Here is a 68,247-nt window from a genome sequence, read left to right as displayed (position 1 = left end):
CAGGAGCCTGGAGCGTCTTCCAGGTCTCCCATGTGAGTGCAGGGGCCCAAAGACTTGAGCCATCCTCTGCTGCTTTCCCAGGCCACAGCAAGGGGCTGGATCAGAAGTGGAGCAACTGGGACTTGAACCAGGACCCCTGGGGGATGCTGGCATTGTAGGCTTCGGCTTTATCACACCACAGCGACTGGTCCTTGAACTTCCTGATTGGTAGCGAATCCTCCTTGAAGGGTCAGGGCCTGCTTGCTTAGTGTTGAGGACACATCTACTCACCTGTTAGTCTGAGCATCCGCAATGCTCCAGTTGGTCATCCTTTCAAACTGCCAGCTTGGGACAGAAGTAGCTGGTAGTGCTGCAGGGTCTCTTGGGCTGGGTCTACCACAGGTGTGTCTGGGTACAGGAGCCAGGTTTCAGCAGGGACACTCAGATGTGTGTGGTGGGGGGAGGGCTCAGGGACCCCAAGTGCAGGTTGCTGTTCCTGTAACCAGGATTTGTGTCCAGGCCCCGGCAGGTGCAGAGGCCACCACGGTAGAGGCGGTCATTAGGGAGGCCTCAGCAGTGGATGCAGAATAAGCAGGGAGAGGCTCCAAGGGGCAGGAGATCCTGACGCACTCTTGATCTCATGCCTCCGCTGAGCGAGCTAACTTGGCTTTGTGCCTCTGAGTCTGTCAGCCTGTTGTCCCATCCCAAGACTGGGGACAGCTCAAAGCTGTCAGCTTGCCTGCAGCCGAGGAGACCATGGAGGCAGTGGGAGGGGCTGGGGAGAGATATACTGGGAAGGACACATAGGAGGGTCCCTCTTTCCATGGCCTGGGGAGGAGTGTGATGGCTTTCTCTCCTCTCGCCCCTGGGCTGGGGGAGTGTAGGATGGGACCCCTGTGGAGGAAGGGGGGCTCAGAGGTGTGGGCTCAGAGCAGCTGGCTCCTCCTAAGAGGTCCTGAAGGAGCCTCAGGAGCAGCACTGAGGGGGCCCCTCCCTTGGCATTTCCTCCTGGGGAGTGGTGGGAGTGGGCGGAGAGAGGCTGGGTAGGAGGGAAAGTGGGCAGGGCGGCAGGGCCCTTGGTTTGCGCATGGCAGGAGGGAGTGGTCACTGGCCAGGGTGACCTCCTGGGGGCTAAGTTTAACAGCAACAAAGGCCCAGCTGTTGCTTCTTTGTCTGCCCGAGCACATTGTTGGAGGGGAGAGGGGGTGGCCACCTGTGTCAAGGTCAGTGTGGCTCTGCCACAGCTCTGTTTCCTGGGGGAGGGGCAGCTGGCACCCAGGACTGCACACAGTGGGGAGTTCCCAGCCACTCCTTCCCATCTAACCCTCCGCTGTAGGCTCCCTGACCTTATTTTGGGGGCCCCAAGGAACATGTAAGTTTCCCTCCTGAGCCACAAGAAGCCAAACCCTGCACTGTGTTGTCCCACTCGCCTGATGCGCTCAGTAAGCACTTACTGAGTACCTGCTGCTTGCCAGGCCTTGTGTAGGATATAGAGTGAGATTACACATGTGGGCTAACTGCTGGGAAAGAGGGACATATAGGAGACTGGGGGCATAGAGGACGAGTTCCTAGCCTAGTCAGGGTAGTTAGGGAGGGCTTCCTGGAGGAGTCCCTGCTCCTCTGGGGCTTGCAGGAGGTAAGGGAGTGGATCAGGCAGCTGTGGACCCATGAGGAATGCTGGGCTGGTCCAGGCAGTGTCCAGGAAGGGCAGTGGGCTGGGCTGGGAGGCCTGTATGGTTCTCCGGGCCTGGCATGGGGTAGGGTGGGCAGTGGCAGGAGAGGTATCAGGGCCAGGGATGGGGCAAGCCCAGGTCGGAGGGGTTAAGTGTGCCCAGAGGGGTGCCATTGGTTACATTTAGAGTTCTTTATTTATTTGAGAGAGGGAGAGAGACAGGAAGGTGGAGAGGCAGACAGGGAATTTCCCATCTGTGTAGACCAGGCTGGACCAGGAGCCTAGAATCTCCCACAGTGGGAGTAGGGGTTCAAGATCCACTGCTTTCCCGGGTGCATCAGCAGGAAGCTGGATCGAAAGTGGAGGGGCCAAACTCCAGACTGCTCCCTTCACAGTGAGTACACCGAAGGGGGAAGTTTGGAGGGCTGTGTGGGCCTGGGCCCCACCCGCTGCCATCATGGTGTGGTGGATGGGATTGGGGAGGGGGTGAACTTGGGACCTGGGGATTTAAACCTCCAGCAGCCTATTGGCTGCTGGTAGGTACCAGGTCGAGATCGTCTCCATGCTCGGAGCTCCATTTCTAGCCACTGTGTCCACGCAGTAACCTGTCCCTGGATGGCCAGTGCGTGATTTGGCACCAGGCTCTGCCTGCTGGCCACCCAGCGGCCAGCTCTGGGGTTTTGGGCTTTGAACTGCTGCTTAGGTATCTCCATGTCAAGCCCACTGTACTTCTGGTATGTCAATCAATCCTAAAGACTCCCAAAGACAGAGTAACTTTTCCTTTGAAGGTAAGGGAGGGTAATGAGACCTAGTAGGTTGGAGGAGAGGGACCAGATGATCTTTATGGATAAGACTAATATACCAAACTCCTTTAAATCCTGTGTAGTACTTGTAATCACTGAACAATGCTGACCACTATACACCTGTCCATGCAAAAGCTAAGGCTCGGGGCTCGTCTAGCAGGATCATATCCTATTAGCTGACATGATGATATATCAAGAAGAGGCTCATATTAGGCAGGGCCATGACGTTAAAGTAGCACACGAGAGAACCATATCCGGGGGGTAGATTCTGTGGGGGATGTGTGGGCCAAACCCCATGGAAATACTAGCCCCACTGGTTAGCTCGAGTTGAAGGGGTGATGGACTAAACGAGGTGTGACCAACGAGCCTGCCATCACTCACAGGTAAAGGAACCCACAACATCTGGACTGGTCAAGGCACAGCACCGGAATGTGCATCCTGAATGTGTTCTGTCCTCTGTCTTTTCATGGTCAGGGTTCTGAGTCCGGCAGTTTGATTGGGGAGATCCCCAAAGAAACTTTGTATGAGGTATTCCCAGACCAGATTTTTGTATGTACAGGCCTGGCACAGTCCATTGCCCCAATCATCTGGTGGTTGCAATTGCTGGGTCGGTTCTGTTTTCAGCCCCGGCTTCCAATGGAACCAATGGGTGTTGCATTCCAGTCTGGTTCTGCCCAGCACACACTCGACCCTCACATAAACCAGTGGGAGCTGTAGTCTAGTTGGAGCAACCCACAATAACCCCCACTAGGCCCGCCCCCTACCCTGGTTTGCCAGTATATACAGCCGACTAGTCCAGTCTGTCCCACCTCCCATTCAGCTCTCATACATGTCAATGGGCATTGAAGCCTAGTTCCATTTAACCAGCTCCACTATCCAGCCCACACAGATGTTGTTGGGTGCTTTTCTGTCTAGCCACCCCAGCCCCTGTCCTGGTTTTCGTGCCCTCCAGTGGGGGTATTAACCCAAGAGGGAGGAGCCCACTATTTCCCTTCTAGGCCACTCCCACTCCAGGATTATACACTCTTCAGATGGTTCTGTGATTTAACTTGACAGAATTAGTCCCCAGTGCCAGCTTCTGCCAGCTGATGTATCCTGAGTGGTGGGGGCCTGCCAAGAGGAGGCGAGGAGGGGCCTGAGGTTGCTGTCACCAAGGCCTTGTCCCCCACAGTGGAAGCAGGGCCTGCACCAGGAGGTGCGGCTGGCAGGGGAGCCAGGCTGGGCCTTGTCACTTGCTAATTTGGGCCTTGAGAGGTGCCGGCCCTGTCCCTGGCCTTACAAGGCTTAGCGCCTCCAACAAGACACTTCCTTCCCTTGCCCCATGGCCTTCCAGACCCTACGAGGGACAAGGGTGAGGGAGAAGCCAGTGGCACTGAGGGTCAGACCCCTCCCAGTCCTCTTCTCCCCTGGCACTCACCCAACTGGCATCCACGGCCTGGCAAAGCCCTGGATCTCCTTTGTTCCTTCTTGTCCTGGCTATTTTGTCCTCCACTTTCCACTGGGTTTGGGGATCCCAGAGAGGTACAGGAGGTTCTCTAGACAAGGTGTTTTAACTCCTTGACTAAATGCTGACTCACCTCTGCACTTTGAAAAGGTAGCTAAGGGCATGCCATCAGCCTGCCCCAGGGGGCTCCAGGGACGTGGGGCAGAGCCAGGAGAACTGGGCTCACCCTTATCCTCATTTGTAAGTAGGGAGGCTGAGGTTTGACAAGGACCTGGGGGATGTGGCCATGGTCCCATGTTGTTAAAACCAACGTCAGGAGGGCTGCAGTGGGGTTGGGCTAATGCCTGGGGGCACGAAGGCCCACCTATCCAGAGTGGACGAGGGCTTGAAGGAGAGCTGGATGAGGTCTTAGAGCAAGGTTGGTGTGTTGGTGTGCTGTACGAGTGGCCCCTGAAACAGCATCGAGAGCGTGGTGATTAGGGCCAGAAGAGGGGCTGCTACATCCCAGCGTAGCTGGAGAACCATTACCTGTGTGACTGCATCCACCTGGAGGGGGCGCTGTTCCCTCAATACTGCAATAGTTGTAGGCCCTGAAGGCTCATCTGCGATTAAAGGCAGATACAAGGTTAGGATTAAAACTATAGGGCAGGCAGTTCTGGGATTGGGACTGGTACCAGCAGGGCCGGGGGTGGGGGGTGGAATGGGGTGGAACTGGACTGACTGCTCACCCTGCTCACTCTCTCCTCTCGGGTTCCTCACTGGCATACTTCGCACCTGGTGGGTGTGCCGCTCTGACATCCCAAGGGCCTGGCATGGACGGTGGTGTGGGAGGTGGCCCCAGCTGGACTGGATTCTGCCCAGGAAGAGAGAGAAATCTATCATCGCTGATGCACTCCCCAAATGGTTGCAACTGCCAGGGCTGGGCCAGACTGAGCCAGGAGCTTCTTCTAGGTCTACCACGTGGGTGTAGGACCCCAAGGACTTGGGCCAGAAAGCTAGATGGAAAGTGGATCAGCAGGGATTCAAATGGGCACCTATATGGGATGCCTGTGGTACAGGTGGCAGCTTAGCCTGGTGCAGTCAAATAAGAACCTTGAGATGGCATTGAATCAGCCCGGGTGACCCAGGGTGCACTCATACCGCAAGCCCCTTACTCACACCTGAGGAGACTCTGTCACGGAGTGTCTTGTACCCACTTTCACGGGCATCTTTGGGGGCAGCTGTTCAGCTGACCAGAGTTCAGGGCGGTGGACCCTGTTACAGCTCCGTGTCTGGGGAGGTTCTCTCTAGCCAGGTGGTCTCATAGCTCAAGGACGGTGGCCTTTGCTTGGCCAGGCAGGATGCGCTGAGAAGGGGCGGCTTTTCCTGTGCAGCCAGGATGAGGAAGGGCCAGGGACAGTGAGGGGGTCACAGAGCTCCCATTTCTGCTGGTGACTCCTTGGCTGGGTGCAGGTAGGCAGTCTCCAGCCAGCCACCGCAGAGTCCTCGGCCCTCCTACTTCACATGCAAAGCAAGACTGGGGCAGGGACAGGGGTAGGGGACAACAGGCATGACAGGGCAGGCTTGTTTTGAAGGTATCTTTTACATGGATGGTAGAGAAAGGTCTTGATGTGCCAAGGGCAAGGTTATTCCTCTCCTCTGTTCCTGAGCTGGGGTTGCAGGTCTGGGGGAACAGGTGGGTGCTACATAGCCTGGGGTATGACAGGATGGCAGGGATGGAGCTTGGACAGTGGTACCTGCACCCCACAGTGTCTGGGCATGTGTGAGCTGCCCCCAGATCTCTTGAGTACATGTGGGCACACACTCCCTAAGGTACCTGGTCTGTGGAAACTATAGCCATACACCTGTAGGGGGCAGTAATCCAAGTTCTTGAGCCTGACCTGCTGCCTCCAGGGTGCACATTAGCAAGAAGCTGGATTGGATACTGAGGAGCCACAACTTGACCCAGGCACTTGCATATGGGTTGGGGGCATCCGCTTTATTTTCCGTTTGTGAGAAGTAGGCTGATTCCGACAGATAGCTCTGTCTCTTCATGTGTGATGTCCTGTCAGAAAGTCACAATAAGCCAAGACCAAAGTGTCCGGCAGACTTGACCCTGCACTGCTCCTCCGTCCTGCCCCATGGAGGGTGTTGCCCTTGCTTCCCATCCCAGCCCTCCATGCAGGCACCTCTGTCCCTAGCCCCATAGCATTCCAGCACCCATCCTTTCTCCCTGACGGTCCTCCAGTGTCCAGTGGGGTGGTTTCCCGGCAGCAGAATGTCTGTGTCCACCCAGGGCAGGCCTGTTACCCGTGAGGACACTGGGGGTCATGTCTCCTGAGCTCCCGCTCCAAGCAAGAGGGGGAGTATGGGGTAAGTGTTGTTGGAGCTTTCCTACCCCCTCCTGTTTGTGAGGTCTCTCTCTGGCCTCTGAGAGAGGTCAGTGTCCTGCCTGCCCTGCCCTAGCCTGGGATGCTGGCCCAGGAGCTGGCCGACTATAATAGCCACAGGATTAACATAGCAGGCATTGTCTTTCTCTGACTATAGGATGGGTATTATGTGTTCATCAACAGCCTAAAAATACCCACTGAACAGGTGCAGGTCCCACAGCTCCAGCCTTTTAGACAGAGTGGGCTTCTGGCTAGTGAGACAGACCAGGCAGGAGAGAGGTGGGTGAGTCCAGCCTGGGGGCTGCTTGGGTCTTGGGAACCCAGGCAAATCAGCTGGAGTGTAGATAGAGCTCACACTTTCGTGAGCACTAAGGTGGGCCTGCTGCAACTCACTGCTCTGATGCCACTGACAGCTATGCAGCTCAGGCCCATGGACACTCCAGAGCCATGGAACATTCCTGAAGCTTCAGCCCTCTCCAGCTCTGGGCCTGGGCTTGGGAATGGGGGGGTTCCCACATTTCTTTGTCATAGATGGAGGGATCTCCACCCTCTCCTTCCTCCCTAGGTAGGGTCTAGCTTTGCTTGGCCTGGGTTTGTGTGTGCCACCCCCACGTGTCTACAAGCTCGTGTAACTGCTGTGTGCATCTGGGACCGAGGGGTACAGGGAGGGTGGGGGAAGGGAAGTGGGAGGGGGCAGTGCATGCTTCTATTTTTATCAGCCAGTTGCTGTGGGCCACAGTTTTCATAGCTTCCCCTCACTCTGCCTTCCCCTTGTGCAGTCGCTGGGGAGACTCAGGCCAGCTGTACGGGACTGGACGAGGTGAGTGTCTGCAGTCCAGGGCTGGTGGGCAGAGCCAGCTGGGGTGGGGGGAACCCAGCTAGGGGAGGGGGCTTCTGCTTGGAGAGAGTCTGAGGTTTTGTCGAGAGGAGAAGAGGGGAGAAGGGTTAGTTGGAAAAACATCCTTAAAGTACCCCACAACCCTCAGCTTCTATTCCATGCCTAAGGGCAGGGGTGGGGGTGAAAGCCTAGTGAGGCTTTCAGGGGCTGTGAATCTGGAGCAGAATTTTCCATCAGCTTCCTTAGGGACCCTGAGGCAGAGCCTCATGGGAGAGGGTTTCAAAGGGGAAGGGGATGGCCTTGAAGAGCAGAAAGAAGGAGCACATGGGGCTGTGTTGGGAGTTTAGGGAAGAGCCTGTTGTGACTGTGGGTGCCCAGAGATGGAGCCAGGACCTTCTGCCAGATCAGGGAACCACCTTGCTCATTGCTCTTGTCTCAGAGGAGCCCGCTCAGTGCCTTTGGCCTATCCACCTGGGTAGCAGGGCACAAAGGGCACGGGAGCCCACACAGATGCGCCAGGCACGGCATCATCTAAAGTGAGCTCCACAGCCGAGGATGGTGGGGACTTTGTCTGTATTGGGCAGCCCCTGCCCCAGGGATGGCAGTCACAATCCTGCCTTGGCACTGGGGTCCTAATGTCCTGCTCAGGGCTTGAGACAGGCTGCAGTGTTTGTAGGGCGTCCCCAATCACAGGCTTGTGGCCAAGAAGGACAGGGATGCCCTTGAGTTGGGGTCCAAGGTTGGAGGGTGGGGAGCAGGGGATGAATGGGGGTTACCTGCTATTTGTGTGCCCTGATTATCAGGTGTGCATGGAGAGCAACTCCTTCCTTCACACACGCATGTAATCAAATATACACACAATAGGCATACTCACAGCCCCTGTCTGCCTTCCCAAACCCCACAGGCCTCAGGGGAGCGACAGCCCAGCCCTGAACCCAGCTCTGAGCCCTGGGCAGAGGCCCTGGCCCCCCTCCTTCTCCCTGTGGAGTTTCTGATTATCTCCTTGTCTGCTGCTTATGGGGGATGGAATCCTGCCTCTCCCAGCCTGGCTTTGCTGCCCCCCTTTACCCCTCCCTCCCCCCTACCCCCTGTTCTTATCATCTCTCTGCTTATCTTCCCCAGGACCTGTCAAGGGTCCTATGTGGTGGGTGTCAGAGCCCAGGCCAGAGGGGGGCCCTCTTGCCTGTCGTGGACCCCTTGGCCTGGCATTTGTCAGTGGGGCGGGCTGGGGACGGGAGCTTGGTAGGAGGCCTGGCTTCGGCAGGTAGGGCTGCAAGCTGGCCAGGGGCCCAAGGGGGAGGAGCCACCTCCAGGGAGATAGTCATGGATCTGGTGAGTGGAGACCCGCTGTCCCCCAGGACTGGCAGGATGGAAGGGTGGAAGGGCAGAGGTGGGGGAGGGAGGGAGGAGCTCACGTCTGGGGAGGAGCCCTCAGGAGGAGCAGCTGCCTGTAAAAGCTAATTCCAGCCAAGCATGCCAGGAATCCATGGATTCTCTCTCCACACCTCTCCCTCTATACCCCAGGGGGACAGCTGGGATTCCGCTGTATTCCCCCTCCCCTGCTGGCAGAGGCATAGGGAGGCCCAGAAGGTTTTCCGACCAGGTGACAGATTCAGGACAGGTGGCCAGAGCCCTGCTCCAAGGGAGCAAAGACAAAAGCGTCAGCAGGACAGTGCTGCTCCTGAAGGGAATGTCAGTCCCTCCTTGCTCCAGTCCAAGTTCTTGAATCAAGTCCAGGTGCTTGACCCCTGAGCTGGTCCACACCTGCCCCTCTCCATGCACACTAGCCTCGCCTATCCTTCACTCCATAACCCAGCCCAGGGTCCCCATCCCCCTATGCACACCTGTTCCCCATCCCAGCTGCCCCTCCCTCCCTTACCCACCTTGTCCAGGCACAGGCAAGAGGCAGTTAGGTCTGACTTTGGACTATCCTTCTCCACAGCCTCAAGGTGCCCCAGTGTCGGCCTGGGTCCCTGGGACTGCCCGTTGAGGGGGGCTCCAGATTGTGTTCTGTGGTCTCCTGGGGATGAGGCTCGCACATTAGCTTCCTTCCTGCAGCCAATGCCTTCTGCCCCTGATGAATTCGCTTGGCTCCCCTTGAAGTTGTGGATGGAGCAGAGGGCCTAAGGGCTGCACACTAAGTGGGATGCCTGCCCGGGGAGGTAGGGGTATACTAGAGCTCACCCTGCACCCCCAGCATCACCGCCAGCACTCAGAGCCTTGTCGGGGCTTCCAGGCACAAAGTCCTGGTGTGGAGTGGCACCCTCTGGAGTTGTGCAGGATGGTGGCTTCTTGGATCCATTTCCATTCCTGTCCTTACCCCTTCTGGGGCTCTTCCACACCCCCCAACCCTGGCTGCACCCTTTAACAACCATGCTCTATCTTTTGGATGGAATATGGACTTAGTGTGTCATTTGAACTCCCCATGGGTGCTTCCACCCTCCTCAAGCACGTTTTCTGAGGGATTGGCAAACTTTTTTCTCTGGAAGGGGCCGGGTAGAAGCCCATCTCAGGTTTTGCAGGTCACCGCAGTTTCTCATGTCCTTCTCTGCTGGTCTCACCACCCTCTAAGCAGGAACGGGCTGGGGCTGGGGTCGGCTTGGGACCCCTGTCACGCCCAGGTCTGCTGGGGTCTTTTGGGTGCATTCTTCTCTCCCCTCCCCATGTCTGACTTGCAAGCCCAGGGTGGTGGAGTTGGGGGTGAGCCAGGCATCTTGCCTTTCCCTCAAGCATGACTCCTCTGCTCTGTGCAGGTGCTGCTCTGCTGCCACCATGCCGGAAGTGTAAGTAGCCCTGCCTGACCCAGGACTCCCCAAGACCCAGTCCCCTCATTGCCGACCCCAAGGACACAGATGCTGCATCAGCCCCTAGGTTCCTGCCTGTTCTCCCGGCCTCCAAGCTCTGTGTGTTCCCTGGGCTCCACCTCTCGAGGCTGTCTTGTACTGCACCCTAGGGCCAGGTCTCCCTGCTCCTCAAACCAGCCCCGCCCTCCTCCTTCCTCCCTCCAACCAGCCTCTCCCAAACAGAACGCTCACTAAACCAAAGGGTCACCGGGTTTTTAATGTGTTCTGGGACTCATTATCTCCCCCTCCCCTGTGCTGGTCGGCGTGGCTCTCCTGCTGTGTGATCATCGGGTGCACTCTTGGCTGTCTCCCATCTCCTTGTGATGGGCACCTGAAGTGAGGTGAGTGCTATTTGTAGTGGCAACGCCTCTCACATGGGTGGAAGGTGGCCAGTGGGCTCTGAGGTGAGGGGACAGAGTGAGTCAAGGCCTGGGGAGGGGCACAGCTGAGCAAACTCTCCGGAGGAGAGAGACCTCACGTGAAGATTTGAACTAGACAAGGGAGCTGCTGTCCCAGCGTGCAGGAGCTTGGCAAGGTGGCCCCAGGGCTGGGACAGCAGCAGGGCTGGGTGGGATGACTCGCTCAGAGCCCGCCTACTTCTGTTCTCCAGTAGAGTGTCTGAGGGTGCTGGCCCCTGCTGGCACACAGAACACATTTGGTGCTTTTGGTGGGAGCAGGCCATGCTCTGATTTCCATAGGTGGTGCTGACAAGTTAAAAAACATTAATGTACACAGAGAGTTGCTAAGGAGGTTGGGGGCGGAGGGAGGTGTCAGCACACAAGATACATGAGAGGGTGGGGAGGCAGCCATGTGACCCAGCCAGGCTCTTGCCAGCACACACCTGCAGCAGAGCCAGAATGGGAGGTCAGCCCCCATGTCGAGGTAACCAACCACTGCGCTCTCTAAGCTGGAGAGGGTGAGTCACCAAGCTGGGCTTTAGAGGGGCCTGATGCCAGCTGGGGATTCTGGGTAAAGATGGTGCCATCTGTTGTCACTCACCCTGCATAGCCTCGAGTCCCATGTCTCCAGCCTCTGCTTCACCATGCATCTCTCTCCCCAATTCTTGCCCTCAGAGAAAATCCAAGATCACTGCCTCACGCAAGCTCTTGCTGAAGGTAAGGCTGAGGGCTGGCTTGGGGTTGGGCGAGGGGTTGTAAGGAAGCAATTCAGAGCATGGGTGAGGAGGCAGTGGATGGAGCCCCAGCGGCTCAGCAGGTGTGTCCTATGCAGAGCCTGATGCTGGCCAAGGCCAAGGAATGCTGGGAGCAGGAACACGAGGCACGTGAGGCTGAGAAGGCACGCTACCTGGCTGAACGCATCCCTGCGCTACAGACCCGTGGCTTGTCACTCAGCGCCCTGCAGGTGAGCAATGCCAGCCCGGGCTGGGGTGCCTGGGTTGGGAGGCCCTGGGGGACCAGGTGGTAGAGGCCTGAACCAATGTGGGCTCCATGCTCTGTAACTCACAGGTGTTCTTTCCTTCCTTGTAACTGAGTCTCCATAACCACCTGTGAGGTGGTGATGTCACATTCCATTTTACAGGTACAGGAATTGAGGTGGAGCCGTGCCTATCAGCAGCTGGTGCCACAGCATGGAGTAGGGGCTGAGGGGGGAGGTGGGAGAATAGGGCTGGGGGCAGGACTCAGAAGCCCGTATATTTGCTGTTTGGATCAGCATATGATTTTTTGGGATTCTGCTCAACACTTCCATTGAAGGAAAACAGTGGGGAACAGGGCTTCTCTCTGAGCCCTCACTGCCCAGTGGGCCCCAGAGTGACCAAGGCTGGCGGCTCCTCTGTACAACTGCGTCTTGCAAGGGGGCCAGGGCAGGGGGTGGGGGACACGAGCACGGGGCGTGGGGGTGGAGAAGGAGGTCTGGAGGCCCACGTTCTCTTCCTCTCTTCTCTACTCCTGCCTGCTGGTCCCTCACCGACCCTAGGACCTGTGCCGGGAGCTACATGCCAAGGTGGAGGTGGTGGATGAGGAGCGCTATGACATCGAGGCCAAATGCCTCCATAACACCAGGGAGGTGAGTCGGGGCTGAAGGGGAGGGCAGGGACACAGCAGCTCACCTTCTGCAAGGCCTCTGAGTGACCCCTTAGCAGGAGCTTCAGTTGCTGCCCAGGCTGGAGATGGGCCTGGAGGAGGTCTAGTGGTCACAGGAGGAGCACAGATTCTCTCCTTTCCTGCTTCATGGGTTCTGGGTCTGCTTGTCTACTCACACCATACACCTGTCCATGACCTCTGACCTTGGCCACTTGCAGTCCCACCTGCACCTCTGAACCGCCTGCTGACTCTGGGACTGAAGGGCCTCAGGACTCAGTTCAGGTCACGCAGTAGTCTTGGGCTGTGTGCCACCTTCTGGTTCCCGTCCCTGGCTCAGTACTTCCTGAGCATGACAGCTGGGAGCACCAGCTCCACCGCTCCAGTTGGGGCCGCCTGCCTCTGGGCATCTTTCTCAGCAGAAAGGAGGGGGAGAAGGAGTGTTTAAGCCACTTCCGTCCTTCCCACTCCTGCATCCCAGGAGTGATGGCCTGTGGGGTCACCAGGTTCCAAAGAAATTCCTCCACTTCCAGATAGTATGTCCTGGAACATCATTTGAAGTGGGAGGTCCAGGGTTTGGGTGTCTGTTCAGCCTGCTGGATCAAGGCTATAGGAGGCTTTGATGCCTCTCTTGGGAGGGGTAATTTGAAGCAGTCCTGGACCACAAAGGGGTCTGGACCAAGGTGGAGATGGGAATGGCAGGGCCCCTGCTTCAGGGCTCCCTCCAATGACTGCAGCCATTTTAGTCATTCCTTTGCATCGGTGTAGAGGTTTTGCAAAGTGAGGGGCTGGTGGAGCTGGTCTTGGACTGGAGTGCCGGAAGCCCTGTGGCTGTCATTCTCCCTCCCCTGAGCTCTAGCCCCCTCTTGCCCACAGATTAAGGACCTGAAGCTCAAGGTGCTGGACCTCCGTGGGAAATTCAAGCGCCCGCCACTGCGTCGGGTTCGGGTCTCGGCCGATGCCATGCTGCGGGCCCTGCTGGGCTCCAAGCACAAGGTGTCCATGGATCTGCGGGCCAACCTAAAGTCCGTGAAGAAGGAGGACACAGAGAAGGTGAGGGCTCCTTTCTCAGGGCCTCCAGCCCCTGGTTGGGGCTGCCGTGATTCCCTCCTGGGTTCTGGGGGACAGGGGTATACAGGCTGCCTCCCTAACTCAGTGAGGGTCTAACATGTATGTGACCTGCCTACAGGAGCGGCCCGTGGAGGTAGGCGACTGGAGGAAGAATGTGGAGGCCATGTCTGGGATGGAGGGCCGCAAGAAAATGTTCGATGCTGCCAAGTCCCCGACCTCACAGTAGAGGTGCCTGACACCCCCTCCCTGTTCCCTGGGTACCCACAGAGGCCCAGAACCGTGGGGACCACAGGCCAGGACTTGGCAGGGGGCCCAGGGAGCAGAGCCTCCCAAGACAAGTCAGCTCCTGGCAGGGCTCACATCACATCTGCTTTGGGGTCCTTTGTGTTCCCCTCATCTGCAAAACTGGGGATCAGATCCATGGACCTCCAGGATTGGTGCTGAGAGCAGTGGCATGACCTGGAGATACTGGGTGTCCAACCCCAGCCAAGGCCAGGTGACATGGAGACCTTGGTGGGGCTGGCCTCTAGGTGGCATTGCTGCACACAGGGCTTTGAGAATCACCCAGAAATAGATCTTCACTGGCTGATTCACTTCCCCATATAACTGCAATGGCCAGGGCTGGGCCAGGCTGAAGCCAGGAGCCAGGAACTTCATCTGGGTCTCTCACATAGGTGCAGGGGCCCAAATACTTGGGCCATCCTCTGCTGCTTTCTCAGGTGCATTAACAGGGAGCTGGTTAGAAAGTGGAGCAGCTGGGACATACATTTGTATCCATGGCAGATGCTAGCATCACAGATGACAACACCAGCTCCGAAACCTGAGCTCTTTTAAATACCATCTGACAGTGTCCTCTCTGTGTGTACCTGAGAGCTGTCCAGCCATCACAGTCCCTGATCCCAGGGAGGTGCCATTCAGAGCCCAGCGTGTCCACCTTGGGACAGTTAGCTGGAGAGATTGGCTGAGGCTGTGCAGTGGCCATGCCAGGTCCTCATGGAGGTGCTAAGCAGATGTGCAGTGGGACAGGGGCAGCAGGTGGCAGTGGACAGAGGTGTCTGGAGCAAGAGGGAGGTGAACATGCAGGGGGAGGGCAGGGGAAACAGGGATATAGAGGTTAGAATTCATCAGTCATGGGGGAGAATGGGAAGGCAGGGTCAGGGACTGACAGAGGAGCAGGGTGTGTGGTGGGGCAGCTCAGCAGGGAGGGAACACAGGGAAGGAGGCCCAGGCTGTGGAGACCTGCAGCTCTCAGGTCCCTGGGCACTGACCACCTCTACTTCTTCTTGGTCCCACCAGGCTACCTGTGCTCTGGGTTCCTGCTTCATGCTCCTTCTTTCCCCCAACCCTGCAATCCCCACTCCAGCCCTGCCTTGCAGCCTGCTGGCCTTCCTCTGCAGCTGGAACTAATCAGTCAACACAAGAAAGACAACACAGACAGCTGCAGCCAGCACCACAGTCTTCCGGACACCCCGTGGTGCAGCTGGGGTAGAGGCCACTGGGGGCCTCCTTCCTGCCAGCCCTGAGCTGCCCCCTTGTCCTGCTGCTGTGACAGCCAGAGGGTACCCAGCCATTGCAGCTCACACATTAAAAGCTGGGTATTTGGGTTGTTTCTCGACCTCTGATGGTGAATGGGAAAGCAGGCAGGGAGTCTGCGAAGGTGGGGTTGGGCTTCTGTCCCCAATCAGCGGTTTGGGGCCATAGTAGACAGATAAGGAACACTGGTGGCACCACCCAGCCCTTTCACCATCCAGGATGGCCCTGGCAGCACAGCCATAACCTCTGGGAACATGGCCAGCTGCCTTGGAGAGCCTCACCACTGGGTCCCTTGCCCTGTCTGCTCTCACACTCCCTGTCCTCTGCCTCCTGGGTCGCCTCTCCCTGGTGCCCACCCATGTACCCCTGACTGTGCTGGGCCACACTTGTACCCAGCCATCTGGTCCTGCAGACCCAGGGCAAGAAGCTCAGCTGGCAGCCCTTCCTCTCCTTGGCTGGCAGGATACCTTGTTGCAGTTCCACGTCTGGCCTCCAGGTGGCTCCTTCCCTGGTTTCGGGCCCGGCCACTCCCTTTCTACAAGGGCCCCTGCCTGGTCCTCCATCCACCACCGTCCTATCTGGAAAGCCAAGGAGGTGGTGGTCCGCCCTGTGGATCAGATCCTTTGCCCATACCACTAACACCAGAAAGTGTTCAAGCCTGCTGGGGTTTTATATATATATAAATAAATATATATATCCTAAGGAGCAGGGACCCAGTCCTGGGCCAGGAGTGTCTGGCTTTTCAGGGCAATGATTCCTGAGCTAAGCCCCTGATTCCAGACCCTGGGCTTGTGGCTTCCTGATGCCTAGTGCTGGTCCCAGGAGAGGCTGAGCAGTTCCCTTCACTCTCCCCTGCTGAGTCCTGTTCATCCCACCCCCACCCTGGTCCCCTGCATTATCTGTGTTAAAACCCAGAAGCCAGTACAAAGTGCAGCACCGGCTCCCCACCCCCTACACCTCCCATCCCCCCCACCCCCGGCCTCCCTGGGGTGCCGATGTGTGTAAACAGTATAACCCCACCTCGCAGTGTCCCTGCAGCATGGACACACCCAGTCACCCACAGGAGCGGACAAACCTGACAGGCTTCGTGCCCAGGCAGCCTCCGCTGCCGCTCCCACCCTTCCCTCCTTGCAAGGCTCCTCCTGGCTGGCCTGGCTCCAAAGCATGGCTCCCGGCTTTGCCTCTGCCCAGCCCTTTGATAGAGCCTGGCCCCAAGCTCCAGCAGTAAATTTCAGTTTTCCCAGTTGGGTCAGCTGTGAACTTGGGGCACCCACGCACTGGGGTCTCCACCCTGCCCTACAAGAGCTGGCTGCAGCCCCAGGCCTGACTCAAAACAAACACCTGGGTATGGCAGGCCCGTGGGAGGAAGGGGTGGGGCCCTTGGGGGAACGCAGGGGGCTCCAGGAGGTCACCGGCCCTTTGCTTCCTGGTAGCCCCAGGCCAAAGTCACCCCCCCAAGATCCATGGATCGGGGAGGGGGCTGGTACCTGAAGGGTTTTCTGTCCTCACAGACTGGCCCAAGACGTGGACTGGTGGGCACTTCACTGAACATGTGCCACATGCTGGGCACCATTCTAAGTGCCTTACGCCTCCACAGCCACCCTGGGAGAAGGGCATATTGCCACTCCCATCTTCCAGAGGGAGAGACTGAGTCCCAGACTCAGTCCCAAAGACTCCTATGGTCACATAGCAAGCAGGAAGCTAGGCTTTAGCCCAGGAAGTCTTTTTAACTCTATCTGCTTACTCACTGTCTCAGCAATAACAGTGCAATAGAATAGTCGTACCTACGTCAAGTGCCCTATCAGAACCTTGTCATTCCATTGTCACCCCAAACCTGAGCTGTAAACACAGCCATCTCAGACACTGGCTGCCACGTGGAGGTATGGAGTAGAAGCAGCTCTCTCTCCACTAGGGGGGTGGATGGCTGCACACAGGACACCGGGAAAGCAATCAAAGGAGACACAAGTGGCATCACATGGGCACAGGTGAGGGCTTCCTCCGTCCGAGGGAGGGGCCCCAGCAGAGCTGGGGGTGGGGGACTGTCTGCAGCATCCTCCTCACATCCAGCTGCAGACAAGCCTGCTGCTCCTCTCTCCTTGACAGGAGACTCTGAGCAGGAATGCCACCTGTTGCCACCCTACTTGTCCCACAGCCCTCGGGGAGCCCCCTGGCCTTGTGGCCAGGAGGCAGAGCCCAGCTGTGTGTCAGGAGCCTGCTAGGCAGCAGGGGCAACCAGGGCCAGGCCCAGCACGCTCAGGGCTGCTGGGGCTAAAGGGCCCGACTGAGGGAGGGGCCCAGTTAAACATTAGCCGCGATGGCCCCCCGCGAAGTGAGTCACACTCCCCACAGAGCTCTGGGCTGGGCAACCAGGGGGGCAGTTTCGTTCCAGGTGGGTGGCCAAGCTGCCACAGCCTGGGCTGGGCCACTAGGACTGGTGCAGATGGCAGCTTCCTCCCCTGATCTCCGTGCAAGTCTTGGTGGTCAGCCTGCAGGCCCATCCCTGGAGGAGAAGGTTGAGGGCTCCAACTCCCTCCCACCACGCCCCTGTATGGCCTGTGGGTCCCCTGAGCTAAGGCTGAGCAGATGGAGCGGGAGCTGTAGTACATGCAGAGGGCCTGAAAGTGACTGGCTCAAGGTCACAAAGCTCACTGGGCCTAGGACAGAGGTCCCTGGACTCCCAGGCTGTGGACAAAGGTAGATGTGGACCAGCTTGGGTCTCCCGACTGTAGGCCCAGGCTGGGGAACATGAGCAAGTTGCCCTTGCCTGGCCCCAACCCAGCACCCTGCCTGCACCTGTGCCAGCCACCTGCCTTGCTTTGCCCCAGCTTCAGGAGAGAACTGTGGTCCCTGTGTGTGCCACTGCTGAGGCTCTGACCCAAGAGTCCCTGGGGGAGGAGAATGGGGGTGGCTCGTGGCTGGCGGCTGCAGGAGTGAGCTGGTGTGCAGGGCACATGGTCCCAGGAAGGTGACTTGCTGGCCCTGAGCAGTGCAAACACCTGGGTGTCCCCTGTGCTAGTTGCACATGATGCTCTATTCTGTGGGCTACTCTCTGTCCGCTGCGCGGAGCCCAGGGCCCAGATCGGCGGGAGGTGTTCCTGGAGCTAGCTGTGCTCTATGACCAAGGCTCACCTTTGTTCTCAAAGTGGGCATGCCTTCATTCTATTAAAGCCTTTTACAGGGTGGGAGGAGAGTAGCCTGTGACCGATGGCTTTCTTTAAAATTGTATTTACTTCCATTTTAATCTGAAAGGTAAAGAGACAGATCTTTCACCTGCTTTACTCATCAAATGGTTGCAACAGCCAAGACTGGAGACAGCCCAAAGCCGAGAGCCTGCAGCTCTAGCTGGGTATCCCATGCAGGTGACAGACACACTATTTATGCCATTACCTGCTGCCTCCCAATGGGGCAGAACAGTGGAAAGGTGAGACTCAGAAGTGGAGCGGGGAGCCGAGTCTGAGCACTGTGACAGAGACAGAAAGCTTTCCAAGTAGCATCTGAACCACTGTGCCAAATACCTGCCTGTTGCCTTTCCACGTTCTAAATTCACAAAAACAAAATGGTGGTGACATGGTTTCAGAGTTGTCTTTCAACCAACAGTAATCTGTGACATCTCAGGAAGCCACTCCCACCCGGGTTCCTACAGGTGCATTCCCATCACCACCGTCACCTTCACCTCTCTTTTCTTCCCCTAAGAGTCAGGGTGGTTACTCAGTAGGCAGATAGGAATAGGGACAGAACTGAAACGTCAGCTATGGCTTCCATACCAGCTGGCCAGGCTGGGGATTCCCCACCTCCACCCCCCACTTCCCCTCTGGCAAAGCAGAACCTGGCCCATGGACCTTAAGTCTGGGAATCCCGGAGACCTTAGAAAACCCTGCATTGGAACAGGGCTTTCCTGCGTCTGACAGCCCTGCCTTGCTGGACTCCCCCTGGAGGAAGTGAACAGCTCATGCTGAGTTCCTCATATAGGTGCATTGCAATTTTTTTAAGTTCTTTTTTATTGGAAAGTTAGATTTACAGAGAAAAGGAGATACAGATTGGAAGAGAATCACCTGGGGCATGAATCGGTGCCCATATGGGATCCTGGCACATGCAAGGCAAGGATTTAGCCACCTGAGTCATCATTTTTTTAAAGGTTTATTTATTTATTTGAAAGGCACTTAGAGAGCAAGAAAGATCCTCCATTGCCTGGTTCACTCCCAAAACACTCATAATACGTAGGACTATAGGCTGGTACTCCATCCCCTTGTGGGTGCAGTGCTCAAGGATTTGAGCCATCTCCCTCTGCTTGAACCAGTAATCTGATATGGGATCCTGGTGATATGACTCACTGAACCACAAAACTGGCTTCATTTACAGAATGACTAAGTAGGGGCTGGCACTGTGGTATAGCACACTAAGCCTCTGCCTGTGGTGCTAGCATCCATCTCACAGCTACTCCACTTGGGATCCAGCTCCCTTCTTATGGCCTGGTAAAGCAGCAGAGGATGGTCCAAGTCCTTAGGACCCTGTACCCACATGGGAGACCCACATGAAGCTCTTGGCTCGAGGCTTTGGGTCAGCTCTACTCTGGCTGTGGTCACCATTTGGGGAGTGAATCAGTGGATAGATGGAGACCTTCTCTTTCTCTCTCTGTAAACCTGCCATTGAAATAAAAATAATTTCAAAAAAGGAAAGTTGGTAGGGTACTTGTGACATTCCAGGCCCGCAATAGATCTTCTACTGGCTGATTCATTCCCCAAATAACTGCAATGGCCAGGGCTGGGCCAGGCTGAAGCCAGGAGCCAGGAACTTCATCTGGGTCTCCCACATAGGTGCAGGAGCTCAAATACTCGGGCCATCCTCTGCTGCTTTCTCTGGTACATTAGCAGGAGCTATTGCTTCTTGGCCTTTTGGCTAAGATCAAGTGTAGCAGGAGCTAGGCTGGAAGTTGAACAGCTGGGACTCGAACTGGCACCCATATGAGGGTGCTGGCATCCCAGGTGGTGGCTTAACTCACTATGCCACAGTGTCGGCTCCTAATCCTCCCCTTTGTTTTCACAGGAGTCCCTCATCCCAATTTAAAGTTTTCTGTTACTTGCAGTCAACCATGCCTGAAAACTGAAATGGAAAATTTCAGAAACAATTCCTGACTTTCACGTCTGCACTGTTCTGAGTCAGGAGCTGCAGTCTCACGTCCTTGCGCCGTGATTGGGAGCAGCACTCGCCTGGCAGGCACCTGGCAGCCGGCTCAGTGACCACACTGTAGCACTAGCATAGGAGTTTTACCCAAGTAACCTTTATTGTGCTTAATAATGGCTCCAGGGCCCGGTGCAATGGCTCAGTGGCTAAATCCTCCCTTTGCACACGCCAGGATACTATATGGGCACCAGTTTGTGTCCTGGCTGCTCCACTTCCCATCCAGCTTTCTGCTTATTGTCTGGGAAAGCAGTAGAGGATGGCCCAAGTCCTTGGGACCCTGCACCTGCATGAGAGACCCTGAAGAAGCTCCTGGCTCCTGGTTTTCAGATCAGCTCAGCTCTGGCTGTTGTGGGCCATTTGGGAAGTGAGCCAGTGAGTGGGTGGAAGATCTTTCTGTGTCTCCTTTTCTCTGTGAATCCACCTTTCCAATAAAAATAAATCTTTAAAAAAATGATGGCTTCAAAGAGCAAGAGTAGTGGTGGTTTCTTAATAGCACATTGTTCTGAATGCTTTATTTACTATTAGCTATCAAGTTCATATTTAAATTTTTTTTTATATATTGGAAAGTAGAGTTATGCAGAAAGAGAAAGGGAGAGATGATCCTCTATCTACTAGCTTACCCCTAAATAACTGCAAGTCAGGCTGGGCCAAAGGCAGGCTCCAGGAGCTTCTGCTGGGCTCCCCAGGTGGGTGCAGGAGCCCAAGGATTTAAACACTCTTCCTCTGCTTTCTGAGGCACATGAACAAGGAGGTGGATGGGAAGTGGAACAGTTGGGATATGAATCAGCAATCATTTGGAATGTTGGCACTGCAGGGGGCAGCTTAATGTGCTATGCCATAATGCCAGTCCCACTATGGGCAATTCATCAATTATGCATTATAGGGAAAAGGAGTGTATGTGGGGTTAGGCATCCTCTGTGGTTGCAAGATCCTACCTGGGGGTCTTGGAATGTGTTCTCTGTGGATAAAGGGGGGCACTAAATAGCCCTCTCGGGGATCTTTATAATGTTATGAATGTTTATGAATTTCTAAACAGCCCATCACTTAGTTCTGCACCTTCCTGTCAAGTTCACATCACTGCAAACACTTGGCTGCCTGCCCTATATGCAGAGGCTGTCAGTCTACCCTGTGTCATGGCAGTCCATTTGTGTTCACTGTGGTGAGAGGATGCAGTAATGGGAGTCCCATGGCTTCCTTGTGCATGCCCCAGCTAGTAGGTCCTGGGTGGCTCCAGGTGTCGGCCGCCGTGGGTATGTATGCACTGACCTCTCTCCTATGCCTCCTGCTTGATGCTTTCCTAACCCAGAGTGCCAGTGTTACTGGACCATGGGCACACCTGCCTGCCACTGACAGTGGCTGCTGTGCGACCTCTTGGTTTGACCAGAATTCTAGAATGCTCCAGATCTCGGCTTCTCCGCAACCCAGGGTTGCATGTGGTGGCAGTGTGGGGCGGGGTGATGCTGAGGAGGGTGAGACATTCAAAGGATACTGGCCGAGCCAGGACACAGGCGACTTGGATGCCAATGCCCTTGAACTCCTTCCTCCTGGCTCCTCTGCAGTCACCCTCAGTGCCACGGGAAGCATGGGGCAGGGCTGCCTCCTGAGCTCCTACACCTGCTGGACACCTCTCCTAGGCTGTCTTCCAGGGCAAGGGCTGAGGCTCCTGCTGTGCCATGATGCACAGGCACCACGAATGGCAGTCCCAAACATCAGCAGAGTTGAGGCTAAGAAACCCTTGGCCGTCGGAGGCCACCCTCTTCCCCAGGCCTGGCTCATCAGTGGCACCTGGTTTGCTCTTTTTGCCTTTGTCCCACTGTCCTCCCCAGCGTCATCGTCTCAACTCGCATGAGAATTCCCATTGCAATGCCATACTGTCCTTAGGTTCAAATTCCACACATCCTGCAACAAGACCACAAGACTCCTGAGCACATTGGGTCCCTACTGTCTGTGCCAACGGCTCCTGCAGCTGAGGACATGTCACAACCCCCTGTCCCTCCCAATGACAGAATTTCACCGTTTCTCTTACAGTCTGGCTTGAATGTGGTAGGTATATGCGTGTGTGTGTATCCCTTGTATGAACACGTGTGCACACTTCAGCATGTGTGTCTCCTCATCTCTGGCCTGGAAGTGTCTTGAGGTCAGAAACTGAGCCCTTACCTTTTTTATGTCATTCAATGACAGCATCACTTCTTGATTACAATGGGCAAAATTCTACACTGTCCCCTTCCCCTCCATAGTCTCTGGGACCCATGACCGTATGTGGAAACAAAGCCTTTGCAGGTGTAATCAAGTTAAAGCAAGGTCGCTCTAGGCGCTATAATCTAAGGTCCTTATGAGGGAACCTTGGACCCATACTCAGACATGTGGAGAAGGCCATGTGATGTTGGAAGCAAAACGTGGGGTGATTCAGCACAAGCACAGAACTCCAAGGACAGCCGGCCAGGCAAGCTGGGAATCTGCGACAGGAGTTTACCCTGGAACCTGGGGAGGGGGCATGGCTCTGCCCATATTCCCAGCCTTTAGCACCCTGAGAACAAATTCCTGCCACTTAAAGCCACCATCAGTGACAGTCCACCTGCCTCCAAAGAACTTTCTGGGCACTAACAAGTCCACGATTCACTTTTATGAAGACTGGTTTATTTATCTGAAAGCTAGAGCTGCAGAAAGATAGCAAGAGGGTGCTGGCATTGTGGAGTAAGTTGCCCCCTGCAGTGCTGGCATCCCATAGGGGTGCCAGTTCAACTTCTGGCTGCTGCACATCTGGTCCAGTCCCCTGCTAAATTTTTCTGGGAAAGCAGATGGCCCAAATGCTTGGGCACCTGTACCCATGTGGAAGACCTGAAGAAGCTCCTGACTTCAGTGTGGCACAGCCCTGGTCATCTTGGGTGTGAATTAGCAGATGGAAGATCTCTCTCTCTGTGTGTCTCTCCCTTTTTCTCTGCAACTCTTTCAAATGCATAAAATCTTAATAATATATATAGGGAAAGACACATTTTTCCATCTGCCAGTTTGCTCCCCAGATGGCTGCAGTGGGGGCTGGGCTGGGCCAGGCAGAAGCCAGGAGCTTCATTTGGGTCTCCCACATGGGTGCAGGGAGCCAAGTATCTGGGTAATCTCATGCTGCCTTTCTAGACACATTAGCAGGGAGCTGGATCAAAAGTGGAGCAGTCAGGACTGCATGGGGCATCTTGACCCACTGTGCCTTTCTGCTGGCTCTTGGGAATCACTTTTCTTTACCTCTTGAGCTGCCTGCAGACTAACCTTTGCTCCATACAGGGGGTATTGGCTGTTGGGCTCTTAGTATCTCACTGCCTCCCGGCCTCATGAAGTATCCCTGACAGGCCCAGGCTTCCAATGACCAAATCTGCTCTTCCTCCCACGGGAAGGTGCTACCAGGATGTTGCTGGGAGCTGGGTTACAGCTCTCCCCTTCCCCCTATTGGGGAAAGAGCACATAGCTCGCAGCTGCATGACTGGCTGCAAACAGCTGATCCTGCAACCTGGGAGGAGACAAGCAGGTGTGACTACTCCCATTTCACAGAGAAAGGTAAGGCAAGTCGCAGAGCTCATGGACGGCTGAATCAGAGCCCTGCAATTCAGTCCTTGTGCTTTGACCCCAGAAGGCAGGTGCATGCAAAAGTGAGTGTGGGCCTTGCCCGCCCAGGCTTGTACCTAGCAGCCTGACCAGCCCCACAGCAAGCCGAGGCCGGGCAGCCAGGCGCTGGGTGTTAGGGCCTCTGCCGCTTCTGCTGAATTTGCACCTTCCAGCCACGAGGAAGATGAGATGCAACCGCGTCTAGCCCACTGGGGGCTGGCTTAGGGGGAGAAAGTACCTGGCAGAGCACCAGCTCAGACGGGCACTTCCGGGAGACAGGCGGGTGTAGGGGGGGTGCTGGTGCTGGCACTGCCCCAAGTGGCTCCACAACTCCAGGCCTGGTGGTGTGCACTCGCGCTGTCCTGTTCCACCTGCCCTCTACACCCTCCAGCCCTGGGTCTGGGACCACAGGGAAGGCTGCTTCTGACAGGGATGGGGGCGTTTTAAGCTGAACTAGACGGACCTTCTCGCTTCCTACGGGGCGCATTCTGTCCGCAGTAGCAGCCGCGGGAGCGATGCCGCTGGGTCTCAGCAGGCCTGTTGGGGCGCAGGGCCACAGAAGATTGGGGAGCGCGAGGATGGGCGTGCAGGGCGCCCCCGCGCACGCTCTAGACCCGAGATTACGGTACCTGCTCTAACTTCGCCGCCCCGCTTTCTGCTCTCGGGTTTCTCCGGGCTAAAGTCGACTTCCAGGCAGTGAGTGAGCTCATCCTGACCCCAAGCCTCGGGTCCCCGCCCCTCGCCTCGCTCCCCGGCACCCCGGGGCTGCCACCCGGCGGCGAGCAGAGGCGGCCCAGCACCGAAGCTGGTCCGACTGGTTCTGGGCAGGAAGTCTCTCGCGCCCTGGCCCCGGGCAGTCGAGCAGCTCTGCGCAGCCGGGCGTCTGTCCGTCCCGCGCTCCCGCGGCCCGGGGGGCGCCCGTGCCCCAGCGCTCGGGGCGGCGCGGGGGTATCCGGGCCGCTTTGTCTGGGCCGCCCATACCCCAGGGGCCGCTCCCAGGTCAGCAAATGGGCGCGCGGCCGCGGGTGAGATAAGCGAACACGTGACCCCACCTGGGCGGGGAGGGTTGCAGGTGAGGCGCGGCCCCGGGTGCGCAGCACGGAGCACCGATCCCGGAGCACGGAGCGTGCGGAGTACTGTGAGCACGCACGCGGCATGGCTGCGGGCAGGAAGGACTGGTCGGCGCTGTCCAGGTGAGCTGACCGGCTGTGGGAAACTTCTCTCCCTCCTTGGAACCCGGGGCCTTGAGGCCCGGGTTGGAATTGGGGCCAAATTGGGGACCCCTGGAATCCCGGGTGCTTTCCCTTACTCTGAAACTTCCCTCTGTAGATCTGAGCAGTCTCGGGGGTGTGCTCTGCGGAAGTGGGAAGTTTGGAGTGTGGGGTGGGCCCTGGGAGATGTCCCGCCACCCCCTCCCCCGCAGCTTCCCTGCTCCAGAGCTAGCCTCACCACCGCAGGGGTCAGTAGAAGAGGGGCCGGTGACTAGGAGCAGAGGGGACAGCAGACAGCGCCTCTGCTGAGAGAGGCTCGGGTCCTAGTGTGTCATTTTGGGTGGCATTGGGGCCCCTCTGTCTGTAGCCGGTTTTAGTGAGTGGACCCCGAAGGTCAGGGGGCTGGGCCTATAGGGGTCAGGGACCCTTGGGAGAGTGGTGTCCAGGAGGCAGCCCCCTCGTTGTGGTTAGTGGCTTCCCTGCAACTGCTCCCCACTTGTGTCTCTGCAAGTGTGCCTGAAGCCTGCAGCACTTGCACCAGGGGCTCCCATCCCTGCTCCCCTCTGTGTGAACCTGGGGGAACTGAGACCGGGGAATAGCCCACAGCTGGAGCCCCATTCCTTCAATTGCTTGGGCCCTGGCCCGGTACAAATTGGTCCTGTGGCTTTTCCCAGGTGGGCCGTTGGGTCCTGCTGCACCCGTGAGGTTAGGGCCAACCAGCAAATCCCCTTTCCCTCCCGGCTGTGTGGGTACCACACGTCTGGGGCATTGCGCTCATCCGTCTTCCCCTTGACCCTCACGCCACCCCAAGCTTGGTTGCCTGGCCACCCTGGTGCCGAGGGCCCATGGGGTCCAGGGAGGGGAAGAGGTAAGCCAGGCTGGCCACGCCCCAGGGAAGGTCAGCAGTAGGGTGGGGCGTGGAGGGGGATCAAGACCTTGGACTCTGCCTGGGGGGTCAGTGTGCCTGGTGTTGGCGTGGGAGTGTCTGCTGCTGGGCGGGGCCCTCTCTGTGCCCGCGCTCGCCTCTGAGTCCAGGCGTGCATGTGGGTGAGCCTGTTTATGGGCCGGCTGCGTGGGCAGCGGCTTCTTGTGTGGCATGGTATGGAGCCGGGGAGACTGAGCATCTTCTTGATGGAAGACCTTAGTAGCGCTGTGCATTGGCTTCCCTGGGAGCCTGTGGTAGGGCGGGAATATGTGATTTTGTGTCTGAGTGCGTGTCTGGATATGCACAGGGGATGGGTATGTGTGTGTGTGTGTGCACACGCGCAGCCTAAGCTCTGGAACTTGGAAAACAGGAGTGAGGTGTGGGTTTAGCTTCTTCTCTGGCTCAGGCGGACTTGGGCTCATGTGGCCACAGGGGTGGGGCTCGGTTCCCACAGGCTGTCCAAAGTGAGTGCCAGGGCTAGCTTGGGGAACCAGTCCTGCCATGGGAGCCCTTGGCCTGCCTGCCCTGCCTGGCCCCAGCTCGCAGAGCTCTGTGGGAAGATGCAACAGCTGCCAACAGTTGCCCTGATGAGGCACCTGGAACAGAGGCGCGCTTCTGCCCTGCTCCTCGGGGTGAACAACAAGGCTCGGCGGGCAGGTGGGCAGGGGGCCCTGAGTCACTGCCGGGAGCCTCCAGGCAGGTGCTGCGGAGGATGAGGACGGTGCGGAGGGTGTGACCTGTGTGGCTGCAGCCTTAGCCAGGGAGGAGGGGGGTGGAGCCGGGGGCCTCAGCCTTGCAAAGCCGGGAATCTAGATGCCTTGTTCCTTGGTTGGGGGTGATGGTGTGCTGGCTGACTGGGTGCCCCGGACAGGCCTGGTGACTGGTGAGGCTGGGCTGGGCCTGTCTGCAGGGGGGAAAAGGGGTGGATCTGAGAGTGCCTGGGACTGAATAGCCAGTGGTTAATCATTCCCCTGCCGGAGCCTTGAGCAGCCTTACCACTTTCAAGCCTTCCCCTGTGTTAATGCCGGCCACCTCTCCCCATGCCGAGAAGGCTAGAAGGGACCTCTCATTGTGCCTGAGGATTGGGGCTAAACAGTGGCCCAAAGTCATGGCCAGGCCCCTCCTCTGCTTCCCCTTCCCCACTCCTGTTCCCAAGAATTCCCCTTGTCCCCCAGAGTTACACTAGACACTTGTGGGAGCAGCCTTTGTGCCCTCTCCCTGCTTTAGCCACAGTGGCTGGGTCTCGTCCAAGGGTGACGGGCTTCTGCAGGGTTCACCTTGGGAGACTAGGGCCCCCACCAGCTCTGACCAGTTGCCTGCCACCCTCAGTAGCTGTAGGAAGGATGGGGGTTAGAACACCACCCTTGCCCGTGCCCCACCGAGGGTAGAGGTCCAAACCACTCAGCCGACTTTGAACATTATTGACCAATAAAAGAGGAGCCTGCCCCCAAAGGGTGTCAACGAGAGAGTCAGGATTGGGCCAGGGAAGCAGCTGATTGGGGCATCAGCCTCCGACTGTTGGAGCCTGCAGGTCCCACTCTGGGTCTGCCTCCTGGGATCAAGGATCACTGAGTTTCCCCAAACCTCTGCGCTCCCCAAATGCACCCTGAACTCCAGTGAAGTTCTAGGACAGGGAATCTTACATTATCTGGGCCTCTTGGGTCTCTCTGTTCCTCCCTGTGCAGGTTCACTGGTAGATGGGGCCTCACTCTGGTTCAGGGCCAGCCTCCCTCATGCCCCCATCCCCCACCCTTGTACATCCACTGCTGGCAGGTGGTCTATGGAAAAAGGTGTGAGCTTCTGGGATTGTGGCCTAGGCTGCAGTCTCCACCCCTTCCTTTGTTAGCTGTACTGTCTTGGGAGGCTCACTGACCCCTGCGAGCCTGAGTTTCTGCACCTCCCTACATAGCAGGGTTGTTGCAAGGGCATTTGTGAAATGTGTAGAGCAGTGCCTGGCGATGCCGATGGGCTTGCTGTTGGGCTTTCCAAAGGCCACTGTACCTGCCCAGGTCCCTCCTGAGGACAGACCTTTGCTCTTTCTTCCCTTTCATTTCTAGACATTTCCTCCTCTGCAGAGGCCAATAACACTTTGATTATTGGAGAAAGCGTTCCTCCCCCAGGGTGTGGTGCTGCTGCTGAAGGGACTCACTGCCCTGAGTGGCAGAGGTGGGGACTGTGTCACGTGGGATGGGCCGTGGGGTCTTGGTGTCAACCTGGGTCCCCTTCTCCAGCCTGGGCCTGGACGAGCTGGGGAGTGGGGTCATTTCTGAGGACAGAAGGCTCTCTGGCTTGATCATGCTCCACGGCTGGGGGTGATTAAAAAAGGCCACTTCCCTGAGGGCAGACCTGGGTGCTCAGGATCAAGGACTCCAGGAGGCTGTGGGTGCTAGCGTCAGGGAGCCTCTTGTCCCGGTCTGTGGCTTTAAAAGGCTCTAGTTGCTCTCATATCTCTAACCAGGGGCAGGGTATATCCAGGGAAGGAGAGAGTTGAAGGCAACCAGCAGCAGGTGAGGGAGAGAAGGGAGCCAGGCCCACAGGAGACCGCCTGCTAATGCGGAGTGAGTAAGTGAATGCGTGCATGAATGAGAGGTTGTTCACAGGGTTGGTGAGGCCAGAAGGGATGCTCTTGTGGTCCCCTCTCGGTCTCCACTGTGGGACTGACACAGGATGAACATCTGCCCTCCCTGATGGTAGAGGTGGGAGGACCTGGGTGTTTCCTTCCAAAGCCGCTCCTTTCCTGGATGGAAAGCTGGGCAGCTTGCTTGAGGGCCCTGACCTTGTTCCCTGCCCTGCGCTCTTCCTGGTTATGGGAAGGTGGAGGTGAAGCCTGCCATTGGTGCTTGCCTGCTTGCTGGCACCTGTTATGTGCTAGGTGCCACACATCAGATTCCCTACTCCTGCATACATCTCAAAACTTGTCTTTTTTTTTTTCTTCTTCTTCAAACCTCTCCACTCTTCTTCATTCACTTATTTTTTTAAAAGAACAAAAGGTTGGATCTGGGTATTTTTGTGGATTAGACCTCAGTTTACTGAAGGCTCTCTTCGTGCATGTCTCCAGCCATGGTCCTGTTTTGTGGGTTTTACTTCTTGCTGAAACTTCTCTGATGAGTTGGTGACTTCCCCGGGTTCCCCTTTCTGGCTCTGGCCCAACTCACTAAAGGGGCTTCAGGAAGTTGGTGGGAAACTGGAATCAAAAGTCGACCAATGTTGCTGCCAAGATGCGCTGAAATCTGTGGTTTCTCACAAGCCTTAGACACACTGATGGCAGCGCTAGAAACGGCACACATTGCATACCCACAGCTCTCCCCGAGTCTTGTCCCCTTCGCAGGCTGAGCACTACAGAGATGAAGCAGGGGGTCTCGTGGAGGGACTCTGTGTATCACTTGCCTCTGGTGTCCCAGTACCCTCAGAAGGAAAAAGCAGGCTTTTCTTGCTGGCCTTGTGCCTCTGCTGTGGGCCACACCCTGGTCTGCCCTCCAGGCCTGAGCCGGCAAGTGCCTTTGCTGGGCCTCTGCTCTCCCTGGGCCACCCTCCTCCTGGGCCTTGGGGTGTGCACCCTGTCTTAGGCCTCCCCCTGACCTGCTCCCTCCCTCTTGTCCTCATGAGCTCTTACTGTTTTGTTCATAGCATAGTTTTTTTTTCTTTAATTTTTGAAATATTTACTGGAAATGAATAGGTTAGAGAGAGTAGGAGCAAGAGAGAGAGAGAGAAAGAGATTAAGCTTCCATCTGTTGGCTCATTCCCACATGGCTAAATCTGGGCCAGCTTAAAATCTGGAGCTTAGAGTTTCATTTGGGTCTCCCACATGGGTACAGGGGCACAAATACTGCTTTCCCAGGTGCACAAGTAGGGAGCTAAATCAGAAGGGGAACATCTAAGATTTGGGTGTAGGGGAAGGGTGCCCATATGGGATGCTGATGCTATAGTTGGTGGTTTAACTCATTATGCCTTAATGCTGGCCCTCCGTTCATGGGCTTTCTGTGCTTGCTGGTTCTCCCTACCCTGCAGGCACCCCTGGAAGGCAAGGACCCTATTGGCTTCACTCGCTGCTGTGTCCCAGTCTTGGGGCCCTGCCTACACTGAAGTAGGTGCTCACAAAGTTGGTGCACTGGGTGCTAGCTCTGCTAAGGGAATGCTGGGCCTGGCCGAACAGCAGAATTGTGGCATGGGTCACCCTGCTTGTCCTCCTGTACCAGGCAACAAGACAAGAAACTGGATTATTTGCCCAGCACTGCCAGCGACTCCCACAAGAGGTCTCTGATTCCGGGAGGCCATAGTTGCATCTCCTGTGCAACTTGGGGGTCTATGATTTACATAGAGCTGTTGATGGACATCCCTCTGCACACAAGGTTGTGGACCTTTCCAGAACAGTGACCCTGCTGGGCTGTCCTGGGCCACCCTTGTCCCTCTGTGTGGTGCTGGCCTGTCACAGCTGTCTTGCTTGCCTTGGGTGGCAGATGGGGGGAGGGGGGTAGTGACAGAAGACTCCAGAAATGGAAGGAGATTGGGTGGTAGATGGTTGATTGACAGGTGCCTGAGTAGGTGATGCTTGAATGAGGCAGCAGGAGACTGGATGCCTGAGAATGCCTGCCTGGTGCTCGGAATGTGGGATCCGTTTGATGGGAGGTCAGGGTTCCCTTGCTCCCCCAGATAAGGGATGGTTGCTTCTGAAAAGTGAGAAGGCCCCAAGAGTCCCTGGGAGGGGAAGCAAAAGGTAGGTGACCCTGGGGCGTCTGAAGGGGTGCTTGGTCTTCCTGGGAATCTGCTCTGCCAGGCCACGGAATTCCCCAGGAAACTGAGGAACTTGCTTGGCTGTCATCCACTGAGGGCCCTGTCCCAGGCCTCCTAGGACCAGAGAAAGCCCTGGGTCAAGTCCACTGGTGGTTCTCATGGCGGGACAGAGGTGGTTTTGCATCCATGGACCCTCGTTTAGCAATGCTGGCAGGCATGTTTGGGTGTCTCCACCCAGGGATAAAGTGACTGGGACTTGGTAGGAGAGAGGCTAGGGGTGTGGTGATGTCCAACAGTCAGGGCTGCTGTGTCCCAGGGACCTGTCCAGCCAAGGTGTAGAGAAACCCTGGCCTGACCGACCCCTGTACCGGCTGTAGAAATCTAACAGGTGTTGGATGCAAACCATATCAGAACATTTGAACACATTCTTGTAGTCTCGTTGAAAAAAACCCTGTTTTTTCCTCTGGACAATGTTGTTACTATTTTAATTCTAATATGATTGTTTTGAAATGGAATTCAAATATATAGTTTTTTTTAAGATTTATTTTTTTAATTTTTTTTTATTGGAAAGGCGGATATACAGAGAGGAGAGACAGAGAGGAAGATCTTCCGTCCGATGATTCACTCCCCAAGTGAGCGCAACGGGCCGATGCTATGCCGATCTGAAGCCAGGAGCCTCTTCCGGGTCTCCCACGCGGGTGCAGGGTCCCAAAGCTTTGGGCCGTCCTCGACTGCTTTCCCAGGCCACAGGCAGGGAGCTAGAAGGGAAGCGGGGCTGCCGGGATAGAACCGGTGCCCATATGGGATCCCGGGCGTGCAAGGCGAGGACCTTAACCACTTGTGCCACCGCGCCGGGCCCTATAGTTGTTCTTTAAACAAGATTTTTGAAAATGTATTTTTATTTGAAAGAGAGCCAGATCTTACATGTGTTGGTTTACTTCCCAGATGTCCATGACAGCTGGGGCTGGGGCCAGGGCACCCCAAGGACCTGGCAGGTCAGCTGCTACCTCCCCAGGGGGGCAGCAAGATGGATTGGAAGTGGAGGAAGTTGGGGGAGCCAGACCCACCCATCTGGAGGTTGTACCAACTAAGCTGTGTCCAAGGCATGCCTCCACACATACAGTTCTTAGGGCGGCTTTTACCACCTGCATCCCAGGCCTCTGGAATCCGGCACCTGCCTTGCACCTGCAGCATCTCAGGTCAGACCTGCTGCATTTCAAGGACCTCTTGGTGACTTGTGGGCAACGGAGGCCTTGGGACATTTTGTGACTTCTCCTTGTTTGGAAGGGGTATAGAGTGTCAGGATCTGGCTTGGTTGGGGTCCCTCTGGGCTGTTCTGATTCCGCCTCTATCCCCTAGCCTGGCCCGGCAGCGGACACTGGAGGATGAGGAGGAGCAGGAGCGTGAACGCAGGCGGCGCCATCGCAACCTGAGCACCACCACGGAGGAGGAGTCTCCCAGGCTTGCCCAGAATGGAGACCAGCAGGCAACCGAGAGGTGCTGGGGCCGGGTGGGCAGTGTGCATGTGTGTGCCCAGGTGCTGGACCCCAGTAATGAGGTAGAAGGGAATGTGAATGAACTTCAAGTCTGGCCTTTCCTAGCCCACACTGCTTATGGTGGAGGCCCTGTTGTGTGCTGGTGCTTTGCAGGATGTTTGATGGGCATAACCCACTTCATTCTCACATGTGCCTCGGAGAGAGGAAGTTACAGGCTGGTTTTATGGGTGGAGAATGGGACAAAGTGTCCAGGGCCTTGGGACCAAGCTTATGCAGCTGCACGTAGATGGGATGTTATGTAGCCAGCACCAGGAGCGATAAAAGCAGCAGCCCCCACTAGAAGTTCACGATGGGCTTTTGTACGGGTTTCTACAGTGGCTACTAGCCAAATCTGCCCATTGCAACAACCAGGGCAGAGCAAGTAGCCAGAACTGGGCTGGTCTGAAGCCAGGAGCTCTGATCAGATCTCCCATTTAAGGTGCAGGGGCCCAAGAATTCAGCCATCATTTGCTACTTCCCCAGGTTCATTAGCCAGAAGCTGGTTCAGAAGTAGAGCAGCCGGGTCTCAAACCAGTGCTCGTTTGGGATGCTAACATTGTAGGCAGTGGCTTGACCTGTTATGCCACAAAGTTGTCCCCCATCATCTGAGCTTTCTTACTGTCCCAACACTAGAGTACCAAAGAACGTTTGTGGAAAAGGAGCTGATTGTGGGACAAAAATAGTTGTGAAATCCACGCATATTTTCATAATTGACATTTTTTTCATGAGTTTTTTTAAGTTCTCTCATGTGCATGGATTTTAAAAATGTTTTGGCCTAACACAACTTCCGCTTTGACCTCCATTTCCTGTGACCTTGTTGACACGCCTGTATGCTAAACCTGGGGGAGGGAAAGTCAGAGTTTCCCCCCAGGTTTCTCAGGCCTCCTTCCTCTGGTGCTGATGTTCTGGGGGGAGGTGTGTGGGGCAGGGTTTGCCCTCTAAACTTCTATATTACAATGGAGAGGACCAGCGGGACAGGAACCAGCTGAGTGCCAGGGCTGTGCTGGATGTGCTTATGGGAAGGCTCTCATCTCCCCTCCAAACAGGTCCAGGCTGCAGCCTTGGAAACCGAGGCTTGGGTGGGGACATAACTTGCCCCTCAACACACAGAACAGTGAGGTAGGGCAGCAACAGGGCATTTTTTGCTGATCGGCAGAAGGCCAAGGTAGTGGGCAGTGCTGTGTTGCTAGTGCTCTCTTGGTCCTCCAGAGAAGGGAGGATGGGGGATGCCCTGGACCACACCAGTGTCCGTGCTGCTGCCTACACCTGCTGCACCCGCGTGAGTGACGGTAGTAGGGATGGCACATTAGGAGCCTTGGGTCCGTCCCAAGCTGTGTGGCCTGTCCAGCCCCTGGCCACCTCTGCTTCCTGGCTAAGCTCTTGGGGATGAAGGCACTGAGGGTGTTCCTTCTGACTCCCTGTGCCCCACGCAGGCCCTGGCATGTATAAACCAGCCACACTGGCTGTGCCTGGAAATGTTGATTTAAAGCACCAAACTTTCTGTTCAAATGGTGCCTTGTAATCCCACTGAGTAGATATAGGCAAATCCAATTTGAAGGGGTGGTGGCAGGGGGAAGCCAAGGCCATGGTGGTCCAGGAGGTGCCTCCCCAGGTCAGGTGCACCCAGGATCCCTCCCGCTACCTCCTGAGATCCTCTGACATTCTCTCTCCTGACCCAGGCTGCCAAGTGTGGAGGAAGCCGAGACTCCCAAGCCAGCACCCTCAGCCCCCCAGGATGAGGAGGATATCCAGGCCATCCTGAGGACGCGACGGGAGCGGCGGCAGAGACGGCAGGCAGTGGAGACCACTGGCCAGGAGAGGCTGGAGGCAGAGGAAGGAAGGGACAGCGTGGATGCCGGGCAGGCTGCACCGCAAGCCCCGGTGCCCAGCAAGGACCCGGAGCCGCTGCCTCGTCACAGACTGAGCCGGGAGCAGCGGGCACTGTGGGCGAAGAGTGAGGAGGAGAGCCCAGCAGACAGGGAGTCAAGAGCAGGCAAGAAGGGGGTTCCAGAAGAGACCCCAGCCTCAGAAAAGTCCCCTGTGCTGGAGAAAACCCCGGAAAAGAGACTGGTCTCTGAGAAAACCTCCACCTCTGCAAAGGCGTCCATCCCAGAGATGACCCCTGGGCCCAGGAAGGGCACAGAGCGGGAGAAGGGAGGCCAGCCCCTGGAGAAGGCGCATCTGCGAGAGATGAGCCGTACGGAGACACTGGCAGCCCCTGAGAAGGCCTCTGTGTTGGCAGCGAAGTCAGCTTTAGAACAGCCAAAGGTCTTGGAGAAGGCACCGGCCAAGCTGGCCTCCAGCAGGAAGCTGGTGTCGGAGAGAGCCTCCATCTTTGAGAAGTCGCTGGTCTCTGACAAGTCCTCCGCTGCAGAGACCAAGCGGGGAGCAGCGTCTGAGCAGGAAGCCCCTCGGGGGAGCGCAGCCACAGCCAAGGATCAGAGAGGAAGACCTTCACCCAGGGAGAACTCACCTTCTGACCCGCCACCTGTGGCATCTCGTCTCCCACCCATCACGCTCCAGGTGGGCAATGAACCTGTGTCTCTGTCCCTGGCTGTCCCTCAGCCTGCCCTATGGGCTCTGGCTCCTGCTTTCTGTTCTCTCACCTCCAGGCTGGTCCTGGCCCTTCCTTCTCTCCCTGCCTGCCTGCCTCCAGTCAGGACACCAAGGTTGAGCAGCTCACTGGAGCTGAAAGAGGCACCTGCTGTGGGTGGGGCATGGAACTCCTGGCATCTCATCCCACAGCTCCCCCCAGGATGGGGCTCCAGGACCCCAGCAGAAGTTCTCCTAGAAAGCTTGGTGAGGCATGGAGCTGTGTCTTCAGCCACACTGCAGGGAGGCAGGCAAGGCAGCTGCAGGCTGTGACCCTCCCTGTCTCCCACCCACTCCATCTAGGTGAGGATCCCAAGCAGAGAGGAAGAGGTGGATGCATCCTCACCATCCCGGCTCACCTACAGCAGCTCGCTCAAACGCTCCAGCCCCAGGACCATCTCCTTTCGGGTGAGTGCCTGGGACCCCACTCGTTTCCAGTCCGCTGCTGGGCAAGCCAAGGGAGGCCCGGTTCCCAGGGATTCCTTGGGATTCCCTGGGGTGGGTGAGCAGAAGCACGAGCAGTGCCACCCAGTGGGCAAAGAACAGACCTGCAGGAGGGGCTGTGCTACACAGGCCTGGTGTGGACCAGGCCCTCGGGTAGGGGATGCTGGAGGTTGAGGCTGTGGCACCTGACGAAGGGCTTCAGACCCAGATTGCTGGGAGCGCTATAGGTAGCCCAGGGGCTGTCAAGTGGAACAAAGGCCTCTAAGGTGCAAACCTGGATTTCTCTGGTGCTGGTGACGGTCCTGGGAGGACAGGACCCCAGCGTTGAGCCCCTCACCCACTAGGACCACCACCTCCCAGAGACACTAACCATCATATTCCCTTCTCATTTCAGATGAGCCCCAGGAAAGAAAATTCAGAATCACCCTTTACCCGCAGGTGGGAATTTAGCCACTTCCTCTTTGGTCCTGCTCAGCCTACATTTTCTAAGATTGATTGATTGATTTAAAGTCATGCTTGGCGAGAGACACAGATCATCCATCCACTGATTCACTCCCCAAATGACTGGAATGACCAGGCCTGGACCATGCCAAAACCAGGAGCTCCATCTGGGTCTTCCACAGGAGTGGCAGGGGCCCAAGCACTTGGGCCATCTTGTGTTGCTTCTCCAAGGCACATAAGTAGGGAACTGGATCAAAGGAGGAACAACTGGGACTCAAAACTATTACCCACAGGGAATGTCGGCATTGCATGTGGCAGCTTTACCTGCCATACCACAGTGGTGACTCCTCAGTCTATTTTCTGATTACTTTGCACGCCTGTCTTCTTTGTGCCAGGCTGCCCCAGGGGACACGACAGGGGAAGACCCAGGTTAGGGTATCATGTCTGGCAGGGGATGGGATTCACAGGAGGGACTCATGCCCAGTGGGATGGAACTGGGAGGGAGAAATCAGGGCTTGGGTGGGGCTTCAGGGCGGAGGAGGGCTCCCTAGCATGGAGGCCAGGAACCAGCGTCCCTACAGTAGGGTGTGGGGGCCTAGGAATCTGTATGGTCCACAGCTCTCAAAAGGCTCTAAGTCTAGGCCCAGGTGGGGCCTGCCTTGCCAATTGGGCCCGGGAGACATGGGGCCTGGGGTGCTGGCATAGGACAGTGGCATCTGAAGCACAGAGAGCAGTGTGTGAGAGGCAGGGTGCCTGCGGGGTGCCCGCTGGCTGCCACATGGCGATGAGGTTCCTTGGAGTAGCGGGCTACTATGGCCTTTGGGGCTGAGTCAGAGGCCAGTACAGGTTTGAGGGCAGAGCAGAAGTGGCTGTGGGTGGGATCTGGAGGTGACTGCTCTCGTGGACGGAATGGAAGGCGGCACAGGTCCTGGGAATGCCTGGGGTGAAGGCAGCAGTGTGTGTGGGGAGGGGAAGGTGTATTTTGCCCTGGGCCCGTCTCATCTATTGGGTGAGGAAGACCCTATTGTCTTCTTCCTTGCCTGGGCCACCTTCACAACCTGCTCTATCAGAGGGGCTGTGCTCTATCTGCCAAAGCGGTGGGTGTGTTAGGAGTCAGCCTCAGGCCTGGGGAGGCGCCACCCACCATGCCCGTTTTGTCCTATCCACAGTGCCAGCATGAGACTCCCCGCCAGCTCTGCCAGGTTAGGAGAGAAATTGGAAAGATACCACACGGCCATTCAGGTGGGGCCTCCTCCGGGGGGGCAGGGCCAGGGTATGAGTGGCTCCCACCAGATGAGGCAGGCTTGGGTCAGCCCAGGGTCAACTCCAGGTTCTCTGTTGCAGAGATCCGAATCCGTCAAGTCTCCAAGCTCCTCCCGTGCTGAAGTCTTTGTGGCCCCTTCTGGAGTGGCCAGCAAGCGCCACCTATTCGAGAAGGAGCTGGTTGGCCAGGGCCGAGCGGAGCCAGTTTCCATCAGGAAGGTGAGGTGTCTCCAGGTTGATGAGCCCCAGGATGCTCAACGCCTGCCCCTTGGCCCTGGCAGTGCTGGAAAATCCCTTGGGGCAGGGTGGAGCTGTCCATGAATACATGGTGTGTGCTGGCTGGGTGTGAGCTGGGGGCCCATCTCCACCCCTACCCCAGCAATGCTGCCAATGGTCACAAATCCTCTTTTTAGGAGAACTTGAGGCTCTCAGGAGTAGTGACATCGAAGCTCAACCTGTGGATCAGCCGGACCCAGGAGTCCGGGGAGCAGGACCCCCAGGTACCCTGCCCACCCTCCCCTGTTGCTGTGAGCCTGTGTGTGTGTGTGGGGGGGGTTGGTAGGGGTGGGATCCGGATCACAGGAAGTTGGGCCTGGAGCTATGGGTTGTTCAGGAGTGCGGGTGCAGGCAGGGAGAGGCCTGGGGACAGGGTCAGAAGTGGAGAAGAGGGGATGGGTCTGGGGTTGTCCCCTTTCTGGAGGAGAGGGGCTCTGCCTGAGGCCTCTGCCTGTGCTCTGGGGCCCACTCAGGAGGTGCGGAAAGAGGCGACCACAGCCAGCAAGACTCAGCGGGGGAAGAAGCCAGAGACTTCCTTGGACGTGGAGGTGAATGGAGTGTGGCTGAGGGACGGGGCACCTGGGTCAGGGGTTGTGGGATCCCCTGCCATGCACTCACTCAATATGTGCACATGACTGGCCTGCCACTGTTGCACTCCCGAATGCTGCCGTTTCCCCGCCTGCTGCCCCTCTCTTGGGCAGCTGGAACTTACTGTCCCAATACCGTGTGACCTCACTGGCTTTGCTTCCTTCCCCACATGCTCCGAGCTCCACCCCACCCTCAAATCCCTGCCCAGCCTCCCTCTTGCCAGCCCCACCAGGGTTTGAGCCCAGATCCAGGTCAAGGGCAACCTCCCTGTGCAAAGCCCTCTTGCCCTCCAGGCCCTGGCAGCATACCTGCTCACTCTGACAGTCCTTTACTCCACAGGTGTGACAAGCCTGTGAGTCTGCGTTGGTGTCCATGGCCCACCCTCCTGCAGGCCCCTGCCTCCTGCAGCTGCACCTTCACCCCGCCTCTTCCTGTGCTTGCTCCCTTCAAGCCTCTGGACCTGCCTGGATCCCACTGACTAGGAGCATCAGACTCTGTAAACCCTCCCCTGCTCAGCCTCAGCATGGAGTGGGGTGGGGGACAGGTGTGCTGTGACCCCTTCTATGGTACAACAGAGCCTAGGCCCCTGCATCAGTCCTGGGCATAGCACTGTGAGGCCCAGCATCCTGCCCAGTCTCAGAGCACGTGGGGCGCCTCTGCTCACCTGTTTCCACCAGGTGCATCCAGATGTGGCTCTGGCCCACCCACTACAGTCCCTGAGGGCTGCTGCCACCAGCTTGTGAGGGAGCAGTGTGCCTTGCCCCATGGTCCATCCCCTCAGCTCCTGGCTTGGCTGTTCACTGCCTTCCCCAGCCTGCTGCTCTGGCCAGGGTCTCAGGGCCTTTCTGTGTACCCTGGTCCCCTCTCGCCTATGCTAAGGAAGGAGCTGATAAACTCATTCTCAGGTGTACGTGACTGTGATATCCCAAGTGTGATTGCTGTCCGGAACCTTTTGAGTCTCTTGGCCTCTCGCCATGTGGGACAGGTTATTTAAACTGGAGGTTGGGGGCTACAGATGAGGCAGACCCGTGGTGAACCCAGGACACACCAAGTCAGGCTGGCACCGTCAGATCCCTGACAAACTGGTCATTCAAAAACAGCTTGTTTGCCTCCCATAATTGGAAGTGCTTTAAAATGTATTTGAAAGGGGGTGGGGAGGAGAGAGAGAAAAAGAGAGAGAGGAACAAGCACTTTATTTTCCAACTGCTGGTTTTATTCCCCAAATACTTGCAATGACCAGGACTGGATCAGGCTGAGTTAGGAATCAAGAATTTGATTTGACTCTCCCACCTGTGTGGCAGGAACCTAAACAATTGCACTGTCGCTTGCTGCCTCCCAGGGTCTGCCTTGGCAGGAAACAGGAACTGGAAGCCAGATGTCCTGCTGGGATGCAGGCATCTCCAGCTATGTCTGCACACATACGGTTGAACACCTGCCTCAGACCTTTGAACTCTTCCTCTCAATAGCCTGGTCTGGTTTCACCCAGAACCACTAGAGGGTTGGGGGGTGGTGGCGAGGGGCTGCAGAGCTGCCCACTGCCCCTTGCAGGTGTGCCCAGAGACTTAGGAGCCCTTTCTGCTCTAGCCAGGAACTCAGAGCCTGGCCCAGGAACAGCCACTTCCCTACACCTCAGTGTCTGACCATGAGCTCAGAGGACTTTTGGATGTTCATGCTTGAAACTTTTGGAAGGAGAGGCTCCTGGAAGATTCCTCAGGCAGTGGAGCCTGACTTCTGAACAGGGGTGACACAGCAGGAGCTGGCCTTCTGGGGTTGTCCCTGCAGCCACGGGACCACACCCCCTTCCCTGGAGTACCATCAAAGCAGGTGCTGGAATATCATGGGGCACCATGTCACAGCCCCATCTTGCATTTGCACATGTGACATGGCACCTGCCCTGTTCCCGTCAGGGCAACAGCCAGCATGCAGCAAATGACTTCAGCTGTGATGGGTGCCACAAGGCGGTGTCTGGGCAGCCTGGGCAGTGGAGGGAGGGGGACACTCACAGGAGGTGACGGTCAAGTGCTCTCGAAGCTGTCCACTGCCTTCCTGTCTCCTGCCCGGGGCCCATCTTCCTGTGAAGCCCTGTGTCTGCACAGCACTCTGCGTTCTCTGTCTGATCCTACCCTGGAAGGTGACCTTGCATCTGTTTACAATGACTGAGGCTTCCAAACTGAGGGGCTGCTGGCCGAGTGACTGCCTCACGGCCTCGCTGAGCCACGTGCTGGCTTGGAACAAGCTGGGGAAGCCTCATGTGTGCTCCTTGAACACCCAGAATGTCCTGGCTTCCTCTGTGGGAGCGGGGAGTGGGGTTGGGCACTATAGGGATCTTTGTGTCCAGAGCCCTAAATTCCAGGCCAGGACACAAAGCAAGGTCGAGTCCTTCATCTCAGGGGACAGCTTGGCTCCTGTTCTTGCCCCATCCCTGAACGCATGAACCTGCTTCTCTGGGCACTCTTTCCTCAGGCACTGGCCAGCAGTGTGAAGATGGGGTGGGGAGAGGGGATAAGCCTGGAGCTGGGAATTAAAGCCATTGGGCTCAGAGGCATCTGGAGGCTAGGGAGGGGACAGTGCCAGCTGAGAGATGGGACAAGAGGGATGGCAGCAGGGTGGGGCATGGAGCATACATGGGATTCTGTCAAGGATGTTGGTGGTAGGAGCAGCTGTGGCTCCAGGGCAGGCTGGGCGCCTGGCCAGTGGGGGCAGAGGATAGCCGGCAGGAGCTGGCTAGCTTTGTCCACAGAGGAACAGAGAAGCAGGGCATCCTTAACAGTCTGGAAGGGCCAGGGGCCCTTGTCTCATGGGAAGGACAGCTGCTCTCCAGGGAGCTGTTCCTTCTGCAGAGCTGTGCAGTCCCCAGGTGCGGGTCCCCACACTTGCATCCACCTTCGTCTTGTACCCTGACGGCACAGCACACAGGGACTATAAGGCCTTGGACCCCGACCTTGTGTCCCTTACAGTCTTGCAGGGCTGGGCATTTAGTATGTCCCCAGTCCTTACGGCCACTCAGCATGCAGTGCCCATCCAGGAAGAACGACACTTCTACAAGCGAAGTTCTGCTTCATGTCCAGCCAGCCATATTCAAGGAGTGAGGCTGTCCTGTGGCTTCGGAGCCATGGAGGTTGCTCCATGCCTCAGCAGGCCTGGAAGGGGTCTCCATGTTGCCACTGTTCAGAGAGGTTGAGCTCCTTCCCCCAGGGCCCTGCCCCCGGAGGCTCACAGCAGTTGTCCTGGCCCCCTCCTGCCCCCAGTCCCCTCTCAGCCCCGGTGGCTGGCATCTGCTTTATCGGGGCTTCTCTAGAGGGACAACTGGCTTGTGTCACAGGCTTGTCCCCTGCATATCTTGCAGGTTTTAAATAGCTTATCTGAGCAGCTGGGAGACCACATGGGCTTATATGGTGAGGGGGTACAATCTCCTTTAGCCCTGTCCCTGACACCTGCCAAAATAGCAGGCGACACCCCCACCTCCAATGCCACCCTGGCCCCCCTCCCCATGCATTCCGACCCCCGCAGGGCTAGCTCACAAAGCCCAGCCCACATGCCTGCCTAAAGCCTTGCTCAGCCTGGCCCTCTCCCAGTGCCGCCGAGACTGAGTAGACAGCTTCAACTCCTGCGCCGAGGTAAGGCTCGGGCCAGCCGCTAGGGAAGGGGGCAGGGGAGGACATGAAGCTCCAGGCCTGGCAGCCCTCATCAGTGCCTGCTGTGCCCACTCTGAGTGGGCTCCAGCTTGGCAGGCAGCCACACTGGAGGGGATGCCCAGGGTGGAGAGGGTTGTGGCTTACACTTGCAGAGGGCCCCGAGTCTGGGGTCTGCTGCTAAAGTAGTTGTCAAGTCCTGGGCCTCCCCAGGCCTTAGGTCCCTCATCTGGAGAATGGGCCAGATCTCTGCCTAGCCTCTGCCTGCTCTAACTCCTCAGCAGCCTGGTCTGTGCCCAGGGCTCCAGGCTGGGTCCAGGCATGTCCTCCTCCAGGTCTGGGGGTGCAGAAGGGGATGCAGCTGGCTCAGCCTGGGGGAGTCCCTGTGGTCAAGACACTCTGCAGGTGCTCACAGATGGTTCTGGAAGCATCCAGAAGGAGCCCACGCTGGAGCAAGCAGGGAACTCCGGGTTCCTCTCCAGCTACCCCATGAATTCTACTGGACTCCGCCCAGGGCCGCCATCCTCCTCAGAGAAGAGTGTGTAGTTGGGATAGGGGTGGGAGGGCATGGGGAAGACCCCCTTCCTCGAGGGTCCTTTTATGAGGTTGAGCCCAGCTTTCTGACATTGCAGGGTCAGCTCCGGGTCTAGCTCCTCATGTTGTGACCCTGCAAGGACAATGCATGTCCCCCAGCTGCCCACTGACACATACCTGGCACCTTGTGTTGTGCCTGGGAGGCAGAGGGAGCAAAGGGGTAGTCCCTGGACCATAAAACATTTCAGAGCAGCCCCTGGCCATTCTGCCCCTGACCTGTGTCCTCTGGGCAGGCCTCCTGTCCCACAGGGCAGAAAGGCATCTGTCAGGATCGAGTTGCCTGCTGTCCCTCCCTCGTGCTCTGTCCCCCAGCTCTCCTCGAGGGCTAGTAGCTGCAGGTTTAGGGAGGACGCTGGCTACCCCTCAGGGACAAGGGCTGAAGGATGGGGTAGGGTACCCCAGAAGCTCGGCTCTTCTGGCAGGCTGGAAGGGGCTGCTCCTCAGAGAGACAGGTTACTCCAAGTCCATGTTGGCTCACCAAGGCCACACGACAAGACTCTGCACTCAAGCCCTGTGACTCATTCTGTCCTCTGCTCCACTCCCCAAGAAAGGTGGTCTGATGTCCCGGTTTGGAGAGACATGGGGCTGGGGAGCAGCTTGTGCACGGGGCTCTGGGCCACAGGGACACTTCAAGCCAGATTTGTCACTTCCTCCTGTTCTGAAAGCCCCCAGCCTCAGCCTGCCACATTGCCCCTCATTGGGTCCTGCTTTGAACGTCCAGGGTTGGTGTGGCTCTGTGCAGGCTATTTTGGGAGCCGGATGGCGTCCCCAAGGATCCAAGCTGGGCCACCCTGCTTCAAAAACCAGCGGCTCTCAGCAATGAGAGGGCAGTATGGAGAGGACAGTCCCCTGCCCTGGCTAAGGTAGCAGTCCCCCAAATCCTCAGGTCACCTTCGATAATGAGCCTCCCCACCCATTCTGGGGCCCAGGCTGTCTGTTCTCTGTTGCTACTCTTGTCCTGTCACTCCTGGGCAAACGCCCTGGGCTGACTGGTTTAGCATTGCCAGGCTCTGTGCCCCATCATGACACCTTACACCATGGACATCTCTTCTCCAAACCCCAAAGGGAGGGGCAGCAGGTGGCTCGGAGCTGGGGCCAGAGCTCTTTCCTCACTGTCCCCATTTGCACAGAGGGAGCGGGGAGAAGCCCCACAGCAGAATTCAAGAGCATCATCCCCTCCAAGGCTGTGGTGGGTTGTGTCCAAGGGAATTTCCACCCAGAGGGGCAGTTAGGGAGTGCTTAACCACCTTGGCCCCAAACGGGCTGCCCTGTGGTGGATGACACCCCATCCTCCCAGAGCAGTGGCTCTCACTGGATGTGTGCAGACGGGGCACCTGGGGCAGGTCTCCGCCACGGTGGTGGGAGGTGTAAGAAGGATTGGAAGAGGAATGAGCAGGGTGTCTCTGGCCCGCCGTTCTTACCCTGCCCCTTGGGTGAGAGGAGGTAGGGTGCTGGCAGGAGGTAGGTGGTGCAGGACAGAGCAGCAGGTGGTTCACCTGGCGTTCTCATGCATTGGTTGCCTCACTTTATCCTCACGCTTTCTTTCCCTTGCAAACCAACGTCAGAGTGGTCCACACTGCACAACAACCGGGGGCACTGTCAGATTCCAGTCCATTGCTGGGTTATCACACTGGGTGGTCAGTGATCTGTGGAGTGCCTGTGCAGGGCAGGCAACTCACTTGACTCTCAGCCTCCTGCCCATCCGGTGGAGAAAGAGAATGGCATTTCCAAGGTTGCATGCCCCCAAGGGTCAGAGCCATGCGTCTCCCACTCCAGCGCCTGCCCTGTCCCTCTCGCTTCGGCTCCTCCCTGTATCTAGAAACACCTGACATTGCCTAATACCTTCCTCTTTCACCAACGTCACCTGATCCTCACATAGCCTGCAAGGGGCTAGGCTGTGTACACTTTGCAGTCCAGAGAGGACTGTCAGAACACCCTGGCCACATGCCCCTGTCATGCCAAGGGCAGAGGGTTTGGATCCGGATTGTTCCTCTTGTGGTGGGCGGAGTTGCTTAAAGTGAGGTGTCCAGAATTACTTCTTGGTTGGAATGTTTATTGGGATTATCCTAGGTAAAAGAAAATGGAGGATTCGGAGTGCTTTTGCCCAGGTGCCCCCACCCTGTTCTGTGTCAACGCTAACATTTTCATCACAACCAGGATGTGGGCACTGACCCAGCCGCCCATGACCTTATGCAGACTTCCAGAGCTTTCCCTGTGCGTGTGTGCATGCATGTGTGTGGGTGTGCACAGAGCCCTTCTCACCCACGCTGACTGTCTTCTTTTCCTGGAGGGAGAGCAGCGGCCATGTCTGACTTGGAAGAGGTGGTGGAGGAGTACGAGGAGTGAGTATTGGGGCTTCCTGCCCCCAGGACTGTCTCCTCCCCACACACCCCTTGCAACTGTCCCAGGTGTCCCCAGGGCAGAAGTGGCTGGGCCTATTTTCAGAACCTGTGGGGAAATGTCACCCTTCCCTCCCACCACCACCCCTTTCCCCAGGTACTCAAAGGCAGAGGTTCCATGCAGGGGTCAGTGGGTCCAGCCCAGTGAAGGGACTGGCCACCAGCAGAATGGTGTCTCTGGAACTGAGCCAGAACACCTCTTCCGAGGCCCCAGAGTCCATTAGGCCCCATGGCATGGGATTGAGACTCGGATTCCTGCTTTGCCCAAAGGTGCTGTCCTGCCACCTTCATGGAATGCCCTCTCCCTTCAGGGCACTCAGATGGGACATGCTGGGAGGGATTGGCAATTAGGAGCTGCAGGGGGAGGGGAGTGCAGCAGTGTGGGGTGCAGAGAGGCACCTGTCGTTCATGTGCAATTTGCAGGGAGAGAGTTGGGGAGAAGGAAGAAATTTCTAGAAAGGGAGCACTCTGGAGAGAGTTCAGAGATAAGTTCCTGGCAGAAGGCAGAAGAGACCATCTGGCTGCCATGGACTGGTGGGGACAGAGGCTGGGAGCCCTGGATGGACAGTAGAGTCATGGTGGGCCGAGCCAGCAGGGAGGGAGAGAAATCCTAGGGTGACACCCTGGGCACAAAGTGGTGCATGTTTGTGTCTGATTGACACTATCCTCTTATACACAGGGAGCAGGAAGGTGAGTAGCCCTGTGTGTTCACTGGGGCTGAGGACCGTGTGGTTTGAGACTGACTCACCTCTTCTCTCTTTCGTGGTCCCAACCTTGTCTTGTGAGCAGAGGCAGCCGTGGGAGGTAAGCACCATGGGAGAGTGGAGGGCTGGAGCGGCCAAGTCTCCGGCATGTGGGGTTCCTGGGAGGTCCCTGGGGAAGACAGTTTGCATACCCCAGTCCTTGTGTACAGAGACAACAACCGTGCCAACATGCCTCAGTTTCCCAGCTTTGCCACTGCAGGGCACCCCTCCTCCAGGTGACCCTGTTTATAAAACACAAAGATAACCCTGTTATCATGCACCAAAACACTTAGGTTCCTGGTTCTGCATATGAGGTTGTGACAGCCAGTGCAGGAGTGCCATTGGCTGAGGTGCCTTCTGCATACACAAATGAATGCCATTGTTACCCAGCAAAACCTGACTCGCTCTCCCTCTGCAAGCATGGAGTATTCCTCAGTTTTGGGTCCTCCAGATTGCTGGAAAGACATCCTTGCATATTTTCCTCCCAAGAACCCAACATCCCAACTGCGGCCACTGGGCACCTCAGGCTTCTGCACCCCATGTAGGTTAAAGGCCACTTCTTAGTGGTTCCACAAAACCACTTAGAAACAGCACTTCAGTTCCTGACATGCAGCTGCTGGGAGAACCACACCCACTGGGGGAGAGCCATGGGGTGACTCCTGCCTCACTCCGCAGGTCTTGTAAGGGAACACTGGTGCCTCCTGCAGGAAGGAGGTCTCTTCCATGGGAGTCAGCCACAGAGCAGACAAGAGAAGGTCACAGGGATCCCATCGGGCTTGCAAGGAGCACCCTGTATTTTGTACTTGGAGCATCTCCTGAATCAAGTTGTAGCTACTTCTGAATCCTGTCACTTTTCCAGCTGGACTCTTTGTATGGGGTTCTCTGTGAGCCTGGGAGGATTTTTCTGCTTTATGGTGACAGATTTTGAGTGGGGGGTTTGAGAAATGTCCTCCCTGCCCTCCCACCCCGGCCATGGGGACCTGGTGGCCTGTTGCACGCAGTAGAGTTTGCATCACCATGGCAAGGTGGTCTGAGTGTCACACAGTCCTGCTTGCTAGCTGTGGCTGGCCTACACTGCCTCCCACATGGCCTAAGAGACTGCTGAAGGTGCTGGGGAGTGAGGTCTGGAAGAACGACCTGCAGCCCACATAGCGGCATTCCCAGTGCCCCTGCTTCCGGGAGTTGTTCTAACGGCTGCAGTCTCTCCTTGGGCAGAGATTGGCATCTGGAACGAGTGCTGGGCCCACAGGCCGTGCTCTGTGGTTCTGGCGCTGGGCTAGCTTGCCTTCCCAGGGGCCAGGCCTGCCCTGCTGGCACCAGATCCCTACAGGACTTCCTGGAGTGAGACTCCTGGGGCTTTGTGGGTATCACAGAGGTGCACCCAGGGGAGGGACACAGAGAAGTCTGATGGGGGCTTACTGTCCCTGCTCTCTGCCCTGTTTGTTTAATTAAGGATTTTTTTTTTTTTAATTTGAAAGGCATCCCATATGGGCACTGGTTTGAGTCACAGCTGCTTCGCTTCTAATTCAGCTCACTGTTAATGTGCTTGAACGTACATGAGAGACCCAGGAGAGGCTACAGGCTCCTGGCTTTGGGCTGGGTTGGCTCAACTCAGGCTGTTGTAGCTGTTAGGGGAGTGAATCAGTGGATGGGAGATTCTCTCTCTGTAACTCTGCTTTTCAAATAAAAATAAAATAAATCCTTAAAAAAAAAAAAGGCAGAGAGAGAAAGAGTTCCCTTATCCTTTGGTTCTTATCCCTGATGCTTGATGCAGCCAGGGCTAGGCCAGGCAAACCCATGAGCCTCACATTCAACCAGGCTTCCATACAAGGGGTCAGGGACCCACATACTTGAGCTGTCACCTGTCGTCTCCCAGAGTGTGCAGTGGTAGGGACCTGGACCAGAAGCACCATGGCTTCTTGGCTGTGATCTGTCCTAATGAGAATGAAGCCACAGCTGGGCCATCCAGAGGTAGGACCTGGCTGCTGGTGACCAGTTAGCAATAGCTTCCCAGGGACCAGCCTCAGTTGGGCACCAGGCCTGTTCCCTTGATGGTGCCCATAGGTGGAGTTGCTCTGTGGACTCCACATGGTGGAGGTGGGTCACTTTGCATCGGAGGCTAAAGGACATGTCCCCAGGGGGCTGTGTGTGCTGCCCAAGCTGCTGCTTCATGCTGGCCCAGGAACAAGAGCCAAGGCCTGATTCTCTGCCCTGGATGCATGGCCCGGCCGCCTGCTGCCGCTGCTGGCCTCTCTGCTCCGCAAACTAACCTATCTCGCTTCTCCCCTTTGCTGCTGCTGCTCTCTGACCCCCCAGAAGAGGAGGACTGGAGAGAGGACGAAGACGGTAGTATAACTGCCCCTCCCCTCCCCACCTCCCCCGCCACTTCCTGCTCTTGTTTTCTTCATAGCCAGCACCTGTCCTCTGGGCTGTGTTGGGAGGAGGGATGGGAAACTCATCCCCCAGGGCCACAGCTCTCAGTCAGTCATCACATCTCTCCTTCAGGATCACAGGCTCCTTGTCCTGGCTGGGTGGTAGGAGGTCCCAGCTGGCTCCCAGCATGCCCCCAAGGGACTAGTGTCTGAGCTGAGTAGCCTCACCCACCTCACTGCCCATCCCAAGCTCCAGGAGCTGGACAGCACCTAGGCAGGTGGTTGGGGCCAGAGGAACCTAGGGCCCAAGTGACCCAGGGACTGGGGATTTCCTGGATCCCATGGGACACGGTGGCAAACTTGCAGATAGCCCCTGGGGTGGGGGACTGCACTGGTCACGTGGCGGGGGGGCGGGGCGGTGAGGCCACTTCTCAGGGATGAGGGTACAGGGAGCCTTGTGATGGGGTTGCTGCCTGGCCACAAAGTACAAGGCGGAGGGGTGCACAGAGAGGGAACAGCCAACAAGTGGGAAGGGGTGTCAGCAGGCACAGCTGGTAGGATCCTTCCTGGGCAGGCATCTACTCTCACGGCTTCTGGAAGGATAATTTTTTGGTGATATACCTACTGCCAGGAGTCAAAGATAAGGCATTTCTGGTCCTCAGAAGAGACTGACCTGGGGACAGAAGGGGGACAGGGAGAGTAGGGGTGGCCCCTTTGCTCCACCTTTTGACTTGGTCACTGAGGGCCTTCGGGCAGAGCACCGGCCAGGGCTCATCCCGCCTGCCTGTTGGTCCAAATGTCCACTCCAAGTGCCTCAGCACCATGGGGTGGGGAAAGGTCCATATTCTGCCCAGGAAGTAGGCAGTGACCGAGGGTTATGCCAGCCTGGTGCCAAGGGCAGTCCTCTGACCACTGGGCAGCTCCTCCACCCTCAGTCTTGCTTGCCTGCTTCCCTGCCGATGCGGAAGAGTGCGGCTCAGCACAGGGCGAGCCTCTGGGCCCGGGAGAGGGGCCTCCCCAGCTCTTCCCCTTAGACGGGGCCCATCCTGAGGGCTGGACAGTTAAGATGGGGGCTTCACACCCCTGGGGAAGTCCCTGGAGAAAGAGGTGCTAAGTCAGGCAGAAGGAGCTAGCAGACTGGGTTTCTGGTCCCTTCTGGTGAGTCTTGCTGGAGCTGCCCTTTCCCAGAGAGGCCTATCCAAGAGAGGCAAGTTCAGGGTCAAAGTGTTTCTCAAAGTCATATCTGTCTGTCCCCTGGCTGGGCCAGCAAGCGTGCACTGTGAAGAAATGGGTGGCATTTCAGCCTCTGCGAGCACCCAGGATGGGGCACCACTCCTCAATGATGCTACAATGGCCAGCCAGCCACAGGGGAATGTCTCTGATTGGATACCAATAAAACTTTATTGGGAGAAATTGTCTGGGATGGGATTGGGGGGATTGCTGGGTTTGGCCCCTGAGCTGTGGTTCGCTGATTTCCAGTTTTGGCCAAGCCCAAGGCGGCCTCTTGTCCCTTATAACAGTGGTGTGGACTCAAAAGTGCTGAGCCCTGTCCCTTCTTCCCCACCGTTTGCTCCGTCTCCTGACCAGATGGTGGGGCCTGGTCATTCACTGGGTCTGCTTCCCCTCTCCAGAGCAGGAGGAAGCGGCTGAAGAACAGGAGGAGGTAGCAGAGGAAGAGGGTGAGGATGAGACAGAGGAGGCCAAGGGTAAGGCCCCAGGTGGGAGTGCAAGGGACTCACAGGGTGGGGAGCATCCCTAGGGCTGTTTCTGTGGCAGAGAGCAATCCACCTCTAGCCGGCCTGGGTGGAGTGGAGTCAATTGTCGGTTGTCCAGCCAATGAATGTAGCTAGAGTGCATTTGTGTTGACAGAGTCTTGGGCCCAGGGGCACACATGTGAGAGCGGGCTCCGGACCCCCTCTGGATACCCACCAAGCCAGCAGCTGCACCTCTGTTAGGGGCTGTCTTGGGGTGGGAGTTCTGGGGGTGGGTGGGGCAGGGCTGGTGTGCAGGATTCCCTGGATTGACTTCCTGTGTTTGGTTCAGAAGATGGAGAGGAAGAGGACGATAAGGAAACTGAAGGTGAGGCTGCTGGGTTGCAGGACAGAGGTCGGGTTTCTGGTGTGGAGGTGGGGCGGGTGGGGAGGACTGAATCATGGGGGCCCTTGTGAGTTTTGGAGCTCGAGACTGTCACCCCTCCTTGCCCTGGAGAGTCGCCTTGGTGGTGGCCTGTGACCATGGGACCGGTGTCTAGCACCTTGGTCTGGGCGGGGGGTGGGTGGGGCGGGGTGGGGCAGAAGTGATGCCCTACAGGAGGCTTCTGGAGCTCAGACAAGATGGCCAGGAGGGTTTGGGGTCTGTGGTGGGTCCTGGGGGTGGGAGTGGCATTGCTGGGGACAGTCCTGCTGGGACAGTGTTCTAGACACACCTCCAGGAACAGACAGTGCCTGGGGCTGGCTTCCAGGGAGTTTAGGGGAGACCTAGGAGTGAACTCTAGGGCCTGGGCCCCTTGGGACCTTGCCATCTAGACATTTTCACTGGCCAAATGTTCTTGCCCAGAACTGGAGGACAAGAGAAAGCTTGGAAGCTGAGTGTAGCCCCGTGGGATCCAGCTGTCCCCTGAGACTTCCCCCGGTCCTGTGCCTGCTGCCTTCAGGGACCTCCAGGGCTGTAAGGGCCTGAGTGTGCAGTGTGATGTGACCACAGCCAGAATCAGACCATCCAGCCACTGAAGGGTACCTGCGGGCCAGGGGCACCCTCAGGTCACTGCTGGGCATCATGCATTGTTCTGTGATTGCTTGGGTTTTTGCCCGATGCCCCAGCTCACTGAGGCGTGGGGGTGGCATAGCTGGAGCCAGACCTGGGGCTCCTGACCCCATGGTTATGTGTCTTTCTCCTTCAGATGGCCCCGTGGAGGAGTCTAAACCCAAGCCCAGGTGAGTGGATGCACCTGTAGAAAAGCCCAGGGTGGGAGGGGGATGGGGCGGTGACAGAGGGGAATGAGCACTGACCCTGGGCATGGGCACTGCCGATAATGTACAGTTGTCCAGGTTACACGCTGCACATGGAGCCAGTACAAGGCCATGTCTGTCTAGAGGAAAGGGGTGGCCCAGCCTCAGCCCCAGACAGACACAGGATGGCTAGACTACCATGCTGCTCTCTGTGGCCTGAGGGGATCCTGGGGCAAAACTGGGGGATCCAAGAGATGAAGTGGCACCAGCTTTGGTGGCAGCTCCAGACAGCTGCAGAGGGCATAGCTGGGCACACCTGGGCAGCCGCCCAGTGCTGGTGGGTGTTGAGGCGGGTGTGTGTCCCTTACAGCCAGAGCCTGCACACCTCCCCATTTCAGGAGTGAGGTGGGTTCCTGCCCCAGCTAGGCAGCCCCAGTTCATCTCTTCCAACCTTCACTTCCACTCCACCCAGCCATGAGGGCAGCCAGGGAAACTGGGTCACACATACACCTCACATGTATATGTGTTGGACTGGGTCCCTGGGGAGACCCTGTGGTCAGGCTCCCGGCTTTTCAGACCTGTGGCTCCCTGTCTCCACAGTTGACCTCCCAGCACAGTGGACAATGCCCTGACCCACTCAGGAGCCGGGTGCTGGGGAGGCGTACAGGCTCAGTGTAGACATCACATGTCAAAATTGATGTCATGTCAGTGTTGATGTCACATTCAACATGGATGTCAGGTGTGGTTGCTTCCGCAGGAAGGCGAAATCCCCAAACTTGCGGGCCACGGTTAACAATCCCTTCCTGCCTCACAGGCCCTTCATGCCCAACCTGGTGCCGCCCAAGATCCCCGATGGCGAGAGAGTGGACTTTGACGTGAGCAGCTATCTGGGCAGGGCAGGCCTGGGCTGGGGGTCGGGGGACACAGGGTCCTTGATGAGAGAGAGAAATGGGGAGACCTCATGACCCCCAGGGCTGGTGTGGGCACAGGCTGGGCTGGGTGCCAGCCCTGGAGCAAACCAGTGGTGTCCTGGGCTGAGCCCTGGCTCCCCCTGCAGGACATCCACCGCAAGCGCATGGAGAAGGACCTGAACGAGCTGCAGACGCTGATCGAAGCACACTTTGAGAACCGCAAGAAGGAGGAAGAGGAGCTCATCTCTCTTAAAGACAGGATCGTAGGTGTCAGGAGCTGCTGCCAGACTCTGTGAGGGCCACCCTCCCGCGGAGCCCCCAGCCCAGACCTTCGGGTGGCATTCAGGTGGCTCCAGGGCCCTGCCTTCTCCACACCGCCACACTGGGTGCATCCTGACAGTAGGAGCTACCTCTGACCCATTTGAGGACAGGCAGAGCTGAACCCAGGCCCAGGCTGTGATGGGACCACAGCCAGGATCAGACCACCCAGCCACTGAAGGGTACCTGCGGGCCAGGGGCACCCTCAGGTCACTGCTGGGCATCATGCATTGTTCTGTGATTGCTCGGGTTCCTGTCTATGTCCTGCCACTCCAGCACTTGCCAGCTAGGGTGGGGACAGAGGCCTTCCTGACAGCAACCCCAGGATTGGAAACAGCCTCTCCATGGTCACCTCACTGGCGGGAGCTCCTCTGGGGCCCACCTGTCTCTGCCTACGTTCCTAGCGATGGCTGGGGCAGGAAGGACCTCCCCCTGGGATTCTGTTGGGGCCACCGCTGCTGTGCATGCTCCATTGCCTGTTCCTGTCTGCCCCCAGGAGAAGCGGCGAGCGGAGCGGGCTGAGCAGCAGCGCATCCGCACGGAGCGTGAGAAGGAGCGGCAGAACCGCCTGGCTGTGAGTGACCCTGGCTGTGAGTGGCCTGGTTTCAGGGCCCTCTCTGCTCACATATGTTGGGTCAGGAGGCAGCATGGGGCCTGAACTTGGTGTTGAAGACTGGTCAGTCTTGCTGCTTCTCCAGCTCAGATTGTCTGTGAGCCCCAGTCCTCCCATAGCCACACACCTGCACCCTCTGTTGGGGAGTCAGGCCCCAAGCTAGGAACCCCTGCAGCTAGCTCCCTGTCCAGTCAGACCACCACTGGTAGCCCATCAGCGGGGCTTTCCTGTCCCTGATGGGCCCTCCTCCTGCTCCCTGAACCCCAGGAAGAGCGTGCCCGGCGAGAAGAGGAGGAGAACAGGAGGAAGGCAGAGGACGAGGCCCGGAAGAAGAAGGCTTTGTCCAACATGATGCACTTCGGCGGTTATATCCAGAAGGTGGGAGCACTGGGGGGCCTGTTTGCGGACACTGAGGTGTCTGCAGCTGTGGGTGGCTTTCAGGCTGGCTTCTGGCCGTGTGAGGGTAGAAGCCGGGGGCTTTTTCTAGGTGGGACATGCTAAGGTAGGGGGCTGTGGGTGGACAGGGAGCAGCTTGTCCTTGGACCTCTGACTGGGGGCCTGGCGGTGCCACAGCCTTGCAGTAGCCACGCTCCTGCAGTGGCCATGCCAGCCCAGCCTTAGCATCCCCCCACGCCTGCCCCAGTGCCTGGGCTGTGCCAGGCAGGGAGCCAGGCAGGCTCTGAATCTTGTTCCCTGTGTCTCTGTCCCCTCCGTCCTTTGCTGCCACCTCCGTGTCTGTTCCCTGTTGCTTTTTCTCTCTGGTTTTTTCTCTCCTGCTTTCCGGGTTTAGCAGGCCCAGGTGGGTACCAAACATCAAATGCTCTTTCTGTAGTTTTTAGGGAGCTCCCTGGGAGGGGCCGGCACCCTGCTGGAGAGGGGAGTGCAGGGACGAAGCTGAGCTTGGGGGTGGGGGTGTGCTGAAGTGACCCTCCTGGACTGCACCTCAGTTTCCCTGGGAATCCAGGCAGGCAATTGGGTGGTGGATGTAGGAGCAAGAGGGTCAGAACCAGGACCCTTCTGGTCTCCAGGCCTCAAGCCCTCCCCACAGGGTTTAAGGAGGACCAGGACCAGGGTCTGAAACATTCTAGAGGGTTCTTTTTGTCATCTTGCTCAGACAGAGCGCAAAACTGGGAAGAGGCAGACAGAGCGGGAAAAGAAGAAGAAAATTCTGGCGGAAAGGAGGAAGGTGCTGGCCATTGACCACCTGAATGAAGACCAGCTGAGGTGGGCAATGGGCAGTCCCACTGTGGAGCACCAGAGGGCGCCATGACCCCATGTGTCTTCCCAAGGCACATTGGGTGAAACTGGTCTCTGGCACTGGTCAGGGCCATCCCAGCCTGGGCTTTGGGGACAGCCAGGGAGAGCTCAGCTCTCTGAGCTCTGACTGCCTTGGCCGCCCATTGATGGTGGGCGGGATGCCCCAGCTGGATGATGGGCTGAGCTGTGGGTGGTGGCTTCTCCCTCCTCCCATTTCAAATTCCTGCCTGAGGAAGTCCCTGGGTTTTTCTCCTGGACACAGGGTCCTGCCATCAGACCCCAGGCTGGTCTGGGGGTGCTGGGAAGGAGAGCTGAGATTATTTACCCCTTCCTGTTTGGGCTGTGCAGGGAGAAGGCTAAGGAGCTGTGGCAGAGCATCTATAACCTGGAGGCAGAGAAGTTCGACCTGCAGGAGAAGTTCAAGCAGCAGAAATACGAGGTGAGCCCATGACAGCTCCTGACCCTGGCCCTTACGGCTCCATCAGGTCCCTCACCACTGTCATCAGACCCAGTTTTCTGTCCTGCCATGGTACACTGCCCTGGTATCTTCCTCCTCCCCACCCCCCGGCCCTGTGCCCTTTCCTCCTCTTCCTTTGTCCCACTCTCCTGTTGGGCTCACTCTTTTTCTTCTTCATCCTACTTGCAGATCAACGTCCTCCGCAACAGGATCAATGATAACCAGAAAGTGTGAGTGTCCGTCACAGGCTTCCGGCTCGGCATGCAGGACCCAGGAGGGCTGCTCTCACCCTGTTCTGCCCCTGGAGGCTGCTCCTCCATTGCCACCACCCTGCTCGGTCCCCTGTCTGACGCTGTCCTGTTTCCTCTGCAGCTCCAAGACTCGCGGGAAGGCCAAAGTCACCGGACGCTGGAAGTAGAGACTGAGCCACCTCCATCAGAGATCAGCTGCCCACCTGCTTGTGTCCTCGCCCTGTCTGCCCCAGCCGCTGTGCCCTCCTGGGCACCCGAGGCCCGCTGCTATCTGGAGCCCAGAAGCTGGCCCAGCTAGAGGTGCACACTCCCGCCTGCCCCTGCTCACACCATGCAGTAATAAAGAGGCATTTTGCATGGCACACACCCCATGGCGTTGTCACTTCCCTTGCAAGGAGAAATTTGGTTCTTCCTGGGGGTCCAGGTGGCCACCAGAACCTGAGGAACAAAGGCAGAACCTCATAGACATACAAATCTTGGTGCCTCCCAAGCTTGGAAGAGCTTGCACCTGTCCTGGCCCCTCCCATGTGCTTCCTTCCAGGTGAGGCGGTGGCCAGGGGATGCCCAGGAGGGAGGTGCGAGCAGCAGACAGTGGACAGAGCTTGTGATTTTTAGCCACTATGAGTCACTCAGAGCAACGCAGAGGACGGAGCGTTCCCGGCCTGAGTCAGGTGCTGGGGAACAATGGGCCTTCTTTGCATGGTTCCTGGTTTCTTTCTGCCCCTGGCCAGGGCAAGGAGAGCCAGGCGTCTTGAGGGACAGGCAGGTTTCGATGGGCAGCTTTTCAGGTGCCCAGCAGCCAAGGGGCATGGGCTGGTCCGTATGCCTTGCTTTCTCCTGTTCTGGGACCCCAGGGCCCTCTTGGTGAAGAGGGCAAAATGCATGGTGGCACAATCCTGGTTAGCAGGATGTGGAAACAGCCCCATCTGCCCTTGCTCTCTGGAGTGGACCCAAGCAGGGCCATTGCTGGCCTCTGCTGGGGCTGCCCACTGGGTCTGCTCTCTCTCCATTCCCTGCTTGTGCCTCCAGTGGGAGTCTCTCTTGGCTCTCCAGGGCCTTGCAGTAAAGGGAGGGTGTCTGTGGGCTCTGAGTGCCTGGGCCTTGTTGGGCAGGGCAGCAGAGAGCAGGAGAGCCTGGCCTGTGGGCAACAGGGACAATGGAAGGTGCTGGTCTCAGCTCTCTGGAGGGACTGGGAGGGAGGCACCTGGAGCTCAAGGGGTCAGGAGAATATCGCCGCTGAGAAATTGGGTGGTAAGGGGATAGCAGTTGCATTTGCAGTGTTACAGGGCTCAGCAGAACCTGAGCATCTTTTGGGGGGACTTGAGAGACCCCCTGGAAGTGCCCTAAAGACAAATGGGAAGCAACAGCCACGGCCTCAGGTCCAAGGGGTTTCGTTGTGGTGTCTGGGAATCCTGCAGGCAGCCCCCGGACGTGGCCCCAGCCCCACTGTCCCCAGTTCGCAGATGGGTCAGTGAGATAGCCCCCAACTGGCAGGAGGTGGGTACAAGAGCTTCCCCCCATGCGGCGGGTCCCACTGCATCCTGGTTAGCAGTCACCTGCTCTCCAGTCACTGTGGGCAGAAAGATGCAGTTTCATGAACGCAGTCGAGAGAGAGAGCAAGCAGATTCATCTAACAGATTCACATAACTGTTGGTCCTGCATGTAGGTATATGGGATACTTAATTGTAGTTAATCTCTTCCTGGTTCCTGGAAGGCAGCACACACGCAGGGCTCAGTACTCACCGTGGTTTCAGGCATCCACGGGTCTATTGCTCCGGAGTACAGTGCATTGTCAATGACCACAGCTGCCCTGAGTTCCCTGGTTCCACTCCGAAGTCCTCTCCACCTGTCTGACCATGGCCTGTCTGCTGACCCATGGCTCCTCTCCCATTCTGCCCCAGTTTTGGTCACTATCATTTGGCTCTCTGCTTCCGTGGGCTTGCTGGAGTTTAGCACCCACCCAGGAGTGACATTTTGTGGTGTTTCCAACTGCGTGTCTCACTCATTTTACTAGATGCGGTGTCCACCAGGGTTATCCATCAGTGGCCAGATTCTGCCCATGGCAGTCCCTCTAGGTCCCTGTCCTGGCATCTTACTTTTATTTTTAAAGATGTGTTTGAAAGACAGATCAACAGGAGGGAAAGAGGATCACAGAGAGAGAGAGAGAGAGGGAGGAACAGAGAGAGAAAGAGAATCTTCTATCTGCTGATTGACTCCTCAGATGGTTCTAACAGCTGGGATTGGGTTATCCTGAAGTCAAGAGCCAGGAACTCGTCCTGGGTCTCCCCCATGGGTAGCAGGGACTGAAGCATTCTATCCATCCTCGACTACTTTCTCAGGTGCCCTAGCAGGCGGCCGGATTGGAAGAGGAGTAGATGGGACTAGAACTGGTTCTCTAATAATGGAATGCTGGCATTGCCTACGGTGGCTGAATACCTTGTTTCCCAGCACCTGCCCCACCCTTGTCACTCTGAAAGGGATACCCTGGGGTCAGTGGGGCACTGCCCCCAGCGGACTGCCCTGCATGGAGCAGAGCACAGAGCATATGGTCCCAAGTAGAGTCAAGGAGGAGGCCCTGTTCTATCCCCCGTTGCCTGACCACCTCCACCACCAAGGAATGGGCAGGTTAGTGGTACAACTGGACCCCAGCCCAGCATAGGGCCGCTTCCAAGTTCAGTAGAGCTGTGTGTAGGCTTACATCACGTGTTTCCAGGAACAGAGGGACAGGGGTGTGCTAAGGAGTGGGGCACTCGCAAGCTCCTGGTCCTTCCACAGACCAAGTCCAACATCTGAGAAACAGGGATGGCCGAGACAGATCTGCCCGACCCCTCAGTCATCTGCTGTACCCACCATTCCAAGCACATCACCAGGGACCGCCCCCACCCTCCCTTTAGTCCCATTCCTTTTTGAATGGGAACTGTGTGTTCCATGAGTGGCCATTGGGCCTTACCCATCCGTGCAAAGTTCTGCTCTGAAAGCCCACCTGGGGTTTGTCTTGCCCCCACGAGGAAGACTGAGAAGGAAGCAGTGGGGGGCATGTTTGTGGGGGTGAGCCTGTCCCTGCTCCCCTGCAGTTCTCACTCACCCCAGTACAGGTTCCTAGGTGTCTTCTGGCCCACTTTTGCTGTCCCCAGCACACATATCCAGGCTGCGGATGTGGAGACTGAAGTTTAGGGAGGGGAGCTGGGGCTCTGTGATCCCAGGGTCAGGCTGCTTGAGGAGCACCCAGAATCCTCCCCTGAAAAGCCATTCTTGGGCCGAATGAGAGCTGCCACGTTCTGGCTGGGGGTGGCATAAATGGTGAGGAGGGGGCTGAGACACCTCTGCTTCCTCCGGGCCCCACCCACCTGGGCTCTGACAGTAGCAGGTGCACTAGAGCAGCTCAGGAAGGGAGGCCTGGAGGAAGCCTCTGCCCAGGGTACTGGAGCACAGGCGGGCAGCCTCATCCTCAAGGACGGGGGATAACTACAGCCCATTCCTATGGACTGGGAGTGTGGAAGACCTGTGGCCTGTGGAAGTCTCTGTCTCTGCCTTGTTGATGGTTCTCATCAGTTCTGCAGGGCCCACATGTGAACTCCAAGTGGGCAGAGTTGGGGTGTAGGTGCCAGCAGGCTCATCAGGCTACTGTTGGGATGTGTCTGGATTGCCTTGGGGCCCCTGCACAGTCTCCCCCCAACTTCCTTCCCAGATAGGGTGATACTACAACTGTTTCCCTCAAATGGCCCAAATGCATCCCCACTTCTTCAAGACATTTCCTTCCCTCTCCGTCCACCCAGCTTCTCCCCAACCCTCAGGGCTTCAGTCTCTCTCCAAGAAGACTGCCAGGCCCACCCCAAGCTCCTGAGCTCCCATAGCTTCCTCTAGGAAGGGCCCCAGTGCTGCCCTGGAATCAAATGGCCCACCTCAAGGATTGCTTCCCCGGGGCCTTGGCATTCCCAGAAGCTGAGTCTGGGTGCCTGGCCCAGTCCTCCCACCCCGACAGCTGTTAGAACTTCAGCTCCACCTGCCCCACCCCAGCAGCTCCTGGAAGGTTAAGTTGTTCTCAGTTGAAAACAGAGAGGGCCTAGGTGGGCCAGATGCTCCACTTCATGGCCCTGTGCTCAGTGCTCACTGGGGCCACACAGGGTTGGGGCCACCAAGTTGTGCCAGTCCCCAGAGAATGAGTGCAGGTTGGTGAGGACAAAGGGAGAAGGCCACACTACTGCTGCTTGGGGGCAATGAATTTGACTCAGAGACCTCTCTGCCACCATGTCTCCCACCTGCTCAGGCCCAAGTGCAGAGGTTGAATAGGGGACTCTGCTGGGAGACACTGGACAAGTCAGTCATATGATAGCAGCCTGCACCTGCTAGGCACCTCTTGTGCGCTAGACATTATGTTACACACTTGGCACACACTCCCTAGTCCAGCAGCTTGCCTAGTGAGGTCCATTTTACATACTGAGAAACTGAGGCTCAGTTATAGGGCAGGATCTAGGTCTTTGTGATTATGATTTATTAATGTTTTAGATTTATTTTGGGAGGTAAAGTAACAAACAGAAAAGGGGGAAGAGACAGAACGTGCATTGGTTCACTTCCCAAATGGCTGCAATGGCTGGAGCTGGGCTGGTCTGAAACCAGGAGCCAGGAGCTTCTTCTGAGTCTTCCTTGTGGTTGCAAGGATCCAAGCACGTGGGCCTTTCTCTGCTGCTTTTCCAGGCTGTTAACAGGGCAGACAGGCCGAAGGATCTGAGGTGAGGGCGGTGGTGGTCTTACCTCCTGGATGCTTCCTGGAGCGCCCTGGGCTGCTGCGCCCCCAGCAAGGTCTGTAGGAGCAGGGATGGGGCAGGGTAGGTGATCCTGCCATCTTCACCTTCAGCAGTCGCCCCGGGTCCTAGTTGGCCGGGACGGGGAGGACAGTGTTTGGGGGTTCTGGCTCCCTGGGTCCAATCCCAGCTCCACCCTCACCAAGTTACCTGTTTCAGTCTTTTGTGAGATGTGGACACATAGCAGCGACTTCACCAGGCTCAATTGTTTGTGTAAATGGATGTGCCCCCAACTGTGTCTGGCCCACGGCCATGGTTGCGGCCGGAGCACAAGAGCACTGGCTATCATCTTGGGGTGCTGTAGTGGAGGAGGAGGGGATCGCTGGCCTTAGTGTGCCACCCTCCTTGCCTCCTCCCCACGGCAGAGGGGTCCAGGCTCTCTTCCCAGGTCTGAGGCATTGGCTGGGCTCCTCTGCTTCCTCCTGCCTGTTTGAGGGAAGATGAGCTTGGCTGCGTGAGTCAGCTGTCCTGCTGTACCCTGGAAGAGCAGGCAGGTGCTGGGGTGCCGCAACCCCAGATGTCCCCAGGAGACCCTGCACATGGTCTCCAGGCCTGGCATCGGGGCCCTTGCTTCTGCAGCTGCTCTGCTGGGGCATCCATCCGCCTCCCAGCCCTGGCCTGTGCTGCCCAGTCCAGCCTCTTCCGGCTTCCTGGCCCTCCCCCCTCCCTGCACACCCAACTCAATTGTCCCTACCTCCCTGCCCTTGTAGATCATTCTGCAGCCCAGCTCTGCTTTCTTCTATCTTTCCTGTTCAAACTGAACCCCTCTCAGTGGTCTGCCCATCCAGGAAGCCTTCTGAGATTGACTGGGACATTGCTGAATACACAATCTTAATAAGACTTACCCCTCATCCTGCACCTCTCTCTTACCCACCACCCCAAATCTGTTTAAGAATTGTTACTATTTTAAAAAAATGTATTTATTCATTTTTATTGGAAAGTCAGATTTACAGAGAGAAGGAGAGACAGAGAGAAAGATCCTCCATCTGCTGATTCACTCCCCCAAGTGGCCACAATGGCCAGAACTGAGCCGATCCAAAGCCAGGAACCAGGAGCTTCTTCCAGGTCTCCCACATGGGTGCAGAATCCCAAGGCTTTGGGCCGTCCTCGACTGCTTTCCCAGGCCATAAGCAGGGAGCTGGATGGGAAGTGGAGCAACCAGGATTAGAACCAGCACTCATATGGGATCCTGGTGCATGCAAGGAGAGGAGTTTAGCCACTAGGCTGTCATGCTGGGCCCAGAATTATTACTACTTTAAAAATATTTACTGGAAAGGCAGAATTTGAGAAAAAGTTAGAGAGAATGAATGAGTGTGAAAGAGAGAGAGAGAGAGATTAAGAGAGAGCACAGGAAGGACAGGGCCAGCAGCAATGTAGGACTGCGGGCTGGACCTGTCTGGTTTGCTGACACCTGGCTTTGCTGGAAGAACATCCTTGGAGTGGCAGTGTGCAGCTGCCAGGCCCTGCGAGGCTCTGTGCTCTGGGAAGGGATTGTACTGAAAGATGTCTGCGAGGGTCCCGGGGACCTGCCATGCCACCCATTAGCAGGCTAGAATGTCTGAAAATCAAGTAAAAAGAACAAGTTGACCTCATCCAACCTGGAGTGCCAGACTTCAAGCTTCCCTGTCACTTGACGCCAAGGATACCTTGTGGACTTGACCTTGGGAATGGTGAATCTAATTTCCTTCCACATGTGCAAGCACACACACATGTGTAGACCCCAGGGGTTGAGATTTTCACACGAGGCTCTTTGGTTCACTGAGGGACCCCTTGCACCCATTTTTCAAGGAGAAGTTGAGTCTGGTGGTCCTCGCAGGATCTGCTGGGAATCCCTCTATGCTTCATGGGCAGGGTCCTGCCTGGTACAGGCAGTGTCACCTGACCCCAGGGGTCTACGGGCCAATTGTCCCTACTCTCACAGTAAGGGCATGCTCTCTGTGTATTTAATGGCTCTACTTTGAGTCTCCTAGGCTACTTATTCTTTGAAATACACTGGCCTGGTCTTAGTGTATTTCACTTTGCCCTCTGGTCCTTTGACGTCCCAGAGGGCAAGGAGGAGAGGATGCTCCCATGGACCTGATGTCACCCTGGAGAGGGGTAGGGAGGGCTACTACTAAGCTAGGGTTTGGCTGGGTTTGGGCCGGAAGTGCTGTGGGCCTTGCCCGCCGCAGAGTGTGACGGCGGTGGCATTTTCCAGCCCTGCCCTGCTTGGGTTTCTGCTGACTCTGTGGTTGGACAGATGCTGGGACTGGCGGGGCCGGTTCCCACAGCCTGACTCATGGGCTTCCTCAGCACCCACCTCCTGCACAGGCTCAGGGTGGCAGAGAAGGCTGGGCGGGGAGGGTGTGGGAACCTGGGTTCCCAGCCCTGGCCAGGGAGCTGGGCAGATGGTGGTGGCCAAGAGCTGGAGTTTGCTGAGATCTGGGGAAAGCCTGGTGGGTTTGGAGAGGAGATGATAAGAGCATGGACACCCTGAGACTCACAGGGCTGGGCACAGAATGGGGGCATCTGAGTGCCCTCATTTTGGTGGAAGGGAAGCTGGTGAGGTTTGTCCCATTCTCTGTGGCAAAGTGGGAATCTCTGTCTAAGAGATGTCACATGGGTAGCTACCTCACGCCAGAGCTGTTCTAGAGAGCCCCATATCTGTCCTGAGTGGGCACCCCCTCACCCTGGGGAATCTGGGACTCCTGGATCTTCCAGCAGGTCACGGGAAGGAGCCACCCTCAGGCTGCAGGACAGTGACAACCAGAGATCTGTCCTCAAGGGGTGACCTGAGGCTGGGAGGGAGGCACTAACCACGCCCCTGAGCTGTGAGTGAGAAGCTGGGGAATTTAGATGGGACATGAAGATGCTCAGAGGCCCGAGGCTTCATGGTAACCTGGAAGGGTTGCCACGGGGACTCCTCCATAACTCCTTTGTGGGCAGAGACAAAGGTCAATGACAAGCTGTTCCCTGGGGACCCAGCAGTGTGTGTGTGTGTGTGTGTGTGTGTGTGTGTGTGTCAGGGTGGAAATCAGTGGCATGATTAACAGGACGTCCAATAAGCTTGCATACCATTTAGTGGCCTTGAAAGGCATTTATGGGCTTTCGTGCAGTGTAAGGGGGTGAGAGTCCAGAATCTACCCCCTGAGCCACCGCACGTTTAGTCCTATACACATCGAGCACGGACATGGTGCTGGTGTTGGGAAAGGACACAGAGATGAGTAAGTGCCCGTCCACACCCACAAGGAACAGAAGGGGAACAGACCCATGCACACGCCTGGGCACGCTCATGGTCCCCACAGGGAGCAAGCATATGGCTCCCACGGCGGGAACAGCAAGTGAGCTGGTCTTTGGACCGTGAACAGGGCTTGAAAGGAGGAGCCAGATGAGGAAGCACTTTGAGACAGCGGGATTAAGTGGCCACCTTGTGTCAGCCTGCTGTGGATGGAGTGCAGGCAGTGACAGACAGGGAGCAGGAGATGGGGTAGAGGGGTGGCTTGGGATCTGACTAGTATGATAGCTACAGAGCCCTGGGGGCCAGCACAGTCCATGGGCAGGTGCAAGACACAGTCACCTTTGCAAAGAACCCTCTTGGGACACAGGAAATGGGAAGGCCAGCTGGGTCGTGCTGGTAATGGTAGAGGCCAGGGGTGAGGGAGCCTGGGTTAAGATGGTGGCTGTGGATCTGGAGACAAAATGGTATCTTATGAGTTGTCAGGACCTGGTGTCTGAGTGAGAAAGGGAGCTTTCAAGGAGTGGCTGATGGGATACTTGGGGAGGGGGTTAGGGCAATTGCATTAACCCTTGTCTTTGGTTTTCAAAAGTTCAGGCTGACTTTGAACTCTGTGTGACCCTGAGCACAGAAGACAGGACGCCCTGAAGGACAGCCGCAAGTGTCTGGGTTGTGTGAGCCCTCCCCTTTCCCCTTTCCAGAGGGTGGGTGCCGGGGGGGGGGGGGGGGGGGGGGGAGGGCTCAGCTTTTCCTGAATGCAAAGTATGGCAGACTCAGCCCTGGGGACCTCTGGTGTAACCCAGGCCTCGTGACTTCCACCTCCCTCTCTCTCTCTGGTACCTGCATTGTTCACTCTGTTCCTACCTCGTCACCATCCTCCATGCCACTCCTCTTCAGGCCAGTCCCCACCTACCTCCATCAGACCCCTTAGTCCTCCAGGCTGCCTGGCTGGGAGGGGCTGGCCCACCTGCTGAGGGCTTGGGTTCACAGCACGGCCCAGGGAACCTGTCTCTCTGCTCTCACATGCTGGTTTGCTCTCAAGTGGTCCTGGATTACCTGGAGATTCGTCTCCCACACTTGATGGCATTTGTGTACTGACCAGAGGTTGCTGGAATCTAGGAGGGAAGGGAACCGGGTGATGCTTTAGGACTTTACACTCTTCTGTGTGTCCGTCACAGGTGCACCCCAAGGCTTCCTCTCCCTTCCCTGGTTTTCTCTGAAATACGCCCTCACCTTCTCACCACTCAGTTCTGCTGTCTGATTTGACCCCGGCACCTAGGCACATGGTGCTCCCAGTTAGCATGCTCGCTTCTCACCTCTGGGAGCTCGTCCTCTCCTGAGGATCTGTCTTCCAGCCCACTTGCCCATGCCTTTCACGACTGCTCAGCCTTATGGTTGACCACCACAACCTCACCCAGTCTTGATTCCTTGCCATGTGCTCTTGGGTCATGGCTTTCCAACTTCTAGCTTATTCTTCCCAACACTCTGACCCCCACCATCTGTTCCTTCTATCACCTCTGTTCTAATAATCTCTCACCCTCTCTCAGCTTCTCATCCACAATCAGGTCCAAGTTCATGGTCTATCTATAATCCATCCCTTGCATAACCATAACCCCTCCCTTATTACTGCTTTCTTGTCTCTGTTTACCTGCCCAGAGAGAAGCCTTGGTTAAATGTTCTTTCACTCTAAACCTGCACCCGTGTGGTAGCAAAATGTGGCTGATAGAATACATCCACGTCGGCCAATCTGCCTTCAAACTAATGATCATCAAATTTAAGAGGTTCTGGTTCTGCCTGATAGTCCAACTATACTCCATTTTTTTTAAAGAAATATTTATTTGAAAGAAATAGAGAGAGAGAGATCTTCCATTTACTGGTTCACTTGCCAGATGGCTGCAATGGCCAGGGCTAAGTCAAATTCAAGCCAAGAATCAGAGACCTTTTCCAGTCTCTGGTGTAGTGCCCAAGCACCTGAGCCATCTTCCACTGCTTTCCCAGGTGCATCAGGAGGAAGGTGGATCAGAAGTAGAGCCGCCAGGACTGGACCCAGTGCCCATATAGGATGCCAGCAGGTGGGAGGTGATGGCTTTACCTGCTATCCTGGAGTAATGGGCCCACACTATCCACCTCTTTGATTTTTCCATTCTCCAAACAAAACAAAACAAAACAAAACAAAACAAAACAAAACAAAACAAACCTACTTAATACTTTCTTTCCTCTTCCAAACATCTAATACCTCTTCTGTTCTCACTCTCAGATAATACCCAGGCTTCCTGTTTCACTGAAAACATAGAAACAAGGCAATGGCCATTCCCATCACCACCCTTACCTACCTACTTCTTGGATTGTTGGTATTCAATAATTTAAAAAATCAGTAAAAAGAAAAAATAAGCTAACCCATCGCTGTGAAGAGGACAAGAAACTGGAACAGATTTTGAAATGATTGAGATCCTGAAAGTAGCAAGCAAATATTTTATGGCAGAAATTCAAATTTTGCTCAAAGATGTAAAGAACATACCTGCAAGAAACCTATCAGAAATATTATCAATTAAATAGATTATCAGCTTGAACTCAAGAGAAAATGTACAATTGGAAAGGTGAAATAAAAGGCAGATGGCATGAGGAGCTGGCAGGACCAGTTCTGGCACTGGCCAGAGAAGAGAGACGGAGAGCAGACAGGAAGTGACTGCTTTGGGACCTGGGCGGCCAGTAGGTGGGCTGTGGGGAAGAAATCTTTCTCAACTCCAAGAACAGGTGAGTGGGCTGGGGGAAATGCTGACTCCTCATTTTGCTTTGGGAGGTTGTTTTTGGAGGGTAAGGCTTGCCAGCCTCCAGGTGTTTCTTGAATGAAACAACAGAGGAGGGCAGTAAGTGGCAGGAGCACAGGCACCTGTGTCTGTCTCACATACAAGGCCCGCGGGGGCACCGTGGCCTGAGGAGTCACCTGAGGGCAGTGGAGGAGCTGCCTGCACAGGGGCAGCGCAGTCGGGTGGCAGCTATAGAACATCAGCCTTGGCCTTGCCTCTGGTCCCAGGTGAAGTCCCTCACCTTCTAGCCGCGTGGTTCTGAACAAATTGCCCAGCCTTTCCGTACTGTGTTGTCCTTCTGAGTGAAGTGAATGTGGTGGTGGCTTCCAGGTAATGAGGACAGCTGCTGTGTGGCCGCCGCTCCTATCCCCTGTGTAAACCTCAGACCTCCTCAGCACAGGAGAGGACCTGCTTCAGTGGAGCCAGAGTGGCCACGTGGGCCACCATGGGCCCTGGGTGTAGCCTCCTTCTGCCAGGGGCACAGACCGTGGGGTCCGCTGGTTGGCAAGCAGAGCCAAACTTTTCTACAACTACCTCACCAGTTGTGATCACCTTGACACTGAGAGGGGGGTGGGGTTGGGGGGATTTCAGGGCTTTCTGCGGAGTGGGGTGTTTCTGCTTCCTGCAATAAGGCTGCCCGTGAGCAATGAAGGGGTCACCAGGGCACTCAGCTCCTTCCATGCCAGCTGCAGCACTTACAGGGCCAGGGTGGGGATGCCTGCTGGGATCACTGAGGCATTATTCTGTCCATGTATCCTTTTTTGTTAATAAAAATTATTTGTTGGGGCTGGAATGATGGCATAGCAAACTAATTCTCTGCCTGCAGAACCAGCATCCCATATGAGCACTGGTTTTTGTCTTAGGTATTCTACTTCCCATCTGTTGTCTCTACTCCCTGTCTGTTGTCTGGGAAAGCACTGGAGGATGGCCCAAAGCCTTGGGACCCTGTACCCGTGTAGGAGACTTGAAAGAAACTCCTGGCTCCTGGCTTTGGAAATGCTTAGCTCCGGCCATTGTGCCCATTTTGGGCGTGAACCAGCAGATAAAAGATCTTTCTCTGTTTCTCCTTTTCTTTGTAAATATGCCTTTCCAAGGAAAATAAATAAATAAATAAATAAATAAATATATCTTAAAAATAAATTGGAGGGCCCGGCGCAGTGGCGCAGTGGTTAAGGTCCTCGCCTTGCACGCCTGGGATCCCATATGGGCGTCAGTTCTAATCCCAGCAGCCCCGCTTCCCTTACAGCTCCCTGCCTGCGGCCCGGGAAAGCAGTCGAGGACGGCCCAAAGCTTTGGGACCCTGCACCCGCTTGGGAGACCCGGAAGAGGCTCCTGGCTTCGGATCGGCTTAGTATCAGCCGTTGCACTCACTTGGGGAGTGAATCATCAGACGGAAGATCTTCCTCTCTGTCTCTCCTCTCTGTATATCCGCCTTTCCAATAAAAAAATAATAAAAATAAATCTTTAAAAAAATATATTGGAAATAAATCCTGCTTCATTGCTAAATAAATAAATCTTTAAAAAAATCTTTTTAAAAAGATTTATTTATTTTTATTACAAAATCAGATATACAGAGAGGAGGAGAGACAGAAAGGAAGATCTTCCATCTGATGATTCACTCCCCAAGTGAGCGCAACGGCTGGAGCTGTGTCAATCCGGAGCCAGGAGCCAGGAACTTCCTGCAGGTCTCCCACGCAGGTGCAGGGTCCCAAGGCCATCCTTGACTACTTTCCCAGGCCACAAGCAGGGAGCTGGATGGGAAGTGGAGCTGCCGAAATTAGAACTGGCGCCCATATGGGATGAGGACTTTAGCCACTAGGCCACACCACCAAGCCCCTAAATAAATACATCTTTAAACAATTTTAGAATTTATTTTGGGCCAGTGCTGTGGCAGAGTGGGTAAAGCTGCTCCACGTGATTCTAGCATCCCATACGGGTGCTGTTTTGAGTCCTGGTTGTTCCACCTTCAATCCAGCTGTTAATGGTCTGAGAAAACAGCAGGAGATTGTTCAAGAGGGAACCTGCACCCTTGTGGGAAACTTGGAAGCAGCTCCTGCCTCCTGACTTAAGCCACCTGGGAGTGAACTACTCAATGGAAGATTCTCTCTCTGTCTTTCCTGTGTTACTCTTGCAAAAATAAATAAATCTTTAAAAACGTTTTTACACTTTTTATTTGAAAGGTAGGGAGACAGATAAAGAGAGATTTTTTTTTTCCCACTCATTACTCCCCAGATGTCCATAACAGCTGTGGCGGGACCAGATCGAAGGCTCAATCCTGGCTCCCACGTGGCGCAGGGGTCCAGGAACTGGAGCCGTTACCAGCTGTCTCCCAGGGTGTGCTGAAGCAGGACGATGAATACAAAACAGAGCAGCCAGGTCCCTTGTGGGAGGATGCAGGTGTCCCAGGCGATGATGTCATTGCTACTTCCAGATCCCACCCCGGCCCCATATTCCAACCAGCCAAGCCAGCTAAATGCAGACCAATGAGCCACACAGTCGCTCTGGTATCTGCCAGTGCATGAGTCAGAATTTGTTTATTTACCAACGTGTCTGCACAGCCACTGCATCTTAGAAGCACCGCCTCCTTATCTGCTGGCTGCCAGGGGCTGTGATTCTCTCCAGATCTGATCCCGCTGGAGTCACCACCGCAGCAGTGCTTCCTTATCAGGTTCCCAGGCTTTGAATGCCATGGGGCTGACACAAGGCCCAGGCTGGCTTCTGTCCACGCTCATCACATGACTCTGGACAGTCCTTGCTCTCCTGAAGTCAGTTACCCATCTTTACACTGGGATTTAGAAAATTAGATTGAAATAAAGATCCAAACAAAGGGGCTGGTGTGGTGGTGTAGCATGTTAACCCTCTGCCTATGGTGGTGGGGGGCAATGTTCCAGATGGGAGCTGGCTTGTGTCTCCACTGCTCCACTTCCAATTCAGCTCCCATCTTATGCCCTGGGAAAGCATTGGATGGTGGCACAAGTTCTGGGGACCTTGCACCCATCCTCTCTTCAACCCCACTGAAGGCTCTGTCTCCTGTGGGGGTTACAGACTGTGGCCAGGTTCCTTGCACAGGGAACAGGAGGAGAGGGCTGGGAGACCAGGGACAGAGGCACTTGGGGACTGGTCTGTCTTTAGAACCACAAGGCCTTCCTTGCTGGTCCAGCCTCCACACTGCTCTAGTGCTGTGTAAGCAAAGCTTAACCATTTGAAAACTTCTGGATTTTGAATTTGACCCCACATTGTAGAGTAAATGTGTGTTTTTCAGGTCCCAAAAACAAAAACCAAAAAACCTCAAGAAGCAAAAAAAGGTAAGTTTATTTTGGTACCAATTAAAAAAAAAATCTATGCATTGTGGTTTCATAATGTAATTTTCTGGAAATTTTAGATGCGTGGAAACCCTTGAATGGATGGATTTCATTTTTTTTCCCACCCAAATAAGCCTATCTTTTAGTTCTGTTTCCCATGAACTTCTGTGAAGTCTGCTTACATTTAATAGCTTGCACCTCCGTAGGCCATCATCTTCTTTCCGAGCAGTGGTCCAGCTGCTCCTGCTGGCCGGC

General features: G+C 56.4%; 3 protein-coding genes across 3 annotated transcripts; all 3 read left to right on the top strand.

Annotated features, from left to right (window-relative positions):
- Positions 1-9,855: 9,855 nt before the first annotated feature.
- TNNI1 (troponin I1, slow skeletal type) lies at positions 9,856-13,327 on the top strand. Its single transcript, XM_040985218.1, has 7 exons — positions 9,856-9,888; positions 10,286-10,289; positions 11,022-11,063; positions 11,179-11,310; positions 11,884-11,973; positions 12,864-13,040; positions 13,177-13,327. The coding sequence occupies exons 1-7, from the start codon at positions 9,878-9,880 to the stop codon at positions 13,282-13,284; spliced, it is 564 nt and encodes a 187-aa protein (XP_040841152.1). The 5' UTR covers positions 9,856-9,877; the 3' UTR covers positions 13,285-13,327.
- Positions 13,328-24,521: 11,194 nt separating this feature from the next.
- On the top strand, positions 24,522-38,107 carry LAD1 (ladinin 1). Its single transcript, XM_040985217.1, has 10 exons — positions 24,522-24,559; positions 31,593-31,730; positions 33,448-34,291; positions 34,664-34,768; positions 35,199-35,242; positions 36,415-36,487; positions 36,590-36,727; positions 36,922-37,008; positions 37,258-37,332; positions 37,712-38,107. Exons 1-10 carry the CDS (start codon positions 24,522-24,524, stop codon positions 37,715-37,717), a joined length of 1,548 nt encoding a protein of 515 aa, XP_040841151.1. The 3' UTR covers positions 37,718-38,107.
- A 2,754-nt stretch (positions 38,108-40,861) lies between these two features.
- On the top strand, positions 40,862-54,227 carry TNNT2 (troponin T2, cardiac type). Its single transcript, XM_040985216.1, has 17 exons — positions 40,862-40,989; positions 43,889-43,940; positions 44,677-44,687; positions 44,784-44,801; positions 47,057-47,086; positions 48,765-48,830; positions 49,156-49,191; positions 50,012-50,045; positions 50,875-50,935; positions 51,118-51,234; positions 51,786-51,863; positions 52,170-52,280; positions 52,693-52,701; positions 53,017-53,126; positions 53,508-53,598; positions 53,806-53,846; positions 53,989-54,227. Exons 2-17 carry the CDS (start codon positions 43,903-43,905, stop codon positions 54,032-54,034), a joined length of 897 nt encoding a protein of 298 aa, XP_040841150.1. The 5' UTR covers positions 40,862-40,989; positions 43,889-43,902; the 3' UTR covers positions 54,035-54,227.
- Positions 54,228-68,247: the final 14,020 nt, after the last annotated feature.

This window comes from Ochotona curzoniae, unplaced genomic scaffold (assembly GCF_017591425.1).
Source record: "Ochotona curzoniae isolate NIBS_2020 unplaced genomic scaffold, NIBS_Ocur_1.0 contig_430, whole genome shotgun sequence".
Lineage (NCBI taxonomy): Eukaryota > Metazoa > Chordata > Mammalia > Lagomorpha > Ochotonidae > Ochotona > Ochotona curzoniae.
The sequence above is the reverse complement of the archived record's forward strand: the minus strand, read 5'-3'. Positions and strand labels throughout refer to the sequence as shown.

Coding starts and splice junctions, on each gene's coding strand:
- LAD1 (XM_040985217.1), top strand. CDS start 24,522: ATGGCTGCGGGCAGGAAGGACTGGTCGGCGCTGTCCAG. Junction 35,243..36,414: donor GAATCACCCTTTACCCGCAG/GTGGGAATTTAG, acceptor TCCTATCCACAG/TGCCAGCATGAGACTCCCCG. Junction 37,009..37,257: donor CCGGGGAGCAGGACCCCCAG/GTACCCTGCCCA, acceptor GGGCCCACTCAG/GAGGTGCGGAAAGAGGCGAC.
- TNNI1 (XM_040985218.1), top strand. Junction 11,064..11,178: donor CACGCAAGCTCTTGCTGAAG/GTAAGGCTGAGG, acceptor TGTCCTATGCAG/AGCCTGATGCTGGCCAAGGC. Junction 11,311..11,883: donor TGTCACTCAGCGCCCTGCAG/GTGAGCAATGCC, acceptor CACCGACCCTAG/GACCTGTGCCGGGAGCTACA.
- TNNT2 (XM_040985216.1), top strand. CDS start 43,903: ATGTCTGACTTGGAAGAGGTGGTGGAGGAGTACGAGGA. Junction 48,831..49,155: donor GGCCAAGGGTAAGGCCCCAG/GTGGGAGTGCAA, acceptor TGTTTGGTTCAG/AAGATGGAGAGGAAGAGGAC. Junction 51,235..51,785: donor TCTCTCTTAAAGACAGGATC/GTAGGTGTCAGG, acceptor GTCTGCCCCCAG/GAGAAGCGGCGAGCGGAGCG.